General features: G+C 31.8%; 3 protein-coding genes and 1 long non-coding RNA gene across 5 annotated transcripts in view; 2 read left to right on the top strand and 2 right to left on the bottom strand.

The window, feature by feature from the left end:
• The first annotated feature begins 10942 nt into the window (after positions 1–10942).
• LOC132726046 (uncharacterized) lies at positions 10943–40163 on the top strand. 2 transcript variants are annotated; one of them, XM_060711295.1, is made up of 6 exons: positions 10943–11051; positions 11807–11882; positions 13489–13557; positions 34542–34598; positions 35036–37175; positions 39390–40163. In XM_060711295.1, the coding sequence occupies exons 5-6, from the start codon at positions 36593–36595 to the stop codon at positions 39563–39565; spliced, it is 759 nt and encodes a 252-aa protein (XP_060567278.1). In that variant the 5' UTR covers positions 10943–11051; positions 11807–11882; positions 13489–13557; positions 34542–34598; positions 35036–36592; the 3' UTR covers positions 39566–40163. The 2 variants fall into 2 exon arrangements, with proteins under 2 accessions (XP_060567278.1, XP_060567276.1); XM_060711293.1 differs by lacking the exons at positions 10943–11051; positions 11807–11882; positions 13489–13557 and adding exons at positions 31407–31709; positions 32564–32761; positions 33464–33532.
• A 6214-nt stretch (positions 40164–46377) lies between these two features.
• Positions 46378–49710, bottom strand: LOC132726047 (perlucin-like protein). Its single transcript, XM_060711296.1, has 5 exons — positions 49562–49710; positions 49167–49261; positions 47925–48015; positions 46978–47191; positions 46378–46459 (listed from the first exon to the last, which is right to left on the bottom strand). The coding sequence occupies exons 1-5, from the start codon at positions 49614–49616 to the stop codon at positions 46441–46443; spliced, it is 474 nt and encodes a 157-aa protein (XP_060567279.1). The 5' UTR covers positions 49617–49710; the 3' UTR covers positions 46378–46440.
• Positions 49711–50988: 1278 nt separating this feature from the next.
• On the top strand, positions 50989–52544 carry LOC132726042 (uncharacterized). The gene is made up of 4 exons (XR_009625138.1): positions 50989–51259; positions 51821–51898; positions 52073–52172; positions 52400–52544. It is a non-coding gene; the product is annotated as an uncharacterized LOC132726042 (long non-coding RNA).
• Positions 52545–57609: 5065 nt separating this feature from the next.
• Positions 57610–69276, bottom strand: part of LOC132726045 (uncharacterized) — a 15594-nt gene continuing 3927 nt past the window's right edge. Inside the window, exons 3-17 of the mRNA XM_060711292.1 lie at positions 68756–69276; positions 68196–68352; positions 67109–67272; positions 66321–66468; positions 65148–65302; positions 64247–64406; positions 63633–63802; positions 62830–62983; positions 62212–62375; positions 61610–61766; positions 60802–60959; positions 59617–59819; positions 58625–58853; positions 58095–58269; positions 57610–57854 (exon numbers count right to left, since the gene is read on the bottom strand). The exon at positions 68756–69276 is cut by the window's right edge and continues 721 nt beyond it. Coding sequence (XP_060567275.1) covers positions 57680–57854; positions 58095–58269; positions 58625–58853; positions 59617–59819; positions 60802–60959; positions 61610–61766; positions 62212–62375; positions 62830–62983; positions 63633–63802; positions 64247–64406; positions 65148–65302; positions 66321–66468; positions 67109–67272; positions 68196–68352; positions 68756–69276 — 2890 coding nt within the window. The 3' untranslated portion in view covers positions 57610–57679. The remainder of the gene's footprint in view (positions 57855–58094; positions 58270–58624; positions 58854–59616; positions 59820–60801; positions 60960–61609; positions 61767–62211; positions 62376–62829; positions 62984–63632; positions 63803–64246; positions 64407–65147; positions 65303–66320; positions 66469–67108; positions 67273–68195; positions 68353–68755) is intronic.

The raw sequence follows: 69276 nt of genomic DNA, 5'->3' as shown, positions 1-69276 counted from the left end.
GGTTGGTTTTGTCATGACACGGCTCATTTATTCATGCAAAATGTTTCCTTGACTCTTTTGAGTCTGAAATGTTTTAAGCTGATAAATAGACCTTCAAATCATACAAGTCATATCTTTGCATAAATTATATAAATCAATACGAGTACTTATGTCATTCTTCTGCAAACCATTCACTCTAAATTTAGACTAAATCTTTTTATATAAATTTTCAATGTCTTTACTATTAATTTATTTAAGGTTAAAATGTCAAGAGCAAAATGGAGAATTATTAAAATAAAGAAGACTACCGCCACACCGCTACAAAGATATTTCAGCATAAATCATGTATGCATACCTCAGCAGCAAACTGAAGTATTTATACTTAAGGACAATGAAAACGCACGGTCGGAATATTTGCGTTTAAACAAGGAAAATATATTTCCTGTTAGTATTTTTTAACAGTTTCATAAAACCGAATGCATTCCGGTCATTTAGATACCAAAGTTATGAAAAATGATTGCATTTTAATGAAGTTATTGCATGATAAAGACAGTACCCGAAAAATCAAAAGTAACACTTTTGGCTAATTGTGATAAGATCACAACAGAAAACAGATTTAATCAATTCATGGTTACTTTATGAAATGAAATTATTTATTTTTTTAAACTGTTAATTATTAACTTGTTGTTTTTCACACCTTTCTATAAATGTTAGACACAAATGAGCAATTCAATTTTTTATGAAAATGAATATTAAACTATGCCAATGGTCAGTTTTGCTCACATTGAAATTGCATATACACACTTTTCCTCTATAAAAAGGTGCTTAATTTCAAACACTATTGAATACTTTTATCAAATTGTACAAAGAATTAACCGCTGGGTAGATTTAGGAGAGATTCAGTCTGGTCTATCTTACAATCAAATTTTGTATTATCAAAGCGCCAACCGTTTTGGTGTCCGTCGGTCTACAATTTCTCGGCTTCACCAGCGTTTTCGCACTACACTACAGGCTGAATGGCGTCAGATTCCACAGGCGACTATCCGCACCGTAATGTCTATGAGGCGACGATGTACATCTGGTAAGAGACGCTGATGGAGGATATTGTCGTTTCTAAAGATCCCGACGGTGACATTACGAATAGACATTTATGAGTGACTTTGTTTTGGATTTTCATTTTTTGCCTTTTTTAAGTTTGCATTACTGTGATGAAAAAGTGTGATTTTGGAATTTTCACCTAAGGTTCTTCGATTTACTGGTGTACATTTGATTTTAAACATTTTGAATTATTTTCAGTTGTTAAGTTTGCGTTTTGCATTATTTTTTTTTAAAGTTATGATATATATCTAATGGAGTCATAAATGTTTTGTTTTCATGTAACAAAATGCATATAATGCGGGCGTGCGTTTTCATTGTCCTTAAGTATAATATTGAATGGATATAGGTAAAGAAAGCCATCATCAAAGAGGCCATACCGAAACTTAGCAACATAATGCTTGTGTTCTTAGACTTTCAATGAATGTCTTTTGTTGAATGTTGCTTATAAATTCCTACCCTATCTACCATATACTCTTATTTAACTTTTTCCAAAACCACAAATGGGCCAAATTAGTTTGGTCACTTTGAAAGTGATGAGGAAGAAATCATGGCTGTGAATTGCATTTGGCAACGCCAAGGTGAAACCTACTACAGTGTTGACATAATCCAAATGAAATGCATTGTTTGAATGATAGTTTTCGTCTTTTTACACAAAAATACAACAACTTATGTTTCATTTTATTTTTATCCCCAAACTTTAGGACTTTTGTGTATTCAAAATAAAGTTATATTTTGTTTTTGTATTTATATTAATGGTGAAACAAAAATATATTGTCCATGGAGCATAACATCATTTAAGTCAAAAGTCATGTTCTTAATAAACGATGTTTGTGATAGTGAGCAAATATCATAAAACGTAACACATATCATTAAAATAACAATGAAAACAATAAAGTATTAAAGATATACATGAATACGTGTGTATGGCATAACAATATATACTAATATATCATTTCACCGGTTTTTCAAATTGATTTTTAGTTTTGAAGTTGTTGTTAAAAAGAAACGTTCAAGATTGTTTAGATGTACAAGATTTGTTTTGTTTATAGGAATAACCTTCGTATCACGGGAATAAAAGAAGATTCTCCCCAACAGTCTTCACTACAGACAAAAATACAATTGCAGAAAATGTGCAAAGACAATCTCGGATTGGTTGTTCTCGACGAAGAAATCGACATTGCACATAGAATTGGACAGTTCAAGACAGGCAGTAACCGTCCAATAATTGTAAAATTCGTAAGACGGCAAACGAAAATTAATATAATGAAAAATGCAAAGTCACTTAAAGGAACCAGAATATATTTGAATGAAGATCTTACACACTCCAATCAGCAAGCTTTAATGTCATTACGTTTAAAAGATCCCAAACGAATCGAAAAAGCATGGTCTTTCGAAGGCAAAGTATTTGCCATATTTAAGTCAACGAACCCCTTAAGACCAGAAAACACAACAACACGGCAGATCAAATTCTCAGAATATGACCAATGGCTTTCGCTCCCGTGGCCGGCTCGTGAGATTCGAGGAAATTATTTCGAAAAATCTACAACGAATGTTTGGAACAGAAAATAAAACATTGGAAACAAACAAACATATAAATACCAACAAATCAAATGAAAACTCTTAAGTAAAAAAGGTACATGCATGTTCATCATGAGAAAAGAGAAATGTTTAACAAAAGACGCATAAAAAACTATTGTAATTGAACATTAAATTTTGTTAAACTTTGTTTCATGTGTTTATGAGTTTAAGGATAGGTGTTAGCTTCTTTTAAATTTTGTAACATCACTCCTGTTTTTTTTTATCCCGATTATAACATAAATAGTTATAAACGAATTTTGACACAAATATGTTATTTCCCTTTTCTGAAACATTGCCCATTCGTTTAAATATTTGTATAAAAACAATTTTAAATTTACAATGAAAAAATAAATAAAATTACGCTGTTACCCTACAGAGTATTTACAGACAGTTTTTCGTTTTCGACGCACATGATATTGACTGTAATATCACATTATGAATACTAGAATATACATACATAAATTATATTAACATTATTCAATCTTAAATAACATAATAACATTTGATTGTTTATTTTTATTTTTTCTCATTATTTTCTGACCTAAGAAGGTTTATTAATATGGGGTAATAAGTCGTTTATACAAGATATTCCTTGGTGCTGTTTCTCTTCTCCCTTTCATGTTTTTCGATAGAAGAGAAACATATTACAAGGGTATAGACAATACGAATGTCAAATTGAATGAAATATAGTTGCCTTACGGTTAAGTTTATTAGATTTAATAGTGTGAATGTCAAAATGAATGTAATATGTTTTTGTTACGATTTAATTTATTACATTTGATAGTTTTAATGTCAAAATGTAGGTAAAATCTTTCTGTTGGGTTTGAATTTATTACATTTTATAGTATGAATGTCAAAATGTTGCGATTAAATGTATTACATTTGATATTATGAGTGGCAAAATGAATATTATACAAATATGGACTTTTTAGCTGGTGAATATGATGTGATATGTACTGAAAAAATTTATATTGACCGAGGCGATAGCCGAGGTCAATATAAATTTTTCAGTACATATCACATCATATTCACCAGCTAAAAAGTACATATCTGTTTTATTATATAATTTATAAATAGCTTTTATATGGCTTATTAGATCTGCCATTGCCTACGCCGGAAGCTTGTCTTATTTTTCCATAAAATATCTTTTTCATGAGCGCATTAGCAAGCTTATTCTTATAGTGTTCTTTAAAATGTAAAGACGGTTACTAAAATACACTAATTTGACTCTTATTTAAGAGTCATCCATTTTTTTATCAGAATAATATATAACAACAAACTTGGCGTGACATCACTTCATAGCCTTGTGTCTTTCAGGGAATTCCAAAAAAATCTATTTTTAGAAGAAAAACCGGTGAATATACTCTGAAAATCTATTTTAGGAATATAGTGAATATACTCTGATATTGACCTGTTATTTTTTACAAAAAGTTGCTTGTTAGCCAATCAGGGAAAGGCATTTCTAAGCTATTTATAGATTATATAATAAAATATGTTATGTTGTGGTAATTTTTTTTTTTTTTTTACATTTGAAAGTATGAAAGTCAAAATGAATGTAAAGTTTTTGCTTGCGGTTAAAGTTACACCATTAAATAGTATAAATGAACGTCAAAACGAATATAATATTTTTTGCTTGTGGTTAATTTATTTAATAATGAACGGCAAAACGAATATAATATATTTTGTTTGCGGTTAATTTATTTTAGATATGGTACTATGATTGTCAAATTTCAAATTGTCAAAATGAAAGCACTATATTTAGCTTGTAGTTGAACGTATTAGGACTGATAGTATAAAGGTAAAAATTAAATGTAATATATTCTGCTTGCTGTATTTATGTTAAAATAAATGTGATATACATTGTATTTTGTTTTCAGTTAAATCTACTAGATTTGATGGTATGAATGTCAAAATGAATGCTTGCGGTATTTATATACAAATAAATGTAAAGTATTTTGTCTTCAGTTAAATCTATAAGATTTGATAGTGTGAATGTCAAAATGAATGTAATATGATTTGTATTAGATTTGATAATACGAATGTCAAAATGTATGTAATGTGATTTGCTAGCAATTACATTTATTAGATTTGATGGTAGGAATCTTCAAAATGAGTGTAATATTTTTTGCTTGCTGTTTAAATTAATTAGATTTGATATAAAGAAATATAAGATATATAAATGATTTTGATAGTATTGATACCAAAATTAGATAGATATTTTTTTTTATTTTCTGTCTCATCTTTTTATTCCAAATGTCACCCAAAATTTCTTTCATGACTCATTTCAAAATAAGTAACTTTAGTAATTATTTGACAATGACTTAATAAACATAAACAATTTTCTGTCATAAAATTTTAATCTATAACATTTAGTTTTTTCTCACCAAATATTCACATCTTAAAATGATATGTAAGAAAGTATGTTAGGTACCATTATAATATTCTCTTTCTGATATGTCATGTTGAATTATTTTGGTTTTTATTGTTGTTGTTTTCATTCATTTTAAATCCTGATAGTAGATGACTGTTTAACATTGATTTGCACGGAATATATGTCATATTTGGTTTACTTAGGATTTAACTTAATAGCGATCAAGCTTAGATTAATCTATTATTTTTTTTTTAACATACATGTAATGTTATCAAACAATTCTAATATTAATAAAAAAAATGTCATAGTTCATTTACAATAGATAAAACATCAGTTTAAACAATATTTAGAAGCGGTCATGTAATTCACAACTTAATCCTCTTTAATTGCAGGAAGACTTTAATTTGTACTTGAACAATTTTTAACTGCTTTGGTAGTATATAAATTTTCTTCATCGATTCAATTTAATGTCTAAAACTACTATCTTTACTTATAATGTTAACGGAATTTCTGGAAAAGACAAGAGAATTGCTATTTTTCAATGGTTGAAAACACAAAAGGTTGACATAAGCCTTCTCCAAGAAGTGCATTTCAAACAGGCTGATAAAGAAAAGTGGGAACAAGAATGGGATGGAACAATTATCAATAGTGGCAATTCAAGCAATCAGTTAGGCGTATCAATTCTTTTCAGAAATGGTTTAAATATTCAAATTCTAAATACTTTTGAAATTGAGATCGGACGTGCATTAGCAGTTCATGTAAGGATTGAAAACAAAGAGGTATTTATCATAAATGTATACGGCCCAAATAAAGATGATATTGATATTTTCTGTAAATTAGAAGCCTTCGTTAAAGACAGAAGTGATCACCTTTTTATTATAGGAGGAGATTTTAATGTAGTGCTAGAACCCAATATTGACAAACAAGGTGGTAACCCTCATACACATTTGAAATGTCGCAAAAAAATAAAAAGTATACTTGAAACTTTTCAACTTAATGATATATTTCGGGTACAAAATCCGTTCACTAAAAGATTTACTTGGCGCTCAAGTACGGTTAAATATAGCGTGTAGATTAGATTATTTTGTTGTTTCAAATGATTTGGTAAATATTGTTGAAAATTCCGGTATAAAGCCTAGTTTTAAATCTGATCACTCAATAGCATATGTAACTTTAAATTTTGATCCTATAGTGAGAGGACCTGGTGTTTTTAAACTAAACAATAGTTTACTTTTAAATATGGAATTTAAAGACAGAATTAAAAATGCCATAACTGAAATACGTTCTCTTAATACAGACACAAACCCTTTAGTCAGATGGGAAGTTATTAAAAGTACAATACGAAATGAAACTATAAGATTTTCAAAATATAAAAAGAAAACAGAAACAGAACAAATTCAAAAACTTACGACAGAAATCGAAAAAATTGAAACTGAGATAGCCTGCAATTTTGACGAAAATTTAAATAGAAATTTAGAATTGAAAAAATCAGAATTAGAACAGTTTCATAATGAAAATATCAATGGAATTATAACAAGAATAAAAAGTTCTAAATTAGACAACAGTGAAAAAAACATTAAATTGCTAAAAAACTTAGAGATTAGAAATGCTGAAAGAAAACTTATTAATAATCTAAATGTCAATGGTAATGTTACGTCAAACCAAAATGAAATTCTAAATGAGCAAAAAAAATATTATGAAAGTCTGTACAGTGAAAAGATGCAAAGAGACTCAACATATGACTTTTATGATGAAAATAAAATCCCTAAACTAAACGACAACGAGCAAGTATTATGTGAAGGAATTATTACAGAAAAAGAGTGTATCGAAGCAATTAAAACCATGAAAAATGGGACAAGTCCTGGATCAGATGGTATAAACGTTGAATTTTATAAAATGTTTTGGAATGAAATTAAAAATGATCTAATAAATTCTCTTAATTATTCATTCGAAACTGAATCTTTAAGTCAGTTGCAGGCACAGAGTTTAATTACCTTAATTACCTTAATCCCAAAACCAAAACAAGATTTATCACTTCTTTCAAACTGGCGGCCAATAAGTTTATTAAACGTTGACTATAAAATACTGAGTAAAGTAATTGCAAATAGAAATAACTTGATCGACAATAGCCAAACTGGATTTATTAAAGGCAGATACATTGGGGAAAATATAAGATTGATATATGATGTAATCGAGTACGCAGAACAAAACGAAAAACCTGGAATATTATTTTTTGCTGATTTTGAAAAAGCTTTCGATAGTTTGAATCATAATTTTATTTTAAAAACCCTCGATCTATTTAACTTTGGACCAAATTTAAAAATGTGGGTAAAATTGTTATACAAAAATCCAACAAGTTGTATTCTTTACAATGGTTTCTTGTCGGACTCATTTAATATCAGACAAGGAGTCCGACAAGGCTGTCCTTTATCTCCTTACATTTTTATTTTAGCAATTGAACTCCTCTCCATAGCAATAAGAGAGAGAATACAAATATTAAAGGATTTAAAATATTTGATATAGAAGTAAAAAACAGCATGTTTGCTGATGATGCAACAATATTATTAGATGGAACAAATAACAGTTTCAAAGAAATGTTAAATATATTTGAACAATTTTCATTCATCTCAGGTCTAAATCTTAATTATAGTAAATGTACAGCTCTAAGAATAGGCCCACTGCGAAACCAGCACGACCTTATATATTGTAGAAAAAAATATAGTAATATTTCATGGACATCAGAAAGTGTAAAAAAACTAGGAATAACATTTCATTCAAAAACTGACCATATCCTCAAATTAAATTATGATAACAGATTATCTCAATTCCAAATAGACATAAACAGATGGAAAGCTAGACATCTCACAACAATTGGTAATATCTCAGTATTGAAATCATTAATAATTCCAAAATTAACTTTCCTGTTTTCTGTTCTACCTAATCCTCCAAATAATACTGTAAATACAATTAAACAACAATGTTATGAAATTATATGGAGCTCAAAAAGGGATAAAGTTAAACGGGATGTGATAATACAGGAGTACAAAAAACGGAAGTCTAAATATGATTGACATTCCTATATTTTTGAACTCAATAAAATCGAACTGGATAAAAAGAATAATAAACGATTCAAATAATGGGTTGTGGAAAGAAATAATAAAGAAAAAAATATTAATCATTTAGGTGGAATATCTCTATTTAAATGCAATATAAACACAAAAGATATATTGAAATTTAAAATCAAAAATAAATTTATACACGAAGTATTAGTAGCTTGGAGTGAAATCAATTTTAATGCAAATCCGAAAAACATTTCAGAACAAATTATTTGGCAAAATTCAAACATAAAACATAACAATAGCCTTCTCTATTTCAGACAGTGGAGAAACAAAAATATATACCATGTAAAAGATATCTATAATACAAACGCAAAAAAATTTAAAACTTTTAGTCAATTAAAAACTGAATATAACATTCCTAATACTGAGTTTTTAAATTACCATAGACTTATCTCTTCAATTCAACAAGTTGGAAAAGAAAATTAGATAATATCATTCTTTCTGTAACAACTGAGGAATAAATATTTATGAGCTTTTAGAAAAAAACAGAACCACATCTCTTAAATAGAAAATTAACACAGGTTCAAAAAGAAAGAAGGCTAAAATACCAGAATGAAAAACTAAAATCCCAGATAAAATGGGAGGCAGAATTTCCAGATAAAAATTTCAATTGGCAACAAATATATTTAAATGCGTTTGATATTTGTAAAGGATAATATTTTGCAAAATTTTTATTTTGATTTCCTACATAGAAAATATTGCAACTAACAAATTTCTCTTTAGATGTAAATTAGTGGAGTCTAGCCTTTGTGATTTTTGTAATATGGAAATAGATAGCATAGAACATATATTTTGGACCTATCAACAAACACAAATTTTCTGGAATGAATTGTTTAAATGGTTGGTTGAAATTGGTATACATGCAACCCAAGACAAATTTTTGTCCTTTTTTCATTCACGAAATAAAATTTTATCATATATTCTCTTATTTGCCAAATATTATATATATAGTTGTAAAACAAAAAAGAAAATACCAAATAATCTTGTGTTCAAAAGAAAATTGATTGATAGAATATCTTTAGAAAAATACATAGCATTTCAAAATGATTCTCTTGATGATTTCAACAGGAAGTGGAATAGCTTTCTAATAATGTTATAAGAACTGATTGATGATATGTCAGAAGTATATTACCAAAGCAGCCTTTCTTTCTTTCTTAATATTACCTTTTTTTATCTTATCGTAGTTTGTTGGAAAAATATGTTTTTGGTTACTACAGTTTTTATATTTCAGCACCTCCCCAAATTTTTCTTAAAGAGATTCACGTTTATAAGCTCTTTGAAATTATTTTAAAATGTCTACAACAACATATATATTAGTTAGTAACGTATGTATTATGTAAATTGTAAATGTAAATAAACGGGCCTTAAACGTGGTTCAAAAAAAAAAAAAAAAATACCTGTATTTTAAAGGAATAAGCAGAAAAACAAACAAAACCAAAAAGTAAAGATAATTATTTATCTAAATATGTTCAAATTTCCGTATTGCACGATATCTAAGGTTTTGTTTTTCACATTTTGAAAAGATGATTATCACATTGCATGAATTATATACACGAGTTACAATTTATAAGGTCATTGTTAAAATAAAAAACTTTTAGAATTTTGTGTTATTATACCTGTAATTAAAAGAAAGGGACAAATTAATCTAAATGGGCTCTTTGTATTACTTTTTCTCATATTTTGTCAATTATGTTAATGCTACTCTCCCGCACTAAAGAGATTTTAAAACATCAAAATATAAAAATTTGTTTACAGTTATTTAATATGCATAGAAGTAAACTTTGTAGTTTTCACGAGATAACTGTGACATAACGGTATGTTTCACTTGACACAGATATAAACAACCCTTTGTTTAATAAGGTGGCTGATTACAGGAACAGGATGGCATCGCAACAACGCACTGCACGACAACGCGCCGTTTGGCGTGCTTCGCTAGAGACATGACGGAAAGACAACAGTGTGACAACGCGCCGTTTGGCGCTTTGGCGTTTTGTCGCTAGCGACAGGACAACAAGAAGAAAGTCCGACAATGCGCCGTTTTGCGCTTTGTCATGTTGTCGCTAGCGCAAACTAGTCACACAAAACCGTACCAAATCAGCCACCATAGTTTAAACATATTGCATTCGTCACAAAAGAACATATTTACAAACAAAACAAAAAGGGTTAGACTGTAAGCAACCTCACGCTTATTGAAGATCTTTATTCAGCGAATTCATTTTAACTGCGATTTTCTATGAAATCGAAAAGTGTCATTAACGTTTACCCTTTATCTATGGCTCATATTGAATAAGATACAACACATTTCTGGGAAACGACATTCTCTAAGACATGTGTTGCATATACTCAGCTTATGCATACAAAAGATAAGGTTCATAACAAATAAATTTATGTAAACATTCATTTCCATAATCTTTTATATAAAAGCGTAAAAATAGACGAATAGCGATTTTCAATATCCCAAGAGGGACATGTTATACAATTTCTATTTTCAGAGAAAACATCGGTCAATTTTGCGAAGAAAATATATCCTTAAAGGACGTTCTCTTTTTCCTTTAGACCATTTTATGTGAACAAGGTAGCAAGTAATCGACATAAGTTGCATCGAGGGTATAACGTTTCCGCATTTGTTATACAAATGTAAATGATAAAGAAACTCTTTTCCTCTACTTTTTACTTCTGATATGCTTAAACACTTTAAATAAATGCATTTAGTATGCCTTAAAAAAAAAAAAAAAAAAAAAAAAAAAAAAAAGATTTGTTTATCTTTCCGCGGTTAACGGTGTTACAAGTCGGTACGTGTTATCCATATAATAATATCACGTGATAATTTTTGCCGGGTTTCCTGTATTTAATAATTGCTTTTGGCTATAATAGAGTTTATTATATGCGGAATTACAGCCATTTAGGTAAGAAATAGTTTTTAATAGTATATCATAAAAAGATACACTACGGTTTTATCTTTCATATACTTTCTTACATATATATCTTTTAAACAAATACCCCTTTTTATATTTTAAATAAAAACATATATTAAAATTTATTTATTATATCTTTTTGCATAAGGATTTTCTTTGCATAAGACAATATAGTCTGACATAATTCTATCAATTTTGAAATACATATTTTAAGTAATTTAAGAATGTTCAATAAGCTTGTTATCACAATTTACGGGACACGATATCTTTTTTTTTTTGAACCACGTTTAAGGCCCGTTAATTTAAGAAAAATAATACAATAGAAGAATACAAACCATGATAACTTTAGCATTTTCATTGATATGTAGATTTTCTCTGCATGTACTATTTAGAAATCAAACAAATCAATTAGATTTATCCAGCAATTTTCAAATTCTTCTAATGTATCATTTTGTAACGCAACAAATCTTTCAATTTTTAATCTGTTTAAAAAAATTTAATTTTGAAGATACTTATATCTGGAGTTTTTTTTTAATTTACTGGTATAAATGTAATATTTTGAAAAGAGAAAGATATACGATATCTTACTATATTGTACTGGTGTCAAAATATCACTGTTATTTCTATCTATTTTAAAAGACAACGTTCGTTAGATGCTTAAGTTGTATGTTACAAATTTCATCGGAATTTACTTTTATGCGTCATATTCGATTTAATTTCATTATTTCAAGTCATGTTCGTTTCAGGAAGAAACATATCAACATAAAACCTAAAATCACAATGATAAGAATGGACGCTAATAATCCTGGGTTAATTTTTATTGTAAGTACTGTCAGAAAATGATTTACATTACAAAGTATGCAAAAATTACAAATTTAAATCTTAAATTGGAAAAAAATGTTATCTTAAATATTGCGTGAGTTATTATCGATAATTAACTGAACGACCATGCAAATATTTGAACAATAAACGATAAATATACACGTATAAGTAGGCTTGAATATTATAAAAATATATTTTTATAGTATAACAGGCAATACACTATAATTATGCATTAATTTATAATTCTAGAGTACATCCAATGGTTATCTTATTGTGAACAATTAAGGATATATTATTAATTGAATAGTTTTATATTCAAATGTCTGTTATTGTGAAATTTGATTGCTACTATACATATATGTATATTTCCCTTTTTCAATGCTTTTAAAGAAGTGCATTAACATTTTCCTATTTAACGCAGTTTTAAAGGTATAATATTTTACTTTTTATACTTTATTAAAACTGCAGATTATTTTTCCTTTTTGAATACTAGATTCTATCAAAAAGTATTATTATGCTTCTGTTTAAATGTTGTTTGTTTTTTATCAAAGTATGAATATTGTTCCTGCTATAATGTGATTATGAAAGTATAAATCTTGTTCCATTTTTAATTCTATTATAAAAGTGCATTAATGAGGAAGCTTTCTTGTTTCGCTTCCTAGTAAAACATGACGTTCCTTAAAGATTTCAGGAATATGTGTACTTCTTTATGGTGCAGTCGGTGTGTATTTGTATACAAATTCTGCGGACCATGTTGAAAATTTACTCGCAAACTTGTTGTTCCAAGGAAAGTTTATCTGTTGTTTAGGCTTTGTCCAAGCATGTTTAGGATGTCACACAATGCTTCGTGATAACATCATATTCAACCGATTTATGTCTTTTACAGCGTTTGTAAGTACTCTAACAATAGTTTTCGAGTTGTGAAATGGAACTATTTAAAACAAATACTTATCTTTGTTATCTAAATAATCATCATTCTTAACTAAATAATTATCATTATTGTGGTAACTGATTCCATTCCTATATTTTAATTTCGCAGTTCCACAATCGTATCTATTCGGCCCTTTCCGTAAGACACGGTGTAGCTTGTCATACGGTTCTTGATTACATTAGTGTTTATTTGTATTGTCTTTTTAATGAACAGTTTTAGATGAACCCGATTTTTCATAAAGTAACCATATCATAGGTTTTGAGGACATAAATGTTCGGTGGATTTGTATAAATTAGGTGACTCATACAGGAAGATGCAGGTGATAATCATAATCTTAAAATATCTAAAGTTAAATAAGATGATAACAAACACATCGAGGAACCCTTTTAAAACCGAAATTTTTTATCCTGTTTCCTGAAAAAGAACAATGAATAGAACAATGAAAACAGTTGTTTAATGGCAATCCTGGTTTTGAATAATTGGCCGTGACCTCCTTTCAAAAGAAACCGGCTGCAAAAAAGTGTCTGCTTAAGATTTACTGGGCATGAAACGGAAAGAAATTGTAATTATTATAAATGAAAATGATGCTTTTTCAAAGACTCTTAAATTAAAGACTGAACCGTTTCCTGATTTGAGGTACAACATCAGTGCTTACAGTGCTTTGATTTATTTCAGGTCCTATGGACTGTGTTGATTCTGCTGAACATGATGAGGAACACATACCTTGCGTATAATTACGAAATGGTACAAATCATCATTATTCATTTATTAAATACAATTACATTTAATCTCATGAATTTATAAAACTAAACTACCTAGCTTCTAATTTTTTAACTAGCCTTTATAAGGTTTTCGGAGTATATTTTAAGAAGGTCTAAGTAAAGACTGGCCTAACTACACACAAGCTTGGCTCTACACGAGCTAGTAAGGGGTAATAATTTTAAGTTTCTGGTTTTATACGGGTGGTAAAGGTTATTATTCCTACAAAAGCTGCTAAATGGTAATTATTTTTGTTCTGGTTCTATACGGATGGTAAAGGGTAATTAGTTTTAGCTTCTGGTTCTATATATGTGGTAACGGGTAATTATTTTTGATTCTGGTTCTACACGGGTGGTAAAGGATAATTACTTTAGGTTTCTGGTCCTACACGGGTGGTAAAGGGTTATTACTTTAGGTTTCTGGTTCTACACGGGTGGTAAATGGTTATTATTTTTAGCTTCTGGTTCTACACAGATTGGTAAAGAATAATTACTTTAAGTTTCAGAAGGATACGTGTTAAAAACAATGTAGGAAATAAATTCAACATATGATTTTGATGATTTAAAAATTGTTACTGCCTTTGAAAGATTTAAATATTCTTACCTGTATGTATAATTGTTCTGTTCGTTTACAAAATGGAGTGTGATTTCTTTTTCTTTTTTTTTTAGTTTTTTTTTTCTGTTGAGAGAGTCTCGTGATAGACTTAGCCATGCTTATTTGTCAGGTACACAATCGTATAAGCACGTGTTACATGATGTTTAAAGCGTTTCTTAATTTAAAGGTATATCGGGGATTTAAAAAATGCTTTTATATTTTATTCATTAATTTCATTGATTTGCTAATTCTTTATTCGAAGGGATTGTGCCGGCGATTTGTGCTGTGTGTCATGTCTGTAGTGCCATGGGTCCTAACAGTAAGTTTAAAATCATGTTAAATGAGCTTAGAGCATACTTCAGACTATATTTAAAACATATAAGTTAAACTTCATTGTGTTCCATCAGTCCATAGGGACATGCATGTTTGATATAATATAAAGAACTTTTAACGGAAGCGCGCCTATTGGAGTGAATAGAGAAGTATATTTTGCAGAAAAAAAGAAAATAAGTGAATAAATAGATTAACAAAAAAAAACGTTAGTATGCGAATGGAATAAATATATATGTTCCGCATATAACTTTAGTGTGTCTCACAATAAAATTTGACTTTGTTCCAATCTCCGACAGGACCAAATAACATGTGGTCTCTTCAAATAAAAAAACATATATTGATCTTTAGCAAACGCGATTTGTTTCGTACGCGGGCACACAAAAATTATCGACAAAGCCTCAAATTTGATGCAAAAGTCCCATTTTAAAGAAAACTGTAATTGTTAGACACAAACGTGATATATTTGGCCAGTAGCTTGTGAACATAATTTCAGTCTATTTACTTACTTGAGAATTTTTCTTGTGATAGAAGACAAAACATGGAAAGCGTATAAACATGTTTCAAAACAAAATTCGATTTTCAATTGTATAGTTATTATCTTTATTATCTTTTGCATATATTTCCTATATTATGTACCTGAGGTATTCTATTATTCATGTAAGAATTTCAAGATAATGTACATGTATACAGTTTAGCTTTTTGACCTTAGTCGAGATACTTTAATGTTGATATTTTATATTGTTCCAGGTTATGTGGCAGATATCGATACACCGACAACTGATTCGTGAAGGCGACCCGAGGCAAAGAAATTAAGTGAATGCAAGATTCCGCTAACAATTATATTATAAAGGATTTCGAACCAAGTAATAACGCTCATGATAATGACACTCATTTAAACTTACACTTATTTTAATAATTGAAATAAAATAAAACGACTTTGAGTAACTGTTCATATCTAATTTGTTATATGTATATGATTCATACATGACTACTTCAGTAATAATTATTTAACAAGAAATGTCGAACGACACATATGTCCCCTTTCGAGCCCTTGACTCATATTATTGGTACTTTTGTTATAGAAACTTGCCATAAATGGGTATATGGAATGGCTTAGTTATGGAAAAAAGAAAAATAATGAGCTACTAATTATAACCAATTAATATGTGAAACATAAAGACTTTTAATTTTGAACTAGTGACCCCATTATGACTAATCAATATGAGATAAAGAAAGACTTTGTGAAAAAAATTCAAAGTAATAAGCGGGAATCATTCTTACATTTACGGCCAGTGTTACATTGACCTTTGAACTATAGTGATCTCGACATCTATAGGGGACATCTACAACATATGGCTATTCAATAATCAATATGTGAAATATGAAGACTTTGTGATTAATAGTTTTCAAGATAATGAGCAGTAACCATTCTGACATTTCAGGCCCTTGTGCACTTAGACATAATGATCCTAATATCAATAAGGTACTAATTATGACAAGATATAAGATACAAGATACAAGAAACTTAATTTTAAAGTTACATTTAATAAATTTCATAAAAACAGAAATAGCGACATTTAATTAATAAATTGGGTTTCATATCGAGTCCAGGTCTTATTTTGGTGTCCAGACAACCAAAATGAGTTTTATGAGCATACAAATGTGCAACCTCATTGTGGCGAATTAGGAAATACAAATTTTGTTTGCATAAGAAACTCCGCCTTCAGATCATCCGTACATCAATGTTAAATCAACAAACATGACAATAAGTAGCAGTGCTAATTTAACGGTATATTTCCGCATTGTAACGGATATTTTCATACAAATTTAATCTTTTTTTATGAGATGATTATTTTTTTCTGAACCCCAGGCCTAGTGCACCGTGAATCTTAAACGGTTAAACTGTGTTTGCACAAGAAAATCTTATATTTGCTGTGTTCCAGATAGCTATTATAACACCGTGACGTAGCGCATACACGAGCTGATTATAGTCTTCATTTGTATGTTAAAATTCGTATACGAACTTTAGTGTTACCGTGGGGTTTTCCATTTAAAATCCTTATTTATGAACAGTATTTGATGATATTTATAACTATACTGTTAAAAAGGTTAATGAAACTGTAGAATGCTTGGTTTTTAGGCCGACGGCAAAAATATTTTTACATATTTATTTAATGTAACTTTAAGTCGGTTTACATATTACAAGAAACATTATCTAATAAGCCATTTACCGAAAATGACAATCAATATATGAAATATGAAGACTTTGTGATAGTTTACAAGATAATGAGCGGAAACCATTCTGACATATAAGGTACCTTTGATCTTGACATTTCACCTAGTGACACAAAAATCAATAGGGGTCATTTACTAGTTATGACCAATCACTATGTGAAATATGAAGACTCTGTGTTTAATATATTTTAAAATAACAAGTGGATACCATTCTGACATAAAGGCCCCTGTTACCTTGAATTTTGAAATAGTGACCCCAAAATCAATAGGGGTCATGTACTTGTTATGACCAATCACTATGTGAAATATGAAGACTTTGTTATAAAAAGCTTTCAAGATAACAAACGGAAACCATACTAACATTCAAGACCCCTGTGAACTTGACCTTTGACCTAGTGTACACCAAAACCAATAGGCGTATCTACTAGATATGACCAATCTGTACGTGAAATATGAAAACTTTGTAATGCATAGTTTTCAAGATTTTAAGCGGAGACCATTCTGACATTTAATGCACCTGTGACATTGACCTTTGCACTAGCGACCCTAAAATTCTTAAGGGTCATCTACTACATATGACTATTAATATGTGAAATATGAAGACTTTGTGATAAATGGTTTTTAAGATAATGAGCAGAAACAATTCTAACATTTAAGGCCCCTGTGACCTTAACCTTTGACCTAGTGACCCAAAAATCTATAGAATTTATTTACTAGTTATGCTCAATCGGTTTGTGAAATATCAAAACTTTGTGATAAATAGTTTTCAATATAATAAGTCGAAACCATTCGGATATTTAAGGCCAATGTGACCTTGACCTTTAACCTAGTGACCCCAAATCAATTGGGTCATCTACCAGTTATGACCAAGTCCCTGTTAAATCCCAATACAATAACTCGCAAACAGCATCATACAAACGTAAAAACAGGCATTGCCAAGTACTATGGGCAAAACCAAATAACGCAAAAGTCCAGTCCAAACACATGGACAAACAAAATTAATTTCCTGATGATAAGTCGGCCTACACGGACGGACATTCCGTCAAGAGCAGTAGGACCATAAACAGGGTTTTATGTTAATATGCCAAACAAAACAGAATACAATGTCAGATCCCCTCCCGATCGAAAGAATTTAACGGTCATAATTAATTTATGAAAGTTTACCCCCCCCCCCAAGTTCTTATCGATACACTTGTACATTTTTTCATGAACAAATCTTTAAAGTAATCTAGGAAGTTTTCCAAAACAATATTAATGAGATTAACTCCGTCTGTCCGGAACAAATGCAGTTATCCCTCATGTATATACTCAATAAAACCGAGTCTGCGATATTCATGTTATTTTATTGTAATTAATGCTTCCGATGGATCACTTTGTTTCCAGATTTTTTGCATCGATGCTTAATCCGGCTTAATTGTATTACTTTTACCCGACGAATTACCTACTTGGTGGCAGATAGTTTGCACTTGACAGTACCTTCCGTAAACAGGCTCAATCACACCGAGCCTGCAGCAATTTTGCCGTGTTGGGCTCTCTTTAGGGATTCTTATTTTATCTATTTTATCGCCACATCAGGGTTGTTTGTGCCTTGTGGAGGCTGTAAAAAAGTCGCCCCGTACATTCAATCAGAGATGTTATATTTCCGATCCATAACGATCGTTCAGCACGATATTATTGTTGTGCTTTTGGTAATCTAGTTCTTAGTTTTCGGCTATTTTCTTTTTGGGTGGTTCCAGTTTTCCTTACTTGAACACTGTTGAATCTCTCTTAGGATATGTGGCCTGTCTTTTATACTTGTCTTTTGACGTCTTATCTGTGATATGCAGGCTTCATAACCTCTATTCCATTTTATTTGTTCCGCCCATTGTTTTCTCGTTTAGGGCACTCGCATTTTTTACTTGAGGCCCATATGCCGCTTTCCATGGAATGGCACTTACGTGTCAAATTGAAGGTTCCTTGATAACCGCCATATGTTGATGTTTCAAAATTCAAAATTGTACCAGTTCATGCTGCGTAAGCCGGTGCTATGGGTGTAGACGGTAGTTTGCACTTGACAGTACCGTCCATGAACAAGCTCAATCACACCGAGCCTGCAATTTTCAATTTTGCCTTGTTGGGCTCTCCTTAGGGATTCTTATTTTATCTAGTATTCTGTCCTGTTAACTAAATTGCGTTTATTTTCCATAGCAACCCTACTTCCCGTGGCATTATGTCAGGTCTGCCACTGTAGTTTCAAATTAGTACTGTTGTATGGAAAGCTTAACGCAAGTAAATAAATCTCATGCTGGATAACATCCTTCAAATTAAAGATAGGTAGATCTGCATAATCATTACCTCCCAAATGAACAATTTACCTCCCAAATGAACAATTATAACGGATCGAGGTGAAGTAAACAACACTTGTGATTCAATTGAGTGACGGAAGGACACGTAGCGTAGGCCTCGAACATCCCACCGGACTTTTGCTTAATCTTTCAATCTCAAGTTAGGCTTGCCAGTGTTCTTGAGTGATTTATCTAGAAATCAATGACAATGGGTTTTTTGACTCACATATTTTAAAACAATGAGTCATATAGCCAAACTAATGAGTCGTACCAGGAAAACAATGAGTCATAAATAAACAAAAATGAGGTGTGTTTGAAATGTTCTGTTACAAATAATTTTTAAACCTAGACCATGTACATGTATAATATAACATGTATAAAAAGTAAAAAAAAACAAGTATTAGCTCTCTTCAAATTTATTTTCTTCATTTCATTTCATAAACACACCTTTCTTTTTTGCGTTTCCAAATTTTCAAAACAACTTCATTGGGCGTCCGTGGCCAAGTGGTTAAGGACGTTGATTTTAAACCACTTGCCCCTCACCGCTGTGGGTTCGAATCCCGACAGGGACTTTGGATTCTTTCATGTGAGGAAGCTATCCAGCTAGCTTACGGAACGTCGGTGGTTCTACTCAGGTGCCCGTTCGTGCCTGAAATAATGCACGGAAGGGCACCTGAGGTCTTCCTCCACCAGTAAAGCTGGAACGTCGCGATATGACCTATACTGTGTCGATGTGACATAAAACCCAAAACAAACAAAATTTTCTTCATTTCATTTCATAAACACGCCTTTCTTTTTTGGGTTTCCAAATTTTCAAAACTACTTCATTATCAATAGGCACAGGGCACAATTTAATAGATATCAATTGGTTCTGCTTACTAATTTACCTATTTCTGGCTTTGTTTAAAATTTTATTTTGGACTGAAAAGCCTCTTTCACAGCCAGCAGTATGGACTGCAGATGTCATTGCAAGAAGCATATTTGGGAAGTTGTCCTTGTGATATCTATATATTAACTGCCACAAAGTACACATTTTGTCCCTTGGATATTTTTCTGCCAATACAACTTTTTTTATGAAAGACCATTCAGTTTTTGTTTCACTAATATTAACAATGGGTTGAGATGTTGCTGTTTCTGTCACACCATCAGTTTTCCATGTTACTGTTTTCTCTTGCGCATAAAAATCACATGACATGTTTATTTCCTCTGATCCATACTCCTCTAGTTCTTGCTTACTTAAGAAGCTGATTGGCCGAAGGGCCAGAATTCCAAAGGAAGTCAGCAGGTCAGTCTCAGGAAACCTAGAAAAAATAGCACTTATGAATTCTTTTCATTTCAAATTTTAGTTTAAGTTATTGTCTGCTTCAAACTTTGTGTCATGAATATTCTATCATATCAAAGACATTCAAATTTTCATTCCTAGAAGAAAGTAAACATAATTTTAACACAATGAATTTGTATTTTTTCCCTAAATTATAGCATTTATGAACTGTTTTAGTTTTGTTTGTAATTTTATTTTCTGCTAATTAACTTAGATGATGAAATAATAACCAGTCTGTTTTGCCATTCTTTAATTGCAATTAACTATTTGCTTGTTGTTTTTGTTGGGTTTTTTGTACTTTTTTAATCATAAGTAAAGAAATACATAGATTGTAAATTCTCCACTACATTGTCAACAAAAGCTTGAGTTGTTTTCTCCAGATCAAAGTTTGAAGTGACTACTTCATGCCCCCTAAACTGGTTGTTAATAAAGTCTTCTTTTAGTTTAAGCAGGTATGGAGATTTCATTTCTCTGACTTCTTGCAGTTCCTCCATGCACTGTTCCACCTTAACCTAGACAAAAAACATTGATTTTATTGTTCCATTCAGCAATACAACAACATGCTAACATTGAAAGCTGACGGTGTTGATAGTTTATCATTTCTCAATTCCTTCATCATAATGATTACTTAAACAGTTCAGAATTTAAAATCAAAGTGAAAAATGTAACATTTCATTATTAGTTTAAGGTATGGCTTTCTTTATTGCACTCTATCCCACAAATAATAAAAAAATCTCTTTACCTTCACAAGGGCAACATCTACATTTTCTGTTTGAAAAAACTGACTCCGTACTGTTAATGGTGCCATGGAGTCAATCAGCATGTAAGACGTCCCAATAAAAGAATATGTAGCTATCTGAATGAAAAATCAGTGTGACTTTTTTGAAATGCATTTTTCATTTACGAATCAAACAAGGAAAATAAAAGTTACTATTACTAATAAAAGTTACTATTAAAATTACTAATATTGAAATATTGAAATAGATTTTAATCTTTTGACTGTTTAATAAAATTGTTCATGGCTGCCTTCAAGTTTGTTCCTTATTGTTAGGAAGCTTTGAAAAGACTATTTGCTAAAATGAAGCAAAGTTAAGAGACAAACATTTTTCTTTAGACCAAAGGCTTTGGGATATTGGACGGATGCTTCAGCCAAATATGTAAGAATACTGTCAAGTACTGCCACACAGCAGTCAGTGCATTAAAACACGACAGCCATCTCACTGAATGTATTTCTTTAACTGTCAATATTGGATCATCAAGTACTTTTTGTATACTATGCAACCGTGCTTTTCGCTTACCACTGCCCTGTACAAAATAGTAAAAAAAAAATTGCAAACATATAGTGACTAGCAATAAAAGTTGCAATAACCCTTTAAATATGTAATATCTAAGAACTCAGAACTTGATTTTAAACATTTACTATTATGATTTTATTAAAAAGAAATTCTCTTATTTAAGCCTGGTGTCAGATTATAGAAGAAAAATTGATAATAAAAATTAAAACAGAATATACAAACCTTGAAATAATAATAAAGATCTGTAAGAATCAGTTGATGCTTTTTAATCATAATCATTGGAAATTTTTCTGCTGCTTCACAAAGCCAACTTGTGGGCGACACAATGAACATTATGCATGTGAGGATTAGATCTTCTCATAATTGCTGCAGAACCTGAAATAGAAAGAATATTTTTTTCAACATCACTGATCCACACTTATTATAACATTTTGCAAATACTTTAAACAATTAGTACAATCGTTTTTAATTAAAAAAATATGTCAATGAACAGGACCTTACATTACCTGTTTCAAAAAAAAAATAGCAATAGTTACCTTTTTCTTTCCCTGTCATAGCAGTACCCCATCTGATCCAAGAGACATTATTTGTTTAGCCGAGACACCTCTCTTCATCATTTCATCTAGCACTGCCTGGGCAATTCCAACCCCAGTTGCATTACAGAATTCTACATTAGTAACATATAACGTTTCAGGGCAAAACTTGTCATTTATCACTTGAGCATAGATAACTTGCCGTTTGTTGTTGCAGATGTCTGCGCTTTCGTCTGTTAAAACAGTTACATATTCTGAAGAATTCAGTTTTTTATTCACATTATTCTGGGCAAATTCTGCAAGACAGGTGACTGATAATTAATTTTACTTTTGTTCAATAGTTCAATGTCTTCAACACTAAAAGAATTCATTAGCCCAACCAATGGCTTAAATTTTGTGAGCGGTAGATCTTCTTGCACAGTCCAATGTAAAATGTGTATCATAGCAATAATTGCTTTATCTTGTTCGGCTACAACTTTTTACATGCTGATGCAAAGTCTGATTGCAATGTTGGGGCTACAATGAATTTGTGGTGCTCAGGCAGATATGCATGTCTTGTTAGTGTACTATTCTGAAAATTTCTGTTCTGGGCTGCCTTACACATACCATTTTTTACATTATGGTCTTCACATATATTACAATACATGTAATCTGGCTTGCCATTAGATCTTTCCACGTAACGTAACCAACTATAAATACCAAGCCATTTTTGTCTGAATTCACGGCGAGCTTTGTTTTGACCCTTTGTTCTTATTATCAACCAAGGCGTTATTTTTATCAATGTCCTCGAAGTTTGATGGCGAAAAAGAAAGCTTTTGTTGACTTTGATCAACCTTAATTTTATTTTCGGCGGCATGCTTTTTGCTGTTGCGTTACGGGCAACTAAATAATAAACAAACCGAAGGAATAATATCAAAGCGAGTTAGATTCGTAAGCAAATTTACGAGAGCCAATCAAATTACCTTTAATATAACACGCTACAGAATGAACTGTGTCGGTATAAATAATCATCGTGAACGGTGAAGACATAATTTATAGGTATAGCGCCGCTATTGTTTTGCGTCCGCGATTTTTTATGCGTCTTTGAGGACACACATTTTTTATTACTTTGCGTATTCTGTACAGTATGTGTGTCTCATACGCAGGACGCGTATGAGTCACGGGATTGAGTCACCAAACACCCATACATCTAAATATAAAAAAAAGAGTGCACAACGTATGATAGTGGTTGGAATATGAATCAACATCTAATGACGAATATTAAGTTTTTACGCTTGAGATGTCAACCTTCAAATTTGCATTATTACCGATGCAGGATAAACTTTGGCAGCTTAATCTGTGGCTCTGCCAATTCTATAGCTATCGGATCAGACAAATTAGACTAAGATGACACACGTTGTTAGTACTGCCGAAATCTGCGTTCCAGTAACCGGCAAACCATAAGCGTGACAAAATAGGAGGCCTTTTGAAGATTGACCTGACTGACACAAATTCAATAAAGCGTTAACATGGCTTTTTTACCTGTTTCTCATATTTTCAGTTGAACTGGAGTTCCTCCTTGATTTGTTTTAAAAAGACGTAATTTAAAAACAGCCTACAAATGTCAAATCTGATTTCAGTTTTCATGCCGGATAACGTAATCAACTCGCTGATCTGAAAGAAGCCATAATATACCAAGGTAAAAAGTGACTCGAATAACTTATAAGTTTTTCATAAATGTTATAACACACGCTCTTCAGTGTATCACACACACAAGGTGCGTATTGTTATTAGTGCCCAATAATCGTTAGGTATACGATTTCTGCGACAATGAAAACATTATTTATGTCGTAAAAACATAATTTATGATAAAAATCCAGGCCATCAATGTAAGTTGTAATTGTTTTGGGCGATTGTCCATTCTAAAAACAGTGCCACAAACAAAATCACGTAATTATTTGTAATAGACTATTTATTTAGCATACCTTGATAGTCAAGATTTTTCGAACATATTGACGCTAGTTTGGTAAGTTTACAGTGAGTTTGATGCTAGTCCCGATTGTAGCAATTGTACAATAGATAAATACAGAATCCCTAAAGAAAGCCCAACACGGCAAAATTGAAAATGTTGCAGGCTCGGCCCGATTGAGCCCGCTCATGGCCGGCACTGGAAAGTGCAAGTTACCGTCCACGCCCCCTAGCACCGGCTTAAGCAGAATTCAACATTTAAACATGAAATAGTAAAATTTTGAATTTAGAAACATCCGCAGATGTGTTCATACGGCGGTTATCATGGAACCTTCAATGTGACACTTCCGTGCCATTCCATGAATAGCGGCGTATGGTCCCCAAGTAATAAAAAGCGTGTGCCCTAAACGAGAAAACAATGGGCGGAACTAAATAAAATGGAATTTTGAAAGAGGATCAGAGGTTATGAAGCCAGCGTATCACAGATAAGACGTCAAAAGACAAATTTAAAAAGCAGGCAACATATCTTAAGGGTGATTCAACATTATTCAAGTAGGAATATTCGAACCACCCAACTAAAAATGCCAAAAAGTTGGAACTAAAAATACCACAAGCACAACAATAATGTCGTGCTGAACGATCTTCAAGGATCGAAAATATAGCATCATTGATTAAATGTACGCAGTACCGAGCTAAAATCAAGTACTAGTACTGGTAATGGTACTGCATACCTTGGCAAGTACTGGTAATGGTACTTAAGTACTACACCCTTAGAACTGATGCAGCTCTGCCAATGATCATTGAAGAAAACAACAAAAAATATGATAAACAAGATCAACAAGGGGCTGAAAATAATCATTGATTGATTTGCCCGGTGGATATGATATATGATGGATCATTCTGAACTCCCCGGGGGTTTTCTTTGGGACAGACCAATCGATGATACGATTATTTCTGGCAAGAGACCCTAAATGAAAAGTCCAGCTTCTCCACCAGCTATAGTTTCTTATCAATTTGGCTATTTAACAGAGTAAAACGCAAAATATTAGAATCGCGCGCAACACGGGGGCCAGAATATTGTAACTTATGATGTATGAAGATAATTCGCTGATTTACTTGTTTGACTGCCCTCTATTGTTACCTTTCCCTCTTTAATTGGACTGAAATCCCCTACCTACAAAATTACGTTGAAAAGCTGGTGTACGACTTTTCTGCGCAGAGACAACTGATTTTGAGGAGAAACGGTTTATCTCAGGATGGAGTGCATTACACTTTGCGCATAAGTTAGGGATTTTTAAGTTTGCCACGTGCATCTACCATTATTAAAACAAGACACGTGTTCTCAAGTTTTTAAACGTTTTGGGATTGATCAGACTGTCAAACTTCCATATACTGCCACCACAGGTCAGTCATTGTTGATTTTAGACCATTTGAAGGTGTATGCAAAACTGCTAATCATAAATTTTCAAGATCGTTCAGCACGACATCATTGCTGTGTTTGCGGTATTTTAGTTTGTTGGTTCCAATGTTTCTAATTGAATAATGTTAAATCACACTTAGGATATGCTGCCTGCTTTTAAATTTGTCCTTTGGTGTCAGATCCCCTTTCAAAATTCCATTTTGGTTAGTTCCGCCCATTTTTTTTCTCGTCTAGGGTACACGCTTTTTATTACTTGGGGACAATACACCGCTTTTCGTGGAATGGCACTACTGTGTCACACTAAAGGTTCCATGTTAACCGCCGTATGAACACATCTGTGGTTGTTTCAAAATTCTACCTTTTCATTTTTTAAATGTTAAATTCTCCTTAAGCCGGTGCTAGGGGGCGTGGACGGTGGTTTGCACTTGACAGTACCTCCATGGACAGGCTCTCATGAACACTATATTTGCAAAGCTACATTTGGATGGCTCCCTGACCACGTTTTATCATTCAAAAATTTGTATAGATTTATGTTTACGATGTTTTCAACAAAGAAATCCACATTTGAAACAGAGTATAGTACTCTCCTTCAGTATCAACTGGGATAGTTTAAATTCGCAACAATGTTGGACAATGTACCACGGTGTACCGTTTAATGCAATATTATTGTGCTATCAGGAAATTTGGTAAAAGTTTTATGTTCTTCTGTACGACCTGTCAACAGAATATTTGGTAAAATTTCAATGTCCAGCTGAATGTCTTATGTCGAAACCTGCGCTAGATTCACACACTTAACCGGGTGATGTTTAGATGGTCAACAATAACATGTACGTTTAAGTCAGGAATTTTGTTTCAAATTTTTGTAAACGAAACTTTTAGACTTTAGACATAATACAAAATACTAATAATTTTATAATAGATTAATATCAATTTACAAGAAAAAGGTAAACATTAATCATATACTAAAGTGAAGGCAAATTGAATATTGAATGTTATTGAAATTCATGATCACTTTTCATTAATAACTTGAAAGATTAAAAAAAATTAAATATGAATTTAGTTTTAGGTTTAATTAATCGAATGATTTAAACTGGAAGAGGGAAACGATATGTTTTCTTTCTATAACGCAACTACATTATAGATTTCTTCCCTTTGTTGCAATTTTATATTAATTTAACATTAAAACATGAAAGTACACGCTGCGTGGTGTAGGTTTCATGTTTATTATTATTAACTTTAAAGCGGTATGCATTAAGATAAGAGAAAAAAAATCGAATTATCAGTCTGTGAAATCAAAATTAAATCTGCCTGACGATTGACAATCTAAGCAAATCTGTCTTATCTGTGATATGCAGGCTTCATAACCTCAGATCCCCTTTCAAAGTTCCATTTTTTTAGTTCCGCCCATTGTTCAAAAACATTCTTTTACTTGGGGACCACACGCCCCTTTTCATGAAATGACACTACTGTGTCACATTGAAGGTGACATGATAACCGCCGTATAAACACATCTGCGGATGTTTCTAAATTCAAAATTTCACCATTTTCGTGTTAAATGTTGAATTCTGCTTTAGCCGGTGCTAGGAGGCGTATACGGTAAATTGCACTTTCCAGTACCGTCCATGAGCAGGCTCAATCAAACCGAGCCTGCAACATTTTTAATTTTGTTGTGTTGGAATTTCTTTAGGGATTCTGTTTTTCTCTATTTTTTTTTTTGCATGTTTAAAGCTAAATATTACGGTTTGTTTACGACTGCATTACCAATTGTCTATTCGGTACATGGTAGATTTATAATTATTCAACTATTTCTGTATATATGATATGCAACAGGTAATGGTAAGTAGCTTAGGCTCAATTACATCAAACTATCAGTGTACTACAAAAACTTTTTTAAAAACACAATTCAACTGTGATGCATGCTGATTTTAATATTTCTTAAACCCAGGTGTAATTTTCTTCCCTTTTAAGTTTCTTGTACATACTATACTACATTATCGATTGAATCATGTTTCGGTTTTTAAGCTTTTTTTATCTTCATGTGGCTATTTATCTAATTTTAGATTCTTACCTAAGTGGACGGACTTTAAAACATTTCGAGGATCCTTGACGTTACTCAGACGTGTACATACTGAAATTAGAGACTTTATACATGTATATGCGCAGTTAAATAAACTGCTTGTTGAATAATGATATAACTTCGTCAAGATATGAAAAATAATACATATTTTGTGATGGGTTAGAAATGCACAGCCTGTCTTTTACTTAAAGGACCACACGCCTTTGAAATCACGAAGACGACGCCATATTGACATGTCGACCGGCGGGTGTCGACTTCAAGTTATGCCTAAAGCGGTGCTATGGGCGGAGACGAAAGACTGCATTATTTTTCATTATTCATTTATCATCTAATCAAGCCTGCAATACTTTCAGTTTTGCCATTTAGGCCGTTATTTAAGATTTATATTTAATTATATACAATAAATGAAATATTGAGAGATATTGATGAAATAAAATGCGTATTTTATTTTCCACATTTAAATTGTAAAACACTACTTTCTCTGCAATAAAACATATTTTCTGTATTTTCACTGGGGTCTTTTCATACTACTTTCTTCTTAATTCAGGCAATACACAAAATTAAAGAAGATTTACGAATTGTACGGTCAGAAAAGAGAAAACGTATATGATAAACAGAAAATTTAAGTCTGTTTACTATTAATACGGGATAAACTTTTTATCTTGTGATATGAAAATTCTCATGTTTCCCACCACTTGATAAAAATTAATCATGTATTTATAGAACAAATTGAATATCTTAAATTTTTTTATGCCACCGCAGCATCTGCGATGCGGTGGCATATAGCGATTCACCTGTGTGTGTGTGTGTGTGTGTGTGCGTGTGCGTGTGCGTGTGCGTGTGTGTGTGTGTGTGTGTGTGTTATAGATTATATAGTGAACTTAAAAAATCTTCTTGTGAAAAACCACCAGTCCAATTTCAACCAAACTTGGCAGGATTGAACCTTGGGTGAAGGGCTTCCAAAGTTGTTCAAAGAATTTCATTCCATGCAGAAATCTGGTTGCCATGGCAACCAAAAGGAATTAAAAGAATAAATTAAAAAAATCTTCTTGTAAAGACAAAAAAGGCCTAGAGCTTAGATATTTTGCATAAGGCATTGTCTGGTAGACCTCTACCAAGATTGTTCAAATTATAGCCCTGGGGTCAAAATCGGCCCCGCCCGGGGGTCATTGATTTTTACTATATATGTACATATAGTAAAAACTTAAAATACCTTCTTGTAAAGACCCAAAAGACCTAGAGCTTAGATATTTTGCATAAGGCATTGTCTGGTAGAGCCTTACCTAGATTGTTCAAATTATAGCCCTGGGGTCAAAATTGGCCCCGCCCCGGGGGTCATTGGTTTTCCTTATATGTATATAGTAAAAACTTTAAAAAATTTCTTCTAGTAATTGAAAAATGCTAGAGGTAAGATATTTTGCATGAGACGTTGTGTAGTGAACCTCTAGCAAGATTGTTCAAATTATAGCCCTGGGGTCAAAATTGCCCCGGCTTCGGGGGTCATTAATTTTCAATATATACATTTAGTAAAAAATCAAAAAATCTTATTGTCTGAAGGTACAAGGCTTAGAGCTTTAATATTTCTTAAATGATATCATCTATAGGTACTCTACCAAAGTTGTTCAAATTTTGCCTCTAGTGTCAAAATTAGCCCCGCCCCTGGGGGCCATAGGTTTTCCTTATATGTATATAGTAAAAACTTAAAAAATCATCTTCTTTAAATTTACAAAGGCTAGAGTTAAGATATTTTGCATGAAACATTGTGTAGTGAACCTCTAGCAAGATTGTACAAATTATAGCTCTGGGGTCAAAATTGGCCCCGCCCCTAGGGGTCATTGATTTTCACTATGAACACCATGTGCACAGATAAAGATGTAAAGTGAACTTTGATATCAGCTGACCTAGATTTTGACAAAGTGTCTTACTGTGTTGTCCTTTGATGAAGTCATGAAATTTAGGCTGTGACCTTCACCACCAAATTCACTAGACTCAAGTGCATTGATATATTCCTACTCTGATCTTTTATTTGATTAACAATAGATTTAACCACTAATCTGATGATAAGAATTAGATAGGTCAGGGATCTATGCATTATGACAATCTTCAACTGTATAGAAACAAAAAAAATATGTTCCTACACTACTATTTAGTGTTGTATTAATGCGGTGGCATAGCATTTTTCTCAAATGCAATCTTGTTTAATTTTCTTTTCAGTTTCTAAATCAGATAATTATGATGTTAGAAAACACGCCAGTTTATTATTTTTCTTGTTCTTGTAATTGATATACCAATGATTCGTCGACATCAATGATCTATTTTTATTTTTAGGTGAAATCACACTTTTCGGGTACATAGTTTCAATAAGTAAACAAACAAACTATACATATATAAAACTTTAAGTCTGTAAATTATTGAAATCGATTTAACAATCTTACATGAATACTGTACGTAAGATATATCGGAAACCCACAGTTTTATACACCTTGTCTTTTAAACGAAGAAATAAATAATTCTTAAGACTAAATGAGATTCTTGAAGAGTAAAACAAATATAAGATCGTGTAAATATTGGAAAACTATTTATTCATGGATATTTTCCTTGCCAAAAGAATTAGTTTTTTGAACCTGAAATGTTTTAAGCTTATAAATAGACATCACATCATACAAGTCATATCTTTACATATATTATATAAATAAATACTTATGCCATTCTTTAGCAAAAGCCCAATATGAAAACATGAAAACCACTCACACTTAATTTAGACTACATCTTTATATATAAATATTCAGTGTCTTTATTATTAACTTAATTATTATGATAAAAATGTCAAGTGGAAAATAGAAAGTTAAATAGAATAAAGAAGACTACCCCCACACTGCTTCAAAGGTATTTTAGCATAAATCAGGTATGCATAGTTCAACAGCAAACTAAAATATGCGATATTGAATGGATATATGTAAAGAAAACCATCATCCGAGAGGCCACATCGTCACTTAGTAAAATAAGGTTATGTTTTGAAACTTTCAATTCATGTCTTTTATTGAATATTGCTTTTGAAATCCTTCCCTATCTCCCATGTTCTCTGGTTTTAACTATTTCAAAAACCAGGAAACAAATAGACCGAGTGTTTGGTCGCTTTGAAAGTGATGAGAAAGTAATCATGAATGTAAATTGCATTTGGCAACGCCAAGGTGAACCCGTCGTCAGAGTTGGCATATTCCAAAATGAAGCATGGTTTTGTCTCTTGCACCAAAAGGAATGTTTTGTTTTGTGTTATTTATTTTCCACAAACATTGATAATGTTTGTCTGTTCCAAATACAGTTTTATTTTGTTTCATATATATTTGAGTTCATATTGCATATTGTTGTCAAGACATAATAAGTATACTGTCCATGGAGCATAAACATCATTTGTATCAATACAATATTTGTGATAGTGAGCAAATATCAACAAACTTAAGAGTCATTAAAAATACAATAAAAACAATATAGTTATACAAACATACATGTATACGTGTGTATGTTATATATAATTTAAAAGATGTTTATGTTTATTTTCATCATTTCATCATTTCACTATAATTTGAAATTTATTCTCATTTTCGACCTTCAGAATAAATTTATTTTTTGCATAAGGCTTTTCTTTCTTTTATATAGATATGAATATTGACATAATCCTATCAATTTCAAAATGAATATTTTAATGTATTTTTTTACTTTGTTGAATACAATCAATTATTATGTTTTGTTTCTTTTTCATTTTATAAGTATTCGGAACAAAACTATACAGCACAAACAAAATAAGTATGTTTTTACAATCTATGGGACAAAATATCTTACTTCTTTGTACTGGTGTTAAAATATCACTGTGTTATTTCCATTTGAAAAAGGACAACGTTCGTTAGATACTTGGTTGCATGATATCAATTTTTTACGCGCCATATTCGATTTAATTTCATTATTTCAAGTCATGTTCGTTTCAGAAAAAATATATCAACACGACACCTAAAATCACAATGATAAAAATGGACGCTAATAACCCTGGGTTTATTTTTATTGTAAGTACTATCAGAAAATGATTTACAAAATATGCAAAAGTAAAAAGATAAATCTTAAACTGAAACAAAATGTTATCATAAACAATGCGTTGATTATAACTAAAGGCCATGAAAATATTTTGAACAATAAGCAAATAATATACATGTAAAACTAGGATTGAATATTCAAATATTAAGCGCTTAAAAATTACAGTTTTATAGTGTATTCAACTCAATTCATTGTTTTTATTTGATCCCGTTTCCGGTTTGTGAAAGTCGAGGTTGCGCGTGGTGTTTTTTCCAGGACTTTACAACAGGAATATTTTTATTGAAAATCATTATTTTGTTAACCCCTTAGTATGTATTATATTTATACCTGGGTGAATAAAGATATTTGACTTGAATTGAGTATATTGATAAAGGCAATGCATTATAATTGTATATCAATAATAATTCTAGATTAAATCCTATGTTTTGCTTAGTTTGCACAATTAAGGCCTGAATATTTTGATAGAATAATTTCAAATTCAAACGTCTGTAATAGTGAATTTGAATGCTACTACGTATATTTATGTGCAAAATTCCTTTTTCTATTTAATGCAGATTTAAAGGTATAATGTTTTTCCTGTTTTATACTTTAATGAAATTGCATATTATTTTTCCTTTTTAAATACTTGATTCTATCAGACTTATCAGAATGGTTCATGTTTCTGTTTAAATGTTTTTATCAAAGTATGGATATTTTTCCTGTTATAATGCTATAATAAAAGTATTCATCTTGTTCTAATTTAATAGGTTTAATTCTATTATAAAAGTGCATAAATTAGGAGGCTTTTCGTGTTGTGCCTCCTAGTAAAACATGACATTCCTGACAGATTTCAGGCATATGTGTACTTTTTTATGGTGCGGTCAGTGTGTGTTTGTATACATATTCTGCAGACCATGTACTCGCAAACTTGTTGTTCCAAGGAAAGGTTATCTGTTGTTTTGGCTTTGTTCAAGCATTTTTTGGATGTCTCACAATGCTACGTGATAACATCGTATTCAACAGATTTATGTCTTTTATAGCATTTGTAAGTACTATAAAAATAGTTTTTGAGTTGTGAAATGATAATACGTAAAACAAATACTTATCATTGTTAACTAAATAATATCATTCTTAACTGAAAATTTATCATTATTGTGGTAACTGATTCCTATATTTTAATGTCGTAGTTCCACAATCGTATATATTCGGCCATTTTCGTAAGACACGGTGTAGCTTGTCCTACGGTTCTTGATAACACATGTGTTTATTTGTATTGTCTTTTATGAACAATTTTAGATAAAACCAATTTTAATAAAGTAACCATATCATAGGTTTCTAGGAAATAAATGTTGTGTGGATTTGTATAAATTAGGTGACTCATACAAGTAAAAGCAGGTGATAATCATATTCTTAAAAATATCTTAATTAAGATGATGACAAATATATCGAGGAAACCTTTTAAAACCGATATTTTTTCATCCTGTTTCCAGAAAAAGAACAATGAAAATAACAATGAAAACAGTTGTTTAATAGCATTCCTGGTTTGATTAATTGGCCATGAACTACTTTCATAAAAAACCGCCTGCAAAAAAAATGTCTGCATAAGATTTAATGGGCGTGAAACGGAATATAATTTTAACCATTATATATAAAATGTGGCTCTTTCAAAGACTCTTATATTAAAGACTGAACCGTTTCCTGATTTGAGGTACAACATCAGTGCTTACAGCGCTTTGATTTATTTCAGGTCTTATGGAATGTGTGGATTCTGTTGAACATGATGAGGAACACATACCTTGCGTATAATTATGAAATGGTACAAATCATCATTATTCATTCATGTAACACAATAACTTTTAACCTCATGAATTCGTTAAACTTAACTACTTAGCGTCCAGTGTTTAACTACCTTTTATTGAGTTTTCGGAATATAAAGAAGGTCTTAGTAAAGACAGGTCTGACTACACACAACTCTTGTTGTACACGGTTGGTGAGGGTAATTACTATAAGTTTCAGCAGGATGGGAGTTTAAAACAATAAAGGAACTAAATTCACATATGACGTTGATGTATTAGGAAATCGTAAATACCTTTGAAAGAGTTAAATATTCTTAATCTGATCATATAAACTTTGTGTTCATTTATAAAATTGGAATCGTTTATTTTATTTTTATACTGGTCGTATTAGTTTCCCCCTTGGCAAGTGGTCTGGCTGGCGGGCGGGCGGGCGGGCGGCGCTCAATTTATGTCAAATTACATAGGAATGTTCACCACTATGAGAAGCCGTGTCGCGTGCACGTTCTTTTACATTAATTGTAACATGGCACGAATGTTCATCATTGAAAGACTTATTGCGCTTATAATCCAGGTCCCTACTACCAAAGTCAAGGCCTCATAGAGAGGTCAAAGTTTATGTACGGGGTCCATTAAGTCATCTTTATTGATGGAATGTAACCAAATGATAACTATCATATCTATAAGTGTGACACATGTTATATAGGTTAATATTTGCAACGTCAACATCACTAGAGATATTTTCCTTATATTGCCCAGAGCATATCTCCTATACGCATATATATTATGCCCACATTATATATGTCAAAAGCTTTTGTGATGGGCGTATTTTGCGACAATGTTGCTCTTACAAGTTGATAGGGTCTCATGAGAACATAAGTCACGCTTATTTCTCAAGTAATAAATTTTGTATAGGCGCGAGTTACATGATGCCTAAGAGTATCTTGATTAGCATATATATGAGGGATTTATAAATCGTTTTTTTTATTTTATTCATTAATCTTAAATGATATGTTAATTTTTTATTCAAAGGGGTGGAGTTGTCGATTTGTGTTGTCTGTCATGTTTGCAGTGCCATGGGCACTATCAGTAAGTATTTAGCCATGTTAAATTAGCTAACAACATGCTTCAGCCATGGGTACTAACAGTAAGTATAAGCTAAGTGCATGCTTCAGTCTATTGTCAGTACATATAACTTAAACTTTATCGTTTTTCAAAATGCACGTGTCATTAGAGGAAGGTCTGAATCAATATATTGTGTACAAAATTCATATTATTTGGTTATTGCTTTTTCCAAAATAATTTTACTTTTGAAAACCTGAAATACGCTATGATAGCTCATAAAAAATGCGATTTTTAATTTAATTTGATGTTATATTATTATTTTTATTAAATCTTTCCTTTAATACGTGCCTCAGTAATTCTATTATACATTGTTCTATGTAAAAATTTCACAAATATATATAATTTTTGCTTTCGGCCCTCAGCGAAATTCCCTTAAATGTTGTAATTTCGTGCTGTTCCAGGTTAAGCGACAGATCGAGTTACACCGACAACTGATACGTGAAGGCGACACGAGGCGAAGAAATTAAGTAGACGATAGATTCACTCTACCTTATTGTGTACCTTTCTGAGGAAATAACATTCATATTCACATACCTACGGAAACTCAAACTTTTTACGGTCAAATGTTGATGCCACGTGTTTTCAATGACGATTTCTATATATGCATACATTTAGTCTTCTAAAAAATCTGGTTTTGTTAAGATTTAAAGAAATAATATAACAAAAATGCATTGTATTTACATTAATATGCTAATCTGATGTATTGTATCCCGCTCGTTGATTGGATAAAGTTGTATTCAAACTCGCCCTAAAGGTTCTATGGAATCCAACTTTTCACAATCAACTTTAGCGATACATACAGACATCATATCTCATTAATATTGTAAATGTACATATATCTTCATCTTTGTTAAGAATTATACATGCACATATTTGTTAAGTTGAAAAAACTGCAATTGTCCTCAGTGCTTTGGGTCAAGCGAGCTACCGGTGGTGACTGCAAGCCAGGTGGATACAATCATCACAAATGCCAGGTAAATTTGCATGAAAAGAGGTGACAGGCGAATAATTTTACAATTCCGTCAGGTTACACGCTGGTCTTTTTTAAGTGTAGTAAAATTCTAGTTATCAAAATATTAAACCCAAGGCATGCTTTAAGGATAAGAAAAATTAATATTCAAAAGTATCTGTTATTTCAGCTTTGCGTTCTTCTTTTAAATAAATTTTATTTTCTTCTTTATAGATTTTGCAATCTTCATTTGCGTCATTGAAGTGAATAATGGTTCTTTATAGCTTGATAAATCAAAGAAATGTCTTAGGGTTTTAATCATTACAAGATCTGTATAGATCGATGTTTTCCACAAAGAAATCTACGTTTGAAAACTATTCAAGGAACACAGTATAGTATAGTGTACCGTCATTGCAATATTGTTTTCGCATGATATCATTTACCGATATCATTTTGAAAAACCGGTCTATAGCATATCATTCTGAAGCCACCATCTCATTCACTGAAAACAAAAAAAAATTTTAAACAAACAAAAACATCCAAAAATAAATTAATAGAATATTTATAAATAAATATACAAAATAAAACATATCTAAATTAAGACGAAAGTATTACATTTTGTTTCTTCAAGTTATATTGTATACAGGAAACATAACTTGCTAATAGTAGATCAGTTACACAGTTTGAAGAGTATACAGTTTGTATGTCATTCGTATACTTATACCGTATATAAATTGATGACGACCTCGATAAGAAAATAAATATCGAAACAAATTAAGGTTGAGTGAGCACCCACTACTTTAAACGCTATTTTAAAGTTATGCATGAAACATAAAACATTAACATATCTACCTTGTTGAAATGTTAAACTTACTTTTATATTAACAATAAACCACTGCAAAAGAAGGAAGAATTAAGAATTTATAAATAACAAACCGGCATAAAATTAGTGAAAATTTAAATGATTTTGCTTAAGGTATCATAACAATTTAAGAATAGATGATTTAGAATGGAATTCGATATGGAAGAAAAAGTCAAAGAAAAAGTGCAGGATATTACGACAAGTCTATATGAGAATACTAGAGTAGGAAGTGATACTGTGGAAGTAAGTAGATCCACAGAAGAAAATAAATCGATCAAAGGTAATTTGCATGAATACGAACATCTAAGATTAGGCGGTAAAAAAGAGGTTGAAGGCAACACAAGAGTAACGCATGCAACTGATGAAAATAATGAGCATTTAGAAAAAGTCGGAGCAAGTCTTGATGAAGGACAGTATGAAAAACTCAGAAAAGAAGACAAATTGTCTGAACATTCTATTTCTCAACGCAAGATACAGACTGAGGATGTTCAAATTAAAAGTGAAATTGCCAACACTAAACAACCTTCACGCCATGCACTTGTCGATAACTCTAATGATAATACAGATAATCAAGGAGTGCATAAGGTTGTAACTAAGCATGTAAATGCTCTGGAAAAAGATGTCTTCAGGCGGATTAGAATTGTTGTAATAATCTTTTCGGTTTTGGTTTTAACAATATATTTGTTCGTGTTTTTATCAATGGTACTCGATTTTTCACCTAAAGGAAAAGGTAAGAACACTACAAAAGTACTTTTATGCTAGCTCGGAGTTGTTCGAAATATTTTGTATACAGATACGGTTGATTTTGGTATATAAATATTTGTTATCGAATCATAGCTATTAAAGGCTTTTTTACTCAATCTTATGATATTTTCAGTTTAGATGAAATACAGTTCTGTCTGTTATTATTTGCTGACGACATAGAGGATATTCAAGTTTTTTCTATAAATACATGATATATATACATCGAGTGGTATGAAAATAAATATTTCATGAGTGGCGGTAGCCACGAGTGAAATATGGTAATTTTCATGCCACAAGATGAAAATAAATCATGTATTTATAGAAAAAACTTGAATTTTCTGTTTATTATGTACATTTTTCTCTTTTTTGCGATAAAATTTGAAAAACTTTCCCTTAAATTTTGTGTACTGGTAGAATTTAAAAGAAAGTAGTCCGGCAAGACACCAGTGAAAATACGGAAAATATGTTTCACTGCAGTGAAAAATAAATTTTTACAGTGAAAATACGGAAAATGAAAATACGCATTTTATTTCATCAATATTTCTCAATATTTCATTTATAAGTATATAATAAACTGTTTTATTTTCATAGGACTACAAAATGTGTTAAATAACATGAACATGTATAGTGTAAAGCATAGACTATAACTGTTAATACTGATAAAACTGTAGTCATGGTTATAAAACTGGAAACTGAACACAATATGAGGATTTGATGTATTCTATGGTAGTGAAAACCTAGAAGTTGTGAGACCTTTTACATACTTAGGTGTGACGCCTTCTTCTAATGGTATTTTTATCAAGCAAATATCGCTTGTTATCAAGTTTTAAAAGCTTTGTTTTCTTTAAATGCATTATTTGATAAAGTAAATTTTAAGATACCAGATAAATTTAAGTTATTTAATACCACGATATAACCTATCATAAATTATGGATCAGAAATATGTGGAATACATGAAGCCCCTGACATTGAAATAATACATTTGAATTTTGGAAAGAGTTGTTAGGTGTAGGGCAACAAATTGTAAATACATGTACAACAGTGTATGGAGAATTAGGAAGATTCCATAAATTGTTTTTAGAAAGACAAAGATATTAAAATTTTGGTACAGAATTCTTCAGAATAACGACAAACTTATTTATATAATTAAAAGTATGAAAAAATTATAATGATGCTTTATTAAGCAAGTGGTCGAGTGATGTACGGGTGTTTGTTGAATGAGTTAGTTTCTCCATTTTTTATGGAATAATCAAAGTGTTACAAATGATCAACTAAACATTTTCATAGCACGAATAAAAGATCAATACTTACAACAATTGCATAGTGAAATTAACAATTTACCTAAGATAGAAACATATTGTATATTTGGGGGTGTCCGTGGCCGTGTCGTTAGTGTTGTTGACTTCAAATCACTTGCCCCTTACCGCTGTTGGTTCGAATCCCGACAGAGACTTTGGATTCTTTCATGTGAGGAAGCTATCCAGCTAGCTTACGGAACGTCGGTGGTTCCACTCAGGTGCCTGTTCGTGCCTGAAATAATGCACGGAAGAGCACCTGATGTCTTCCTCCACCAGTAAACCTGTAACGTCGGGATATGACCTACACTGTGTCGTTGTGACGTAAAACCCAAAACGAAAACAAAAACAAAACAACAACAAAAAAATGTATATTTGAAAATGAACATGTTGCGAAAAAATATTTGTTCTTTGTTAGTTAATAAAATTATCGTGCTACTTTACGTCGATTTAGATGTTCTGCTAATAAAGTAACAATAGAGGAAAGCAGACACAGGAATATTCCAAGACCTGAACGAATTTATTTACTTTGTATTATGAATGTAGTTGAAAATGAGTACCATTTTCTATAAGTGTGTCCCTTTTATTATATTATTTTATAGATAAATACGATATCGTTGTTTTCCTAATTATTACTGTTCTTGGCCTAGTAAACATTAATTTACAAATTATGACATCTAGCCGAAAACGTATTATAAATAAACTGGCAAAGTATTTATACCTAGCTACATGTAAACGAGAAAATATAATCAATTAATCCGACTGTTTAAAAACATATTACTTTTTCTTTACACTTTATTATCAGTAAGCTATATTAAGTTCGTAGATAATAATAATAAAATAATAAATTAATCATTTTTAAAAAATTCTATATATCTTAATGCGTACATGTATTTATATTTCAGATGGCGGATGGTCAAACTGGGGAAGTTGGGAAGCATGTAGCGCGAGTTGCAGTGTAGGTTTGAGGTCACGAAGCCGACTGTGTGACAACCCTGAACCATCAACGGATGGGAAACAATGTCTTGGCAACTCTAATCAAGCCGACCTTTGTACTAAACCAACCTGTCCAACATCATGAAGTGATCATAGAGAATGATGTTTAGAACGTGTCAATATTAGAACGGAGATTCATGTATTTTTTATAATCCTCCACGCGGCTTTTAATATCATAAAAGCATCAGTTGAATGTAAATGCTTTCTTCCATTTATTTTCAACATTTTCAGGATGAGGAACAGTCAAGCGATCCAATCGCGTCAACTCGGCGCTTTCCGTCAAACTTCGGTAAAGCACATAGAACACAATAGTTAGACTATACGGAGGTGATGCGGTATAGCGGTATATAAACCTACGCTATGAATCTAAACATGTAAACAAATAGTTATTAAATGCTACGAGTTGTTGACAACGTTTATTATAATATTTTTATATCGTAGTAATATCCATTTAAATAAGGAAAATTTATAGATATAAAAGTAAACAGTACTTTATTTACATACTTACTATTGTGGTTGTGTAAATTGAATACAGCTTGACATAAAGTCGAATCTGTTTATAATTCTACATCATTGGGCATTTTTAAATTGATTATAATATTATGATTGTTAAACATATTTTTCAATCATTTTCTTACCGTAATATATTCTGCATGTCCAATATACACATTCGTTTTTTTTTGTTTGTTTTTTTTTAGTTTTTGGTTGTTGTTTATTCTCTTCTTTTGCTTAGTTTGAAATTCTGTCAATCAATGTTCATGCCGGATTTTGAACATTTATCTTAAACAGCTAGCATTCATTTTCGATTTGTGTATTTGTGTACTTTAAAGGTTGATAAAACACATATTGATTGAACAAACAATTTTTCTTCTTTTCAACTACCTTGATATAGCCTCCATCAATGATGTTTATAACAATTCTTTGCAGGAACTCCACTGAGGTCCAAAGGCTTACAAAAAAGGGTTGGAATTTACATAGTAGAAAAATATATATGCTGTTAAATAAATATGGTTCAGAAATAATTTCAAAAATAAAATTAAAATCGTATATTGTGTGCTATTCTTTACCCAATTTGAATAATTTTGGATCAATTTTCACAATTAGAATAATCAGTTTTGAAAACGGAATATGCAAATGATATGATTTTTTTCAAACAATTTAACATATTTAAAAATTGTGTACTTGACTACTTGTCCAATAAAATTCAATATTGTACTGGACAATATATAATCACATAATTGTACTTTATGTATTTGTTACTTTTAGTGTTTATCATTATTATTTATTTCACATCAGAATTTTCATATTTAAACAATTTGTTTGTTTGTTTAATTTAGGTTTTACATCAAACCGACACAGTATATGTCATATGGAGACGTTCCAGCTTTACTTGTGGAGGAATACATCAGGTGCCCTTCCGTGCGCGAGCGGGTACCTGAGAAGAATCACCGACGTTCCGTAAGCTAGCGGGATAGCTTCCTCACATGAAAGAATCCAAAGTCTCTGTCGGGATTCGAACCCACAGCGGTGAGGGATTTTGTGTAGTGGTTATGTAACAGTTTGCCTTGAAAATGAATACATTTTTTGTTCTTGAGAAAGGGGTAAAAACCATGTGTTTTAGAATTTACATGTATTTTTTATGGAATAAGAGCATTTGTGATGCCTATCACCTGAAGAAGAAAAAACGCTGATCGTTTGCCATAAAAATAACAAAATTTATTTAATTTTACCAATGAAATATGGTGTTATATCAGTCAAATATATTTCATATTTTTTAAAAATAAATATGAAATATAAATATGAAAGTAGGCGGAGTCAGAACTCATATTTATTTTAATGGACTTCTTTCGCCATTTTGTTTAAAACATCTGATAAATACAAAACAAATTTTTGTTGAATTTTGTTTTGAAAACAATCTAGAATGATAGAAAATGGTCTAAGTTAGAAAATCAATCCGAACACCAATATCTTTAATTCAGTTATTAACGCTGTACAGACGTTTAAACTGTTTTTTACGTGACGTCACAATGTAGCGCCAAATATCGCGCGCAAAACAAGATGCAATAATATATTACTGCGCGCTGTGCAATTGCAATTGCGTAGCAAGCAATAGGATTTGTAACCATTTTTCTTTCATAATGAAATTAAATAAAAAGGATATTTTTTCGTTTTTCGTGAAATATGGTATATATTTTCACTCAACATGATAAAATGCCACATATTTTCAGTCGCCGTCCCGGCTCGTGAAAATATGTCGCATTTTATCATGTTTCGTGAAAATATATTCCATATTTCACTCAAACGAAAAAATATCCTCTTTTTAAACAAAGAGGTATTTTGACTTTCCTAAAAAATGCTACATCACTAAAGCTGTACTAATAATTGACTAAGTAGTAAAAGATCTATCTAAGTAGCAAATGAGTACCTGTTTTGGAAACTGATGGTAGATATAAAAATAAAAAGATTGAGGCACAAAAAGAGCCTTAAATTGGCCTTAAATTCCTACTGTACTAAGATATTATAGGATTTTAGGTGTTTGTGGGAGGGGAGGGGGGTCGTATCGTTGAACATTGAAAATTGTAATATTGTTTTGTAGATTAAGGCTTATCTTAAATAAATATATCTACACTCGCAAAATTTTAAGAAATGATAATCTTTACATGGTGGATAATTCTCGAGTCAAGTTTGTCATGTAACTTCTAAATAAGATAAATACAAGATAGATAATACAAAAATGGCGAGCTTATTAGTAGTGTGGAGGTCCCGCGACATTTACACTCGAGTGTGAATATTTTCAATGACACATTCGAGTTGTTATTTTTCCATCGAAAATTGAACTGACATACATGTATATTAAGAAACAGATGAACATATCTTAGTGTGATTTTAAGATTTCTACTGTAATTGCATTAGCTCGAATTCAACACAAGCTCGAAATTCGACCATTGCAATTTTTGAATTTCGAAACTTTTAACATTTCTACTGTAATTACACTTGTATGTGAGGACTGAAAAACATTATATATTGAATAAGATATAAATAAATTGTTTAATCTTGGTGATAAAGATGATGTCAAGCAAAAATAATGTTTAGTCCATCACTGATTATAAAACAAGGAATTATCTATTCTCTTATATATCGTTTTTGATACATTATTTTCCGTAATTAGAAAACATTTTATATATTTTTTGTTTGATTTTTACCCGCAACGATACCTTTATGTCCTATCAAAATGAAAAGGAAAATGTCACACAAGGTTAAAACGTGAAGTTGTTGAGTTATCCAAATTCAGTTATCAAAGTCTAACCAAAGCACACATAATAACAATCAATTTAAGTGAAAAGTCCCATCTTGTGTATGTGACTGTGTATGTGACTTAGGTGGAATCGCTGACGTTCCATAAACTAGTTAAATGTCTAAAGCTGGTGTATATGAATAAATATTATGTTTTTTCAGCGTCAAAATCGATCTCTTAAATAGTTTTGTCATTGCCGCCAGACTGAATTCGTCATTGTTTTAATCGGTGCAGACCTTCAATGACCATTCCAATAAACGTTTAAAGTACACGAAATAAGTTAATCCATTAATTGCAGAAGCAATATATATTTATATCTAAATGTAATTAGATGACAAATTGAACTAGCATCATCATGCAAGACAAAACAAAATAAACCTGTATACATTCGAGATTAGATAAGAATTTACAATTGATATATGTTATATTAGCGTAAAAACAGTACAATCAAGCTATATGAACATTTTAATTTTCGTTGCCTTTCGATTGGTACAATTTGCTTTATTTTTCATGAGAATAAAAGTACAGACTGCTATTAGAAGCCAAACATCTTCTCATTGACAGTTTACATTGTACGCGACAAAGCAATAGCTTGACTGCCCTAGGCAAAAAAAGGGTTATAACAACGGTTGTGTAAAGGGTATATGTCATATTTTGCATTAGCTTCGACGGTAAAGGAAGATTTCAGGTGACACTTCGTGCATTTTTTCAGACAATAGAACTACAATTTGCACTTAGTTAACCGCATAAATTTCTTATTAAATACTATAACAAAAAGTTCCTGTCGTGATTCAGATCGACAAAGGACAAATTATTTTAAGTTACCACTTTGCCACGACACAAAATGTATCTATATAATTATATATTATCTAAACTAGACGTACAGTGATGGAAAAAAGACTTAAAGTATATATCTATATATAACATAAGAAATGACATATTTTGTGACCTACGTGCATATATAATAAAATATACATTAACACACTTAATTGCTATGCCTTTAAATTGGACGTGTACGTGTTTTTATACGGAACAATTCAAATGAATTGTTAGTTAACCCTTAGCAAATAGTTTATCCACAAAAAAACTCATGCAAAACCTTTATTTCTGTAAAGTAAGTTTTACATTAATAAAAGCGTGTTATTCTTAGGTAATGTTAAATCGTCGCCTGCTTAGCTCAATAGGGACAGCGTCGGGTTAGAAGTACTGTGGTCGCTGGTTCGATCCTCGGACGAAGCGTAATTCTGTCGTAACAATTGATCATGGGCCATCTGTCATTCAGAATCGAAATTTCTTGCGATAATCGGTTACGCGGAGGTAGTTTGTATGTACTAGTTAATTATTCATTGGGGTGGATCTATGCCGGGACATTAACAAATACATATATTAACATCGACTTAAAAAAGCAAACCAAACAAAATATGTTCATTCTATATATATCAATGTAATACACTCATTTAATACAGAATAGGTGTACAAATGTCTTTCTGGCATATAATATAGGTATACATATTTTTTAAGGTATATGGGATTAATAAAGAGGGTGCTGCCCTTCTGGTAAATTATAAACTTAACCTGTTAAAAATCGGTGTCAAGTGCTGTGTGGCCGGTGTAAAAAGTTGCCCCGTACTTCACTTCAGTGTTGTTATATTTTTCTGGTCCTTCGGGATCATTGATGCCAGCACTATTAAGTGTTGATAATTGAATAACGCTCAAGCCGGTGCTAGGGGGTGTGAGGGATGTTGCATGTATTTATTATCCCCCATGTACAGATTCAATCAAACCGAGTCTGCAAATCTCTTTCATTTGATTGAAGACTGATCTTTGCATCTTTCTCTGAAATAATTATTTCTTTGTTAAAACATATTTACCACATATTTCTTTAATTGTTCTTTTTACTTCCGTCATTTAACTGTTCACTTTACTTCCAATTTTTGTTGTACCGAAACACATGTTTCTATTTGTGTTTCTAATCAATTCGAATCTATAATCAGTTTAATGGGATCACCACCGGGTAAACGACTACTAGGTACTTTGGCCATGTGTTTTACCCCCAATATTTGAATGTTTCTATTGGGATTAAAATGAGCGTAGTTAACTAAACAACTGGTTGTATAAATCCCTGACCTGTCTAATTCAAATTATGAGATTAGTGGATATATCAAGACTTTCACTACAAAATATTCCTAAACAAAGGAGCACATGTTTAAATTTATTCCTATACAAATAAAAGATCAGAGTAGGGATCTGTCAATTGCCAGACATATTTTTAAAAGATACTTTTAATTTAAAGTTTGATTAATGAATTATGTAAGATGAAAATATAAGTATTACTTTTTTTATTTCCTAATGTAAAATGTTATCTTGTGCTGAAATTTTGTTGGAGGGTCCTTACGGGTTTTGTAGTTAAATAGTTTTTTTCGGCGATACATGGTTCAATAATATAATGTTTTAAAACTATATGTTCATCACAATCAGTGAATTTTTAGTTAAATGTATGCAAAAGATTAACTAACAGCTACATGGTTTAGCGGCTTAAGAGCGTTTTCCGCGTACAGCCTCCTAGGGTGTACTAATAAGTTAGTTTTCCTTAGTTATCCCGCAAACATGATCCATGTCTCTGATGTAAGCGGCAGTTTACCATTATTTGTCTTTACAAAAATATTAAAGGCTATACATGTAAATGGTTTATAACAACAAAAGAACATGCATGATATTGAGACTACGGTGTTGAAACGTTCTAGTTAATGACCTGTCATAAACAGTTTGTCGCTGCGTACTAATTGGAAAAAATAATAAAGAATATTTGCCACCTAATTAAAGCATTTACATATAAATTTTCATTTATGCTTTTTGTTAAAAAATTGTTGATAAAGTTATTATGTAGAAGGGTTTTCATACCAGAACTATTTATGACCAACGTACGTATGACTAAACCTGATTACCGCCGCAGTATGACGTCACGGAGTAGTGATTTTGAAAAAATTCAAGAATTTTTCAGAGAATTATTATCTTTACAAATTGCAGATATGAAGTTAAAGAATGAAAATATTTTCATATTGTAAATGTCTGTGATGACTGATGAGTCAGCTTAAAAAATCAAGGTACTATTTTTTGACCTGATTACCGCGACAGTAAGATTTGACGAATGGTATTAACATTGGGGAGGCAAAAACTCCCCAAAAACTATAATTTATCATGGAAATGTTCATACGAAATCACTTTAGAACTCTATCAATATTTTGTTTCGTTAGAACATCTAAATGCTACATTTTGATTGTTTTTAGGGTTCTTTTAACCACAATTTGAAATTCTTATGGAACATGTGCACATTTAGACCAATCCACTTTAAACGAGGATAACAATGGTATTTCCAATAAATGTTTTAAAAAATAGTCATATTACAGTATTTGAATTTATTTCACGATCAGTCAAATTCTCGATAGTACTTTATAAACCATTGGTGCTGCAGAGAACTATCCCCTTTAACTTTTGTATTGAGACATCTCATTGGTCAGATAATTCAAAACGGGTTAACACATATTACGGGACTTTAACAATATCGTGGGAGTTAATAACGTATAAATAACGAATAAAATCATTTAAATCTTTATTTTGTTTCATTCAAGGAAATACATATCATATCATATCATTTCATCAGAAATTTAATCTTGATTACTCTCCCTGAAATAAATCAATCCGTGATGACATTCTCCTAGATTGTCTTATGACAACACGAATTTTTACATAAAAGATATGTGTGCTGTTAGTTTTCTTGTATGCATGTGCATGGTGTTATCTATTCCATATTATATTCAAATGAAACAATATTATTGTCTTAAATCGTTGAACTATGCGATAAATATATACCAAGAATATTGAAGTTAATATATAGCAATAACATATCTAAGATTTTCATCAATCAAATTGTGTAAGACATTCACCAAAAGCTATGTTTGTCACAAAATTTAACTGTTTTCTTATTGCACTAATAGCCAGATAGCTCATTCGGTAGAGGTGCTGTTCGGTATCCTGAGGTTCACGGGTTTGAGTCTCGGTCTCTCCGTCGACTGCACATTCATCTTACCATATTACATTAATACCAAGCAGCGGGAAGGACAGACAAGGGTAAATCATTATTCCCCAAACCCCATCTAAGTGGGGGCATAACAAAGGAATTATTTTGTTTATAATATCCGTACCTTTTCTCACATAAAGGTTTAAACAAATGTGTACATGATTCATCTACCCATTTATACTGGAAAGAGGCCCAAATGGCGGCACAGTTTCCATGTCTGTGATCATTGGGTTGTCCAGTACCCCAATCAGTGAATCCGGTTGCTATGGAATCATTAGAATACCATTTCCAGGTACCCTCGAGAACTTCATCCGTTAGTCCAATCCAGTGATTTGTATCTATATATGAATGAAGGTGCGAAAAGAAATTTTGATTACTATTATTGGCGTGTGCTCAATATGCAAGTTAGATATTTATAAAGTGATTGAAATAACCAACAACGTTCTTAAGAATCGCGCTTGCGTGACATTAAGCCTCATTCGAAGGTTTATATTTAGAGTGAGTAAAAATGAGGTTTACATCTTGCCATAATTCCTTCCAATTTATAATAATTTACTATGCATGAACGATAATAACTCACGTGGCCCAAGGAAGTTTATGTTAATCGCATGCAGCGTTGGAATTATGTTAACGTGGGACGGTCTTTTTATATTTCAGGCTTATTTATAGTTTATCCTTAACATTTTCCAATATCATTTTTGGTCAATCACCATTGTAACTGTCAGTCTTTTAAAATATAAAGTCAATGCAGCTCGACTGAACAATGAAAGGAATGATCATAATGTCACTTTAGATTAAATGGAGGAGTTCAGTTTTTAATGGGTTTGTTAGATTTTATTCATACAAGAATAAAATAGTAAATAATATAATTAATATTTGATGTAGTGTTTATTGTCAGTCTGCTACCTCGTATGTACTACGGTACTTATTTTTTCTGGCAAATAATAATGATAAATAGGACTTAATATTTTTATGAAATTCATCGTACTATGATTAAATATTTACAGAAAAAAAATGAAATAAAATAAAAAACAACAACAACAACACTTTTTAAAGATGACAGATAATTACCTTTTAGAGTTCCAAGGTGACTCTTCAGAAATGTGTTTTCAGATTTTGTCTCGATGATAACCAAATGAGCCCCGTAATGTTGACATGACCTCTGAATAAATGATAAAATTATTATTGACAATTTATGTGGCCCGTTATAAACGGTTGTGTGTTTGTATATATACATTTTGTCAGTCTGCTACCATGAAAAACAATGGCCCTTGTATGTACTACGATGCTTTTATAATATATATATATATTGCAAACAGCAGTTTATATAGGGCCATAATTATATTCTGTCAAAAATCTTTATTTCTCATTTTCACGGGGGAGGAAGTGTTACACGAAGGATGGAGTTCTTATGATAACTTGTTCAGGAGTTCTTGTGATAACTGTCACGGAGTTCGTCGGAAAACATCTGAATATACTACAAAAACACTTGTCAAAAATGGTTATTTTCATCGTTCAAAAACGAGTTTAGGTACTGAATTAACTTTAATGATTAAGCTTGTCTTACATCTTGTATTATGTGTCAAACACTAAATCACAGGCCATTTTTCAGACAAGCTTAATCATTAAAGTTTAATTTAGCACCTAAAACTCATTTTTGAACGATGAAAATAACCTTTTTTGACAAGCGTTTTTGTAGTATATTCAGATGTTTTCCGACGAACTCCGTGACAGTCATCACAAGAACTCCTGAACAAGTTATCATAAGAACTCCATCCTTCGTGTAACACTTCCTCCCCCGTGATTTATAATACAGCAAATTTCCGTTTAGAGATTTCTTCATAAATCGACAGCAGCCATATATAAAACTATATAATTTATAAACGTCACGATTATTCAATGAAAAGCGACACTACAAACGTGCAGTATTTTAATAATTTGATATATGAATTGCTGTATGGAAAATATCCTGATTGTATGAAAATTCATATCCGCTGCAAAATTGTTATTCAAATTTTGAAAAATATATCTTCCGAACAAAATATATTTGTATATTTCCTCAAGAGCGAAATGCGCTTGTATAAAATCATTAAGCAATTCAGACCACTAGGCCATACTTAAAATAGCATCATAATATTTTGACATTTTAACATTCATTCTCTTTACAAGCATTATGTATGTGTGTAAAATAACGGAAACATTCTATACTACGACTTAAGAAGCATTCAAATTTTACAGTAAGAAAGATTTATAATTGCTCATAAGATTTTGCCTAACAAACCTTTTATTAAAAATATCAACTCTTTTACTTACTTCGGCATCCTGAAAATTAAGGTTATGATGTCCGAAGAAATAACACGATCCACCGAAACTTGTCCACCCATCCGCGCAGCATGAGTACACTAACCCTGGAAAATAATGGTACATTTACAAATAACCTTTTAGATAAACTTGAACATTGCTAAAGGGCTAGGTTCTAAAAAAAGGTTAAAATATGGTCGGCGAAAAAAATTAGTCAAAATAAGTGCATGTAAGTCTTTCTGTAATGATAATGGAGTTCAATGTATATATCTGAGAAGGCGCTAGTGAGTATATATATAAAACCGTCGTCTTTTGTACTTGGTTCGTCTTTTCAACTAAAATACCCTCACATAAATAAATGTAAAGTATCAGCTAACAAAATTAAAATGAACTTAAAAAGTACTCACCCAGGTTTGTGCAGAAAAAGAAAAATGACATAATATTAAACGTTAGACTTGACATAGTTTTTCACTTCACCGGGGCTTTCTTTCATGTATTTAGGTATAATGTATTACTTTATTTACTGATAAGGGAAGATTGTTCGCCTGACCTACTCTTTAAGCACTTTTTGATAACGTATATCAAAATGACGTTCCGTGCGGTTGTAAGCTGTTATATGGCAACTGCAGCATCTCTCCCTGTATTTCATCGATGTGTTTATATTTCTCCGTGTTTAAGCCCTGAAGAGTAACAAGTGCTCAAGACCGCTAGGTGGCTTACAGGATGTTGTGTAAATACATTAGTTCTCATAAACATCCCGAATAACCGAGTCTTATTTTCATAAATTGTATCCACAATTGATCCCGATAGGCGTTTTTCTCTAGAAACTCTATCTTTTTATTCTAATTTAATTGTTTTAAACTGTAACAGTTGAAAGCTTCACGACAAGAGGTGGAACTACTTTCCAAGCGTTCAGGATTTATGATTTTATTTTTAATGGTGTTACGCAATATATAAAGTATACTGTAATTATATAACAATTTTACAAGGGACGTTTTTTGGCACGCGCAAAATGGCTGCGAAGGATTGGTCAGCTGTGCAGAGCAAACCTTTAGAAGAACCGAATAAAATGCTACCTTGACAAATGTCTGGTTAGATATCTAAATTACGGTGAAGCGTTACGACACAAAAAATCCATACTAGTAGTACACGTTTTGTATTGTGGCATGACAGATACGCTTAAGTCAATGTCGTATTGTGCCATGTGCTTAATTAAACTATAAAATAAGGAAATGTCCATCAATTCAAGCCTTGCATTTTGGCAGAAACATAGTATATAAGACATTAAAGAGTCAGATCCGTTATGACAACTAACCACAATGAACAAAGTTTCCTAGTTTAATTGATAGATTGTTTTCAGATGTTTTATAACAATGCTATGCAAAAGCTTTTAAACTGATGTTGCATACAAAATGATAACAATCGTGGACGAAAGATATTCTCGGTCGCAATAAATATTTCAAAATCGAAGACAATATACAATCTTTCGTCTAGAGCGCCATTTCTACAATGAGTTAGAACGTGCCCAGCAGGCACTCGACGTTGTTTCAACGTTGAAACAACGTTGAAATATGGTCGTGACGTTGTTCAACCAATATTCAACTATGGACGACCATACGGATATATTGCCAATGTATATACAACGTTGATTCAACGTTGTTTATGGTCGAAGTTTTACATTTAGTTTAATCATTATATAAACTTTTATACCACTTATTTTGTGATATTATTCCTTTATTGAATTAGTCTGTAAGTGATTTTTGTCAGGAAAATTTGCGTTACAATCTTTTTCCGTATACATGTATTGAAAATTAGCGCTTAAACAAATATAAAGCTGGAAATAATTTTCACTTTCTATTAACGCTTTAAATATTAGTTAATATGTTTTGTTGTTTGTTGTTTTATTTTTTAGTTCTTTATGAATAATATTATTTAATAAATTGATATTAGTCAAAACCCCGTTTATAAAATAACGCTGGTCAGGGGAAGTAATTGTTGCGGTCTATGATTTTGTTTGTTTGTCTATGATGATCGTTTGTGCAAATGGTGGCGCTGTTTGGAAAATTTGAAAACAACACGATTGGCAATTTATTTGGATTTCGAAGGTATTACCGTTATATTTTACTTTAGTTTACTGATTATTTTCTAAAATATTAATATTTATTGTTTAAATTCTACTTTAATTTACTTTATGAAATAAATGAGAGATATAAACACATGATTGAGTTGATTTGACACGTTTTCGCGACCTGGGTTCGATAGGCCTTGTAAGCATAAAGTTATTGATGTCATTGGCAATTTATGATTTTACAAATCTTGCCTTTCTTTAATTTATTTTTCATATTATTAAACATTTATCTGTACTATATCCTATTTAGAATTTAATCAATTTTAAAATTGAAACCTATAAAGTAGTTCGGCCCACTTAATTTACGTCCAAAGACGATTCGTCAATATATATAACTATGTTTATATTTTATTGATAGTATAATACAGTGTTAATTAGTTTGAAAAAAATACATTATAATGATTAGTATTAATTTAAAAAACAAATTTGAGTGTTAAACTTTAAAGTTTAATAGTCGTAAATTTAAGGGGAATAATATAATAATATAATATAATAATAAATCTATTTCTATTTTATTATATATTATTTTATATTCTAGATCCTGGTCCTGGCTGAAATTTAGAGTATTGCAGCTGTAGCCTGTATACCATACATTCAACATGAAAAGGAGTTTCAGGTTTGTTACATTGAAATTTATTCTTATTAATCTATATAGGCCTATTTGAATTTCTTTACAATACAAAGTATAAATTTTTCAACTACTGGATATTTATCTTGTTTTAAAATATATTTCTTTCGGAACGTTCCTGTAACATTATTAATTTAAAATTTACATATTTGTTGATTTCAGGATGCTGCATAAAATGGTCTTAGCTAGAGCCTAGAATGTTAATTTCTTGGAAATATGCTGGAAGGAACTGACGGGGAGCAGTTTTTCTTACCAATCATAGGTGAGACTTTTAAATAGCTTCTTTTTAAAAAGATTTTGTTGTCTTATATACAGTATTTGCTGTTAATATCAAACTTAGCTATGTTTCAATTTCTATGCTGTTTTATGATGTAAATCTTAGAGAAAAGCATTTTAAGATAAAAAAAATCACTAAGTTGAGTAATTATATGTATAATTTGAGATTGACCAAGTCACTTTTAACTACAAACTTCTAATTTTTATTTGCAGAAGCAGTAAGAGACAGCCAAAGAAGTACTCAAACACTTAACATACCCGGAAAGATCTAGAAGAAAAGATTGGAACAGATTGTAGCTTAATTGTTAAAACTATTAAAGTGAATTTAAGCTGCACTTGAACTGTATTTTTGAAATAAAATATCTGAGTATTTTATAGTGTCTTGATATTTTGTTAAACTTGGTTACTTTGCTTTATATCCAAATATTAAAGTATGGTGGGATTTCAACGTTGAAATGACATTGAAACTTCAACGTTGTGTCAACGTTGAAGCTGCAACGTTGTATCAACGTTGAAATTTCAACGTTGTTTCAACTTTCAAATCCGAATATAAATCCAACCTTATTTCAACGTTGAAATCTGACCATAATTCAACGTTGAAGCAACGTTGATGTGCCTGCTGGGTGACGTTCATTAGACGCTTTAACGTTGTCAAAATGTTCTGTGACGGTGTATATAATATCATATTGCATGTAATACATCAGAGGATCAAGCATAATCAGAGAGAGCTACAAAGTAATCAATAATAGAACGGTATGTGATTTTTATTTGTTTGGGTCGTCAGACCAAACAAATAATGGTAGCGAAATTTCAGAGTCTAATGTTGTTAATTGCAAATGCCGAAAGTAGTCCACTTTTTTGGAGCGGTTACTTCCCTTTTGTATGTACACTAAAGCCGAAAAATTCAGGGGAGATCACTGCGTAAAGATGGTCAAAGACAGGCGCATCAATTTTCAAGCAAAGTAATTCCCGAATGGTCAAAGATTTCTAATATTGTTTTATTGTATTTTCTGATCGAAAATAACTTAATACAAAGCGGACAGTCAATCTCTGACTCAGAAGTTTACTACAAACCTAACAACAAGTAGTTCTCAAAACAGCTGAAAACTAGCGATTTAAAAGAAAGAAATATTTTATTTTGTTACAAGTATCCAACAAATTACAACGCATTTAAAGTTAAACAATAGCGTTGGCTTATAGAATTGTCAATAAATGCACAATCACAAATTACGCGGATGAATATGATTTTATCAATGAAAATACTATTTTTAGCCATGTTGATTACCGAATACTACACAAACCGAGTAGTGGAATATATAGATTCTACATGCCGGACCGTTTGGGCGAGAGGATTTTTGCTAAAATATTTACTTCAATTACAAACAACAGGTTTACCCTGAACAAAATACCACGAAATTAATAAGGATTACAAACCCGAACTGCAATGGAAGTTCTAAATTTAGAATGACTTGATATTATTCAAATCGACTGTGTCTAACTTCTCCGTGGTACAGTGCTTACGCGCTCGCCTCGTGAGTGAGAGGTCTCGAGTTCGAATCCCCGTCGAGGAAACTTTTTTTTTGTTAAATTCTTTTTTTTAAGTGTTTTTGTTAAGGAAGTAGCCATGATATACAAAGATAAAGTGTGGCTGTCGAAAAAAAAAGAACATAAATGATTTTTTGATGCAACTCTAGTTATGCAGAATTACGTATGTGTCAAACTCTGGTGCCTTACAAAAGGAATTATAATACATAAAATAAACTTATACAGGAAAATGCATACAGATATACAGTACGATTTAGATTGCAAAGATCAGAAAATACCACAGAACTTGCAGCCGTTTGATTCTTTATAAATATACATGCTTATAGTAAGCTCCAGGATTATTTACATCTGTGTTAAACAACAGTTAAAGTCGTTACAAGCCCTAATTAAGAATAATATGGTTTTCTTCAGGCCGTTCACATATAAATTCACCGTGGCTGAAGGGTTTTCGGGCTCGCTTAGGAAGCGAGAGGTCTGGAGTTCAAATCCCAGTAAAGGTTACTCATTTTTTTAAATTGTTAAAGTCAAATAAACATTGGATTGAATATCAGTGTTGCAATTAGTCTAATAGCCAATTTACTACAATTAAAACGCTGGAAAGCATTGGTGGCACTAAACATATAATCTCACAACCTGCACCTTTCTTACATTCTGAGACCCAAACAAATTCAGCGCCTTCTGTGCTTTGATTTTATACAGGGGTTCCGTGCGGCTTTGTTTTACATAATAATTATTGTTTTACTACTTTTACCGAGCGTTCACGCCGCCATTTTATGAGTCCAGTGTACGATTTTGGTCACGTGCACATCCCAATGATGTAAAGTAAACGTTGAATTCGTCGCCCTAATTCCATAATGATGTAAGTCGTATTTTTACCATTTTGAGAAAATCGACTTCAAAGTTTTAACAGGCTATATCTTCACACTTACTCAACCAATTTTAATATAAAATACATCATAGTGTGCAGAATTATTTTAACTTTTACACTTTTAATTACGAAGAAGTTCCTGAAGATAGTTTTTTAAAAAATCAAAATAAAAGAAATGAAAAATCACTGAAAAATATGTTTTATTGACAAAAATACAAGAACCAGAATGCTGTAATAAGTTACAGCAATGTGACCCTAAAATATCATTACATTTAGGAGTTACAACAGTGTGAAATAATGACTATTTTACTGTTTTATACTGAAATTATATTAAATTTAGACGTAACTAGAAATTGAATGCTTTAACGAATAGTCTGGATCCACATTTATTTAGGCACCACAGAGCATGTAATATGATCAGGATCAAAACAGTAAATTTAGTCTTAAAAGTCAATAATAGAAATCCAGACAATGCGGTGAAGTGTGAATAGCCACGAACAGGCATTTTAAGGTTGAAATTGAACTCGGGCTTCATTATCTTATGACCATTTACATGAAATAGTGAGCCTTGCAAATGAACAAAAAATAAAGTATTACTGATTTTGTAAATGTATCACATTGAGTTAAACAAAACGAAATCAAAATTTAGAAACATCGTCATTGTATTGATATTTACCACATTAAATAGCAAAACTTTTATCATATGATATGCTATTTTCACATTAACACTGTACACTATAAAATATTTGGAATTCAGATTTACTTTTGGTTTCGTTTATTATATCATTAATTCATTCCAAATTCAATTTTGAATACCTGTTACTTGCATACAAACAGCATGTTGAACACAATTTGACTTACAAAACACACAAAAATGTTTGAAAGATGTAATTGCTTCAACTTTGAAAAACAACATCAACAATGAGTTCCTTTCTCTGTAACATGAAAAAGAATAAACCTATGTATTTTACTTTTCTAAGAACAGCATTACTTAATGTTTTGTTTTAAAAAAAGAAAAATATGAAACACAACTCAAAGCTCACAAATTTTCATAGATGCTACAGATCTGGATATGGTGTTTCAATGAACTACTGTACTTCAATTACTACATGTATTTATATATCAAGTGGCATACAACTTCTTTACATACAATAACAATTAAGTATACGTTTGCTTTTAATATTTTTAACTGAACTGTTTACATCAATAACTCATTCGTATAAAAGCAATGCTCAATATCTAAGAGTTTCAGTCAAATATTAATTCTATTTTACTTCAACAAACGTTTGATGAAACAAATATGACAATTTAAAGATTCCTTAATGTTTTACATGGTCTTAAGACTTTGTAACATTTTTTCACAAAATCATTTTTTCTACGTTTCAAATCGAATGACAATTTTTAACTAAGCATATTTTTTTTCTTTTTAAAAATAGTTTTGGTAATGGATAATTTTCAGTTCAAAGGTTCAAATCACTTGATAATTAATTACAGGTAGTATTACCTTACGAGTTGGAAGTAGATGTACAAGAATTATTTTTAACTTAGAAACTTAGATTAATTTTGCTTTGCATGTTCCAATTACATAAGAAATTTTAGCATAAGATTGAAAATGATTATGTTGACAAAAAGGTATAGACTGACACCCTGTTGATTTATGCAAAATAGCTGAGTAGGTCAACAGGGTGGCATTCTGTTTAATAAGTATTTGTTGTGCAAATGACGTCTCTTATTCAACGCTAAATGGTGCATCTGAGACAACTCGGTCTCAGCTTTTAAACTTTTGTTATAGGGATATTATCAACTTTAACCCACCATATAGGCTTTGACGTTTGGACGTACTGTTTTAAGAACACAAACGAGTGATGTAGGACTGAACACTTCTGCCATTTTAAAAGTGTTTTGTCTTTCTTTCTATATGACAGTGGGTATTGTTAACCACTCTGGATTGAAAAATGCCTTGGACAGCAAAACTTTTGATATTTTTGTGATCGTTATATGAAAGTGCAGAATTTTGAAATTATGAAAATTATGAAATTATGAATTATGAAATAAACATGATTAACCTAATTTAACATCAGTTATGAGTGGTAAAGTTATATGTGTAAATTTTATTCGAATCACTTAGCACCAGTACGGTAACTTGTCTGATATAGTTAAAGAAAAACATTGTACAAAATGTAACAATGGCAGTAGTATGTTTCTATTTGATGAGTTTTGTTTGTAAGTTAAAAGTATAAACAATCTTATGCAAAACCTGATTGTCCGTATTCAATGGTAACATTGATCAATCAATCATATAATCAATCACATATCAAGTTATTAACAGCTGATAGTTGTGAATATTGAAAGTTTGTATCAATTTATCCGATTTCCATGCTATCCGAATTTCATAACACAGCATGGTGCTTTGAATTTAGCTCAAGGGTTAAGAGTAGTTATCATTTCTTTTTAAGGTTTGAAACAGTTCAATAAAATATTAATCTATAGATAATTAGATAACATCTAAAGCAAAACACTTACATGTTATCAAGAAATATAAAACGTAAAATGTCATTCCTGATACCTTGAAAAATCTGCCATTTTGTCAAAACAGCATCACGTGACTAGAATCTTAACAAACTATTGGTTCAGAAGTTACGATATTATGGACTGTATTTTTATCACAATTTTTGGACTTACAGCACTCTGACCCATTCAATATATTGTTACAGGCAAGAACCAGAGTGATGTTGTTCTTACCATTAGATAGAGAAAAAAATTACGAACATTTTGATACCAAACACTCATTTTTTTCAAAATTGGAGTTACGACACTCTGGAATTAGCGCGACGTGATCACACTTAGCTAGGATTTTGTATATGTATTTGTTAGATATATGTGCATTTCTGGCAAAACATGTAACATTTATGCATTTCTTTAGAAAGAAAAATATAGTACTGTAGTATATGAACTTCCGGTCAACCCTCCTATCTTGATACCTTATCTTTAACGATATTCAAAACAAAAGTTAATCCAAACAATTTTATTTATTCTAAACGTTAGTTCAGAAAATGGCATTCAACTTCGTGCAAAACACTTTAGTGTCGGCAAACTTGGGAACATTCTTGCGAGAAGTCGGTAAGTTGACAGAACTTTTCTTTACAATGAATGAAGAGTCCTTGATTGTTGTTGTCAAAGGCGAAGACTCGGAACTGAAACCTGGTTTCATGGTTGTCCATGGTCAATATATGAACCTGAGAGTCCATGGCACAGCTGAAACAATACATTTTTATTTTCACTCTTCAATTGCATGGATATTTAAAACATTTAATTTGAATATAAAAGTTAATTAGATGTAATTTAAGAAAAGAAATGTTTTGTTTAAAGCCCGAAACCTTTAGACTTACGGATTTTTAAGCCGACTAATTGAAAATTTTCTCTCATTATGACGATAAAGGTGGAAAACACATACATTTCGGTATTTTATACCAATAAATGGTTAATAACAATTACCTATTTTCAATTAGTGGGAATGTTGGTCCAACTTTTTCGTCACTGGTCGGTGTTGCATAGCATGACTGGACGATCATTTTTGTGCTGGAATCTGCGTCAGGTGTGTAAATTTTCACGTATGCGTCTGTATTGACGGTAAGTTTTAAAGGATTTTTCTGTAATTCGTGAGTAAATCCTGAAATTTTATTTTCATATTCAAACTTTAGTAACAAAAAGTAATACATATACATGTAGAAAAAAGAAAATAACCAACACTAGCATATATGAAGTCTGAAATCATATTTCATTAAACCTGAAATCACATTTACGATAAAATCACATTTTTAAAGCCACAGATGATAAAATCCACGAATACAGACGATAATACTCTCAAAGTGTAAGACGAAACAATTATACAATAGCAAACGATAAAAAAGTCTTGGCGCAGAAGATAAAAGTACATTCCAACCTTGCAAACGTAGCATTGTCATGAGTTAATGTTTGTCATTCATTTAAAGTATCAAAACTTGTTAGGAGTAACTTGATTATACCTGCATCGGAATAGAACGACTGTTCAACTTTATAGCTGGAGTTTGAAGTAAGGCCAGGGATATTACTAGTATTATGGGAAGGTTGAACATCAATCACAGTGGAACCATTCCGCAATATCTCACAGTTTAAGGTCACTGTCCAGTTGTAATTACGAATAACTTGTGGTCGCAAAGGTTCGTGGTACGCATAAACCAATTGATTTGTGTAAACGTTAGAGGACGGAAGTGTCTGAAATAAAAAAGGGAAAAATAAGGTTTGCGTAAAAGAAAGCAATTTTATATGTGTGTAAATAAGCATTTTCTGATGATTAAAAATGAGCAATTTCGTACGTGTATGTTTACATAAGCTGTTTTGTGTAAATACAGATTAGCGTTTTTTGTGGAATTACAAATGATTTGCCTTAATAGAAAATAAGACTACAGTTACACATGTAATTTCTTTTTATATGTTCAGTTAAAACATGATTACTATGCAATGTATATACATGTATGGTCGAGTGGTAAGTGAAACTTCCATCAGTTTTACCCCGCTGTAAGCTCGAATCCGACCAGAGACTTTGGATTCTCTATTGAGAAGAAGCTCTCCTGCTAGCGTTCATAATATCGTTGGTTATACTCTGATATACCCCCTCGTGCTTGAGATAATGCACGTCGAGGCATCTAAGGTTTTCCTCTACCAGTCAAGTCGCATAATGTTGTACACAATGTCAGTGTGACTTAAGTAATATGGTCCTTTTTGTCGTCTGCTTAATATTAAACTTGCAAAAGAATACTACGGTGTTCAGTTAGCGCCAGTGCGTTTTCTATAAAAACTAAAAGTGCGAAGCATGACAGTACGATGGTGACAGTACGACAGAACGATGGCGAAGTGCGAAAGTACGATGGCGAAGCAGGACATTACGATGGTGACACGGTCCATCGTACTGTCGTGCTGGTCCTAACACCAACAATACCGCTTATTAAATATATTTTGCAATGAACTTGATTGGTACCGTTTCTTTTGTACCGCAAGCATGTAATTCATTCGTAAAACCCAAGACATTATCCTGAAAAGTCCCTGCGCACCCGTCCATTCCAAGCTGTACATCGGAGTGTTTTGAGTTCGGGAACACGCGCTGTAAACGGTTCATGTCAACCAGTATTATCCATCCGCCTGCACGACATGACGCATTTATAGCGTCAGGCAGACGAAGACCTTGACGTAACGAATACAGTAATTAATGACATATCTAGAACTTAATATACCAATGCAAACTTTCTTGAAATTAACTATTAATTTTATTAAAAGATATTGATGGACAAATATTACTAGGCTCTGCGGTATAGCCTATGATAGTGCTATCTAAGTGCTTGATCAGCAATTACTTAAAAGATAACTTCCGGGTTCACCAGTAGCGAGCTGTCACTACCAGCCTGAAAAAAAATACTTTCCACTGATAAGAAATGTGAAATATTGTGTAACACTGACATAGATCTTATCCTTTTCTTCAAGCAATACTTTTCTAAAATCCATTTTCAGAAAATAGTTTTCTTTTTTCACTGAGACCACGTGCTTTAAGTTAATATGTTAAAAGAGGCAGTAAATGTTAAGTAGATTTTTTTTTCAATAAGTAACGTGACATAATCATGATAGTATCATGTCTTTTTTTGTTCTTTTTTGTAGTTGCCAATATTAGGAAAAACAACAAACGAACGGTCATAAGTCTGCAAAACATGATTAAAATCACACGTGCAATGCCACTTAGCTATAGGGAAAGTTTTGTTTTTTAAATCTTTTGCGGGATATAAAAGAACATTAACATAGAAGGCATTGTCTCCTTTAAGCTACATACTTTCACGCGGGATATTGACATGCGATGATACACAAATTCAATATTCAGTGGGTTTGTTTCCTCCGGAATTCGTAAATTTGAAACTTCCTTACATTCCTCTTAATTTCAACCAAAGGTAGAAATGAACAAAGTGTGATTTCATTGATTTCGTTTTTTTTTCTTGAAAAAGTTTTTGTTTTGTTTTTAGTGCGCATATACTTATGTCGAAGCAAAAAAAGTATATAAAATTAATGTATTGCATTATAATATAATGACTTATAAAGTGGGACATACGTTATCTTTTAAGAAATTAACGCATATAAATTTATTAAAATCATAATTTAAGCCATTTAATAAGGTACTTGCCACAATCGATTCCGACGTCCTGCGCATGCGTACAGTCATTTGTCAACCAAGGGCTGGATGTACAAAATTGTACGTCTTTTTCTGTACCTGAACATTGAAGTTCGTCTATCATAATAGGTCCTGAACCCTGACCGTAATGCGCACCTGTGTATACCTTCCTGTTAAAAAAATTCTGATTGTAAATAAAACATCTATAAACCGAATTTCATGTCTTAAAATTAAGGGGGTATTTTATATAATTTTCGAAAAGAAACAACAACTCCGAACTTCAGAACCAAAATATGAAGGGAAATATATATAAGAAATGATTCGGCAAATATAATGATAATTTAAAGTTTAAAGAGACTATTAAGCAAAACAATCGATCAATAAGTAACAGTTTGGACGCAACTCAGTTTTGACCATTAAGTGTCCTTGTAGCATGAATAGATGGGAAACGGAAGTCGAGTTCTACCTCGTAATTACCATGCAGGTTAAACAAGCCAAGTTTGCGTTTTTGGAAAATTAGTATAAAATATATTTAAGCATATGCATACAATTTAATTTCTGGACAATGTTAAATATATTTCACACGTTACTTGACTAGTAAACTTCTCAATTTCTCAAAACAGAATTATACTTGAATTTATAGTTATTCACCAAAATGTTCTAAGGTTAAATATTCATAATTTTCATATTTAACACTCTCAAATACACCTACATATACAAGATGCGTAAGCAAACAGAATATCAAGCAAGACATTCAATAGAAAGTCTCAAATTGTTTAATAAAAATTGTATCCGAATGCGCTAACTTAAAAATCATTACCTTGTTATTCCAAAATTGAACCCCATTTGGTTACAGATGACGTCAGCACCTGTGACGTCAAATTTGTCCGAACAAACGGTTCCCCATTTTCCTTGATAGTAAACCTCAACCCTGCCCTCTGTCGGAGAAGACCCGTTCACTAATCTAATTGATGAACCTAATGTATATAAATACACGAAAATATCAGTTCTCTTTTCCCCTGGCTTATTACCAAAAGTCAGCGACACAATTGACCTTTAGACAATGATTATAAATTATCATTCCCTCTAGGAAAAAAACATATTCAGATAGTCCATGACAAGGCCTATCTCTTTGATCTACTTCCTGCTTACTATCTCATATCTTGTAACTGAAGTACATCAGTATCGCAAAGGAAAGTTTCCAAATTATAAGCAAGACAAACTATATCGCAAAGGTGAGTTCTAAATTAACAACAAGACAAACTATATCTATAAAGACTTGTCCATTTTTTAAGATCTAGACAAAACCATTTATCACTTATTAGAGAAAAATTCAAATGAGTGCCGACTGAATAGCGAAAAGTTCAGACCATGGTAAGGCAGTAGGGTAAAATTAAACGATTAGAAAACTTAAAAACCAACCGCAGTCAAGACCAACATCTTCATTATGTCGACACTGACTGTCCAGCCAGGGTCTAGATTTACACTGGACAATATCTGCTTCATTCCCGACACAATCTAGGTCATCAATCACCACCCTGCCGGTACCCAATCCATAGGCAGTATTACGTTTCACTGGATCTAATCTAAAATGTTATCAAATAATATCATCATGACTTACCGACAGACCGTTCGAGTCAGACTGTGTGCGAGTTCATTATACAAAACAGCGATATATCACTTCGGAAAGAAATGTGAAAATTAAGTGTATTATGCCATTTATAAAAAAGTATGAAAAGTTTTTCATTACATATACTGTATATATACGTTTATTTTTAATCTTAATATACATGTATATAGATAATTGGTAAACAGCGTTACACTAACAAGTGAAGTTTTGCAATTGTTGTTTTTAAAGATGGTTATAAACAGTATTTATGTCTTATTTAAGTCAAATGTAAAAAGCTAAATCATAATAATTATTTTATTTTTTATACATGTAGTACTTAACAGTTTATACTAAAAGCGTCAGTGTAATATAACGCCTCGTACCTTATGACTTACAAAGGCCTTTTTACAACCAACAAAAGGTAAATTTACCCGATTCCATATGGGTATCCCAGTTGCCTACATGCTACCATGGCATCATTTTCATCAAACGTGGCATCGCAAACAGTGCCCCAATGTCCCTTGTAGAAGACTTCAAGGCGACCATTGTTAGGTGTTGTGCCATTCACTAACCTTACCAAACTTCCTGCAAGAAAAATCTTGTTAATGTTGCTGTTGTTGATGATGATGTTTTGTTATCACATAAAGTACTATATAATATTTTATAAAAACAATGTTAGATAATTAAAAGTCTGAAAAAATGAAAGCATTCCGTGCGTTTTAGTTATGCTGATTGGCTTAATTATAATAAGCTTAATTATACCTTATTTGCATACGCCCTTCTAAAAATAATATGACGTCATCCAGACCATAAATCGCATACAGACCGGCTACCCAGTCCAAAATTCTTATAGACTGGATGACGTCATATTAAATTTAGAAGGGAGTATTATTATTATAATTTGAAAGCAACATATAGTAAAAATGACAGCAACAAAAGGGATGAAAGGATTTAGATTTGGTATAATATAACAAACTAAACATGGCCTTGACGGCAATATGCTGCTCCTTCTTCAGTGTGACGAACCGTAAACTTGCATATTGCCCTCAAGGCCGTGTTTTATTTGTTACATAATGAACTCAGACATGTACTTTAGTATTCCCTCAACAAGTTAATAAGTGCTGTAAAATCAGTCATTGATGGCACATATGTATGTGCCCTTAACACCAACATAAAATTAAATTTTCTAAATTTCAAGAGTATTGTTGTAAAGTTTTTATTTTTAACAAATTACCACATTGCACCCCGACATCCTGGCTGTGTGTACAAGAATTGACAAACCAAGGTCTAGATGTGCAGTCTGCAATATCACTCTCACTTCCGGTGCATTCTAGCTCATCTATTATAATATTGCCCGCTCCAGAGTCATATGTGGAGTTACTTCCGGTTAGAACTGTCACAGCTCTGTTGAAATAAAAATCTTTAATTTCAAGTTCATTGCCCTGTTTTAATGGTATGTTTCTGTTACTGAAACAGCCAATTAATCTGCAATATCAATCTTGCTTCCGGTGTATTCTTGCTAATCTTTTATCATATTTCCCTGTCCAGTGCCAAACAATTTATAGAGTAATTTCCGGTTTAAAGTTCATAAGTTTGAAGAAAGGCAATTACGAACATAAACTAACTTGTTAACTTTTTTGGCTCACACGAGTTGCTGGGAAAATGCGAACTTCATAACGACCAAGAATGGCCATGCTTAAACGTTTTAAAAATGCGAATTATATAACGGTCAAGAATGGCCTTGAAACCGTCTTATAAATCATAAAATTATATATATTTTAGCACTCAAGAGCAATTTTGAAATACATGACAAATATTATATACAATAATAAGAGCAGGTATACGTACGTCCCCTCCCTTTTGTAACCAAGCATTTGGCAGACGACAGTCGCGTCTCTGACGTCAAACTTGTTCTCACATACTGAATGCCACTGACCTTTAGCGAAAACCTCGAGACGACCTTCTGCCGGAGAGACACCACCTGTCAGGCGTATTCTTGTCTGTGGATCTGAAGAATAAGTTTTTAAAAGTATAATCAATTGCAAATTACGTCATATTATGACTGACTTCATTAACTCTTTCTTTCAAACTTCTGAAAAACTACAAATCTAGACAAGCTCTTTTTATTTCCAATATTCAAAAATGATTTGATATACATAATTGCTTTATCACCAGTTCTTAATAAGTATTTCCTTACAGTATGACAGGTACCATTAAATAACTGAAAAGGGAAAGAAAGAAGAAAACCGTTATAGTTTGTACTGCAGAACGATTTGATTTTATTCCTTTTCTTGCTTAACAATCATATTTTTGCTTTTATTTTGGAAAGGTCAATAAAATGTTACCTGAGCGTAATAATTACCATATAATTTCCTTTTGTAAACGTATTTCCTTTCATGTTTAAGAAACGTTAAGTGGTTCTACTTTGTGCTTGCTTGTGTATGAAATAATGCAAAGAGGGGCAACTTAAAAATCACAGGTAAGGTAATATGATGACTCCACAGCTTTACTGGTAGAGATATACCTCAGATGCCCCTCCTTGCATTATTTCATACACGAGCAAGCATTTTTAAAATCCAAACTAGCCTAGAAAGGATACTAAAAAACGAAATATCAAATGCACTGTTTGACTCATAAGGTCTTCTTCAACGAGATAAACCATAAAAAGTCGCCATATTAACCTTTACACTTCCGGTATGACATAAAACCAACAAAAACAAGAAAAATCGCGCATGCGCGCACAACTCACAACAAGCTACCCAGACGTCTTCGTCACGTGTACAATCAGTTCTCCCCCACGGCTTCGTCATACATTGTACAATATCGTGCTCGTCCCCAGTACACTCCACATCATCTATCCACTGAGCCGCGGTAGTACCACGCCCTCCTGTATAGATGTACCCCCTGGATATGGTAAAATAATCATTTAAATTCTTACCATTTAAAGCCGCATAACTCCATCAAACAATATCAAGAAAATCAAATTTGAGAAAAACGCTACTAAGATTTAAGAAAAGTAAAAAGATTCAAGATTCAAATGGTAATTTACAAGTTATGTGCCATCAATGACTGACTTTTACATCACTTATTACCACATGTATTCTGTCTGACTATGGTTTGGAGTAACTTAAGATAAACTTGATAGTGCTGATATAACATGTTGGTCTTTGTTTTAAGATCAGGATGGTCAGGCAAACTGGTTTTTATGTTACAACTTATAAATATTCAAAATTAAAGGTCTATTAAGCACCCAACACTTTTGTTTTTAAAAACAATTGAGATATCATGTTATAGTTCTAAAAAAAAACAAACAAAAAACAACAAAAAAAAACGATATTTATTGACCATAAAGCTGAAACATCTTTTGCTTCTTATGCATTTTGGAATTTAGTACAGTTGAAGTGATTTAATATTATGTATGGGAGTCAAAATAATACTTTTTTCTACTTTAATGATAAAACATATCACATTCAGGGTGTAAGTCACCAAACATGCTTTAGAGCCATTATTAAAATACATGTACGTAGAATAAAACAGAGTTTTCTGACGTTTTTTCTTTCTTGAAGAAATAAAGTCATTTTTTAGGAATGTCCAAACCTGTTTCAATACCACCATATCACGTTTGGTCGTTTGAAATAGTTATTAATACTTTGATTTGATTTAAAGACTTCTCAACGAACTGTCTATTTTACGATGAAGCATAGAAATGTTTGTAGCTTTCTAGTAACAAACTTTACAAAACTACGGAGTAGTATACGGGCCGTCAAATTCAAGACCGATTTTCATGTTCAATACTTCTTTTTGAGAAAATTGCTTTGTGACTTGTCTCGTATATCTTGTAAAATACCAAGCGGGTCTCTCTTAAGTAGTACTAAAGTATGATCACTAGTATTATAATAATATTATTTAAACAGTAATTTACGCGTTCCCGTATCCTAGTGACGAACAAACAACAGAGGCAGCTTTTCTGTCAAAACCATCATCACAAACCGCACCCCATTGGTCATTGTAGAAAATTTCAAGTCTCCCCTCTCGCGGGTCATTTGTTCCTGTTAGCCGTATGTTTGATGCTGAAATTAATACATTTGTATTCTTGTATTTCTCGGTCACAAACTGTTTTCCTATTTCAGCTGGATTAATTAATAACAAATGCTATTTTAGTAAGGCTAAGGTTTATCGTAAACCTTTTGTTCAATATTAATTCCAACGGTGCAATCTATATAACGAACTGAAGTAAGAATAAAAACTTTACATACTTAAATTTCATCGTGACTTTGATATTTTTTTTAATTCTTTTGGCGTTATTTCCCTACTATTGATTTTAATGAAGCAGGCGGAAAAATGGTAAAATATGCAGTTAATGGCTTGAAGACGACAATGTTGTACTGGAAATGCATCCATTATAACATATTAAACCTTTGCCAACTGGTGAATCTTTAAACAACCATCAAACAAACTGAACACTGAAAGCCTTACAAGTCTCAATAAGTCTATAAAATTGAATTGCGTTTAGTGAAACATCAACTTCAGCTTAATCCCATGATTGCATCAGCATAATACATGTATATTAAAACATATTTTCTCGATATATTTCTTATCAATACTTTACCGAATATTAAATTTCTTTATGTTAATACGTTGCAACGTTTTACTTAATTTGTTCTAAATTTTATTAAAATATTTATATTATTTTTTTAAATACAAACATACTGCAATCCACGCCGACATCATGAATGTGCGAACATGTTGACGTTTCCCAAGGACTGGAGCGACAAAGGTGAAGATCATTTTCTGTACCCACACATTGTAGACTGTCGATCATAACCAAACCACTCCCCTGTCCATAATATCCCCCTGTGTGAACCACAGCATTTCTATATTTGTATTGAAATAATTTTTATTATAAGTTTTTCATTTTGCTATATAATAAAAGCAAATATTAGAGGGGCGTCAGTGGCAAATTGGTTAAGGTCGATGTCTTTAAATCATTTGCCCCTAACCGCTGCGGGTTTGAGTCACACCAGGGACTTTGTATTCATTCATGTAATGAAGCTATTCTAATGAAGCTAGATTACGGAACTATGGTGGTTTCTACCTAGGTGTCCGTTCTGGCGTGAAATAATGCACGGACTAGGTGTCCGTTCTGGCGTGAAATAATGCACGGACTAGGTGTCCGTTCTGGCGTGAAATAATGCACGGATGAACACATGAGGTCGCCATATGACGTTTACAGTGTTTGTGCGATGTAAAACACAGCCAAAAAAAAACAAAGAAATGGACGGGTTTTACAAGTATCGGTGTAATTTCGGCAACATACACGTACTAAGTCTTTATATTAAAAGTCATTAAAAAGTTTATTTATTTATTATTTAATTAAGTGACACTATTCTGCTCAGCTGCATGCTTGTGTCTGAAATAATATATTTAGTAGTACCTAATATCTTCCTCTACCGAAAATGTGATCTTTACAGTATCTACTGTGTATAATGCTGTGCGACGCAGTGGTTTATACATCCAAGATGGCGGATGGGAAAGAGATTATCAGGCATGAAAGCTTTTCATTTCTTATTTAAGACAACATATTCATGCAAGTGGTTGTATTGAAAACAAATTTGAATTCCTTTATAATGAATGCGTTTACTTTGCTAATTTCCATATATTTACAAAGATAACTAGTTTTAAACATGACCAAAATAGCCCAATACCAACGCTTTCGTCTATCAGTTTGACTTAAACCGAACTTCCACGAAATAATCGAGAGAGGAAGAAAAGGAGCATAAATATTTCTAAAGCATACGGTGAACCGAAGAAATATCCCAGAATTCTACACACAACATTGGCTTCCCGGTCATCAAAGTCCGTGTCGCAAACTGTTCCCCAGTTGCCATGGTGATATACTTCCAAACGTCCAGATGTCGGAGAGCTTCCGTTTAACAATTTTACCAAATCATTTGCTGAATTAGATAAAGCCAACGAACATGATGTGAATGTGTTCATGTTTTTAATTATTTTGGTAATTTTGCACACAAAAAATGAGTCGCATGCGCGTTATTATCACTTGAGAGGCGGGGTGACCGAGTGGTTAACGCGTCGGACTAGTAATTTAAGGAGTGGTGACCGCGTGGGTTCAAACTCCATTAGGGGCAAGCCGTTGTTTACATTCATTGCTTAGGAATGGTTGGTTCGAGGAACGGACCCGAGAGTGTTTCAATAAGCTTATAGCTTCCAACAAAATCAAACTAAAATATATTTGTATATTATCTTCTAGCCGTTGGAATATATATAAAATTGCTGCTGTATATTTAATCACCAGGTATATCTAAAACCAAAAAAGGGGGTGGAATTTATGTACTTCACCTTTAGATAAATCCAACTGCATTCCAAGCGGGAAAGATAGCCCATGATTTTGCTGGAAACCATAGAAAATGGCGCCAAATTCAACATCCGATGTATGAGTCAGGTTAACAAGAGTATCACTGTTTGCGTTTGTTACATTTATTTCAAACACTGCAAAACTGTTCCGGTGTGTTCCGATCAATGCATCGTATCTATTTTTAGCAATAACTGTTCTGTTGTTCATTCGCAATCCATCTAATTGATCTGATTGAATCATCACTTTCACAAAGGCTTGTTCCAAACCAGCTTTACTGACAAAGTTGAAATGGTCCATGTACTGGTTCATAGCCGGTATAAGCGTCATTGACGGACTGCATTTGGAGTTGGCTCCACTACTTCCGGTGAAATGGGCAACAAGAACTGGACGACTTGCACCTACAGCCACAACTGGATTCCTATTACTATCAACCGAGTGCGTTTGGTCTGTGAACTCTTCAGAGTCTAAATATTCTGTCGACTCAGTTCTTCCGCGTCTAAATTTA

The sequence above is a fragment of the Ruditapes philippinarum genome, unplaced genomic scaffold (genome assembly GCF_026571515.1).
Source record: "Ruditapes philippinarum isolate M1 unplaced genomic scaffold, ASM2657151v2 ctg3203_1_1_1_1, whole genome shotgun sequence".
NCBI lineage: Eukaryota > Metazoa > Mollusca > Bivalvia > Venerida > Veneridae > Ruditapes > Ruditapes philippinarum.
This window is presented reverse-complemented; position numbering and strand designations above follow the sequence as displayed.

Bases quoted from the DNA above. Each gene is read 5' to 3' on its own strand.
- LOC132726047 (XM_060711296.1), bottom strand. From the start codon at position 49,616: ATGTCAAGTCTAACGTTTAATATTATGTCATTTTTCTTTTTCTGCACA. The intron at 49,262-49,561 runs GTGAGTACTTTT...ATTATTTTCCAG, and splicing joins CTTTTTCTGCACAAACCTGG to GGTTAGTGTACTCATGCTGC. The intron at 47,192-47,924 runs GTAATTATCTGT...ATTCATATATAG, and splicing joins TCACCTTGGAACTCTAAAAG to ATACAAATCACTGGATTGGA.
- LOC132726046 (XM_060711295.1), top strand. From the start codon at position 36,593: ATGGAATTCGATATGGAAGAAAAAGTCAAAGAAAAAGTGCAGGATATT. The intron at 37,176-39,389 runs GTAAGAACACTA...TTTATATTTCAG, and splicing joins TTTTTCACCTAAAGGAAAAG to ATGGCGGATGGTCAAACTGG.